Source organism: Lissotriton vulgaris, chromosome 2_1 (assembly GCF_964263255.1).
Source record: "Lissotriton vulgaris chromosome 2_1, aLisVul1.2, whole genome shotgun sequence".
NCBI classification, from domain to species: Eukaryota; Metazoa; Chordata; class Amphibia; order Caudata; family Salamandridae; genus Lissotriton; species Lissotriton vulgaris.
Window position 1 is genome coordinate 1,380,918,269 of NC_141687.1, and position 72,089 is coordinate 1,380,990,357.

The following is a 72,089-nucleotide window of genomic DNA, read 5'->3' on the forward strand; positions in this document are numbered from 1 at the left end:
CGCCCTTGCTTGATAATATGGCCGTCATTACTTTGTCACCTAGTGCCATCGGGGTGATTGAAAGATGGTGCTCTACGTGTGGAAGAAGTATTTACTGTAATCAAGACAGTTAACTACTTCAATTCAGATAAGGTTGTATACAGCAGAGTGGAGATAGTAGCGTCCAAAACTTTAAAAAAGAAAGAAACGATGTGAGATAGTAAAAAAGAGAAAAAGAAAAAAGGACATTAAAACGTGGGAGACACACATGACAGGGGGGGTGGATGTGAAGCCAGAGGCGCAACCACAGGTTCGGGGGGGTGTTAAGTTCAAGCAAAAAGAAGAGTGGAGCTGCAGGGGCTGTAAGCCGGGGGGGATATCAAAGCCTCATTAACAAGCAAAATATCTTTAAAAGGGGTATGTCATCCTAGCTGAAGCCTTGTTAGTCCAATGTGTGTTTTGCGTGCCTGCTGCATACTAAAGATTCTCTCCTTTTACATATAACTTGTTGTTTCAGAAACAAGCTTCTTTGCTCACCTTGTGCTATTGCCGTCATCCTTGTTACATAAACCATTGTGAAGTTGTACATATAAAAGAAATTAAAAGAAAGATGTTATGATTGGTAATTGTTGGTATATTAATTTGGAGTTAGTTAACATTGCGCTTTTGTAGACGTTCATTGTCATATTTCTACGTACCAGGGGGCATATTATCAAGGACCGGCGATAAAATTATCGCCGTTTTATCGGCAGGAAACTGGCAATAAAACGGCGATAATGGGCTTGATAATTCTCCCTTGTTAATTCCCATAGAAGCCCATGTTCTGGTGTTAACATGTTCTGGTGTTAACATGGGCTTCTATGGGAAATAATAAGGCTGTTTTATCAAGGCCATTATCGCTGTTTAATCAGCAGTTTCCTGCCGATAAAATGGCGATAATTTTAACCAGCCGCAGCACGTGGAGGGAGTTGCGGTGGGGCAGGCAGGTGGGGCGGGGGAGGTGCAGGGTGGGGTGATAAAAAACAGAATCTGGATGATTGCAGGTAAATAAACAATTAAATTAATAACAGGAATTTCGTCCAGCGCCCTATATCGCATTTTGCGATGCAGGGCGCGCTACGAAATTTGTTTTATTAATTTAATTGTTTACTTACCTGCAATCATTCATATGGCCGGGATGCCCGCCACCCCTCCCAACACCAATTCCCAATGGGAGTAGACCGACACAGGTTTTGAACTTTTGGAAGGCGGGGGGGAGTTACCCCCCCGGCCGTATTTATTAAAATATGAAACAAAATTTGAAACATTAAATAAAAGTTTCATGAATTATGTACAATTTTACATTTATTACATTTCGATGAAGACATGTTCTTTGGCTAACCTTAACAGATCTCTAATACAAAGGTTTCCTAGCCGAGTCTAGCATCCTGAAAATGCATACATTCTAAATTAAAATTGTTAATCCTAGCATTAAGGGCCAACGGCAAGGTCTTAACCGGTGTCAGATCCCTACTACCAAAATCCCGCCCTCACGGTGTGAGTGGCGCATGCGCAGAGGACTTTACCCTCATTGCCATCTGTAACTTCCCTTGTCGGTGGGGGCTCCCTTTTCACTCGATGCCATCTTATCTTAAAGGTCGTCCGAGTTCCCGTGTGAGGTATCTGTAGGAAGGACAGCGTGGACTCCCCCTCATCCCACACTCTCTATCCGCCGTCGCGGATATCCGGCCCCCTGGAAATTCGTAGGAGGGGCATCTAGCTGCCTCCCCCCTGGGAGGGGCCTATGGCCGTCTCCCCCTAGGCGACCCATCCTTAGTGGGTGCCGCCTCCCCGTGGAAGGGGCCAATGGCCGCCTACCGCGGGTGCTCCCATCCATTCTGGGTGGCGCCCCCCTCTAGGGACCTTGAAATTACTGCTCACCGATCATGACCTTACCTCCCAACCAAAAAATAAATACGACAGTTGTTTTACCTACTAAGAGAAGAAAATTCTAACATAGCCTTGATGCGTCATCAACTTCATTTTCCTGCAAAGAGAAACATTATCCTAAAACAGAAGCCTACATCATCATATGACACATTTCCTTACTTCTCTACAAAGGAAAAAAGGCCTAAACATTTCTATCTAATCAAACTTTATTTAAACAAACATTGCCATAAGGGGCTGGTGGGTGGGTCAAAATTGCCGCTTGTTTCGTCGAGGGCTCACGAGCAACGAGTTGGTGCAATTTCCCTATTTTATTGTTAACCCTTTTCACAGAGTGGTTCAACGCTGACACTGAAATGCCCCCCCGCCAACTCTTCCTGGGGATCATGTGGGACCAGGCAATTATGCACCCCGGGAGTTTCTTAGCCAACCAGCTAACTGCCGACAGGATGTGTTCTAATAACACTCGTCTTCCCAGCTTCACTAAGTCATTGCCTCCCAGGTGTACTATGACTACAGATGGCGGTGTCCTTTGCCGCCCTAAAAGACCCTCAAAGAACGATTGAAATTGGTCAAAACAGAGCCCGCCCTTCCCATGGAAGGTCACTCTGAACCCGTATTCCCCAGATGCGTGAGTCGCGTCACCTGCCTCGAATACGTCCCCGGCGCGCCTCACATATGAGTGGCCCACGACCCATACCACTCTTTCTCCAGTCGGTGATCCTCGACCGCTGGTCTCCTGGTGCTGGGTCGACTTCCAATTCCGCCCCGCGTGACAGGCTCGCAAACTGTAATTCAAGCAAAAAACAAGAAGCGTGAGTGCATGTCAATTGATCTTTACAACATGTGCAATCGCACATACCTTTTGAAGCAATTCGAGGACCAACGTCCCAACTGTTTTACTTCCTCAGCACTCTGACCCCGGGCTGTAGCCTCAGTAGCAGCCCCTATCCTGAATGAGTGGGTCCCAAAATCGCACGGGTCCATGCCCGCGGCAGCGATTGACAGTGCCAACACCCTCTGAAACTGAAACCTCATCAGTGGGGTGCCATCCTTGTGCCTCAGCAAGATCCCCCCCACGCAGCCGTCCTCAATGCCAAGTATTCCTCTACGCATTTTATCCGACAAGTGGGGGACCCTTGTGCGCGCTGCACGATAACACTATCACCCATGGCTCCCTGGTCAGTCTTGGACCTGGCTATCGAGATTACCATCGAATCACCCCTTATTTGGATGTGATCCCTGCCCAGGCCTCCCTCTATATCCTTCTTGTTCCTTGCGGCCAGTTCGCTCACCCTCATAGCCCCGTGAAATGCCAAGGCGAAAGCTGCCCGGAACAGAACTGCTTCGTAAAGGGAGGAGCACGTCTCATCTAGCTTCGCTAAGAGTAGAGACAATCTATCTAGACCAATCGGGTGCCTCGTATCCTGCTTGCGACCCTCAAGGCGTTGCCAGCCGCGGAGTGCCTTTCTAACCAAAAAGGAATCCGTCGGGTCTCTTATGCCATGCACCTGCGCCATGAACGAAATGGCCGCCCTATGTCAATTGGCCGTTGCCGCTGATTGGCCTCCTCTGTGCAGCGCAACCAGGAACCCCAGGAAGGAGTCCTCCTGACCCCAGCTCTGTCTCCCTAATGGACCCAAAAATGTGCAGTAGGAACGAAACGCTCCTTCGTATGCCTTCCTTGTTCTGGGCGCTAAGCTGGCTGCCACGAGGTCTTGTAATCCGGGGCACCGATTAGCCATAGTGCTTCGGGGAACTGTGCCGCCACTAGGTCTGCTGTGGGTAAGTAGCCCCTGAAAGCCTGCATGTGTGAACGAGAGAGTGCATCAGCTGCATAATTCAATACACCTGGCACATGTCTTGCCCTGAACTGTACATTCAATTTCATGCAACGTAATACGATTTCTTTCAATAATCTCAAGATCAACTTGCAGCGGGCTGCCTGCTGGTTAATGCACTCAACCACAGTCATATTATCAGACCAAAACACCACCGAGCGGTCCCTGAAATCGTCTGGCCATGCCATCAGAGCAACCCAAATGGGGAATAGCTCCAAGAACCCAATGTTATTTTTTCAGACCGCTGGAATGCCACCACGCCGGCCATACTTGCGCCGACCATCGGTTACCAAAAATGGCGCCAAATCCCATACTCCCAGCTGAGTCAGTCCACAAACCTAGCTCATCCGAAGATGCTGGGGGCTTGTTCCACACAACTCGACCGTTGAAATCCGCCAGAAATGCCAACCAAATGCGCATATCCTGGCGAACCTCTGCCAACAGTCTCGTACAGTGGTGTCCCTCCTTGAGTCTAACCATCGCTTATGAGCAATGTGCAATAGAGCGTGAGAAGGGGCGGGCCATTGGTATCACCCTCAAGGCAAAGTTAAGCTGACCCACCGTTTGCTGTAACTGGTGCAGGGTCACTTTCTCCTTGCCCAGGCATTGTATCAGGGAAGCCCTAAATTTGGCCACCTTTTCCATCGGTAACCGGAAACATCCTTCCACCGAATCGAGCTCAATTCCCAGAAACTCCAGTGAAGTAGATGGTCCGACCGTTTTACCTGGTGCCAGTGGGACTCCGAACTCCCGCATGAGGATGCAGAAGTCCTGTAGCGCCTGCGCACATCTCGTATTGCCGGCTGCACCCAAAAACAAGAAGTCATCTAGCTAGTGCATCACATGCTTATGGCCCGTGGCCTCGGTGAATACCCACTGTAAAAAACAGCTGACCCTTTCAAAATAAGCACAAGAAATGGAGCAACCCATCGGCATGCATTTATCCATGTAATAACTCCCCTGAAATGCAAAACCTAGCAAGCGCTGATCCTGTGGGTGTACCGGGAGCAACCGGAGCGCCGATTCGATGTCTGATTTCGCCATCAGCGCTCCGGGGCCCAGGTGATTTAACATGGCCACAGCATCATCGAACGATGCGTACCGCACTGAACAGAAGTCCGGGTCAATGGCTTCGTTCACCGAGGAACCCCTCGGGCAGACAAGTTGTGAATGAGTCTAATCTCCCCCGGGTCTTTTTTCAGGACCACCCCTAACGGGGAACACATGAAATCCACCACCGGCGGGCGATGAAAAGGCCCCGCCACCCGCCCCAAGCTGACTTCTTTTGCAATCTTCTTTGCCGCAACGCTTGGGTTGTGTTGGACAGATAACTGGTTTTTACAAAAAGAGTCCCCCCGAAAATCCCCCGCCAGGATGTTGAAGCCATATAGGAATCCCTTCCTCAACACCCGGGCGGATACATGATCAGGGTATTTGTTCAACCAAGGAGTCAGAGCCATGATATCGACAGGTGTAGGCAATCGGTTACAAAGTATCACCTTACTCTTGCTTAGACCCCCCTTTTTCTTCCGTTCTGCTGTTTTTAGATCTACAGCTACTCTCCGGGTGTGAGGAGTTCCCACAGCCCGCACACGCATGCCTGAACCTACATGTTCCCTGGGGCCTGTTACAGTTGTCTCTATTGAAGCCCCAACAAACCCCCCGCTTGCCGCCATTCCCGCCGGTCTTGGACTGATAGTCCCCACCGGCGCCCGCTCGAAAGGGCACCGCGGGCTTTTGGCGAACTAACCCCGACCCGCTCCCGCCCGGCGAGGACGTACCTGCCGCCCCAGGCAAGAGCTGCTTGTGCCATGACACCGAGTCGAGGCAATCCCAAGTCAAAGTAGCATCAAACTCTTTCGCTTTCCGGAATTTCATATCGTAACCTTTCCATTCATCCCCCTCATACATCCTATCCTATTCTGATAACAGGTCAACTCGGTCATAATTTCGGGCTTCCATTCCCCCATGACTGCAATAAATATGGAAAAGGCCTTAACCCAATTTGCTACCGTCTCATCAACCCTGAATTCCACCATCTTGGCACGCCATACACTGGGATGCCATAAATCTTTCTGGGATTTTGCATATTCCATCTCGCGATGGTCAGTCAATAATGAAAACATATTCACATACTTCTCCCCCATATCAGTTCTTTTGTGGCCATAGGGATGTGCTGTGCCACCCTTTCACGCCTTGAAGGTAATGAACCCTCCCCTGCCATTGGCAATGCGTGCTTACCAGGTTCGGTCGTTGTGTCTGCCGCCTTTTCCCGGCTAACCGAAGCTCCTCCCGGCGCCACCTGTGGGGGAACAAGAGGAACATTCGCCGTTGCGGCCTCTCTCGACTGCCGCAATTGCTCGATTATTAGTCTGGCCTCCTTGGCCGGGTCCCCCGCGGCCACTGCCCCCCCTGCTTTCTTCTTGAGCCATGGCAACACCGCCGCTAACTGGATGGCCAATTCGGGGGGCATCTCCTCATCGTTAACAGGAGTAATTACAACCAGGATCGGCAAACCTATATCTGGGTTTGGTACCGGGCTGTCCGCCGGTGTGATGGGGGCGACTGGGGGTACCTCAGTTACCGGAACCTCCCCAGAAACCGCCCTCCTCTTAACACGCTTCCCCCTACCCTCAGGGACGACTCCCGGCAAGGCCGGGCCTATTACCTTCTTAGGACGGCCTAAGTTGTTCTGGGCCGCTAACTGCTTCTTAACTTCGGCCAAACCTCAACCGATCGAGTCAACTTTTCCGAGCTTTCGGTCCATGCTCGCCATTCGGTTCGACAGATGGCGCAATACCTTCTCCATCTCGGAGCCCTTTCCTGCTTTCTTGCCGGCCATGGTTTTGAGTACTCTGCTCTAGTTGATCAACGAGGTCCTGGATCCTTCGTACTCCAAATCACTGAAAGAGAAACAACAAGATTACAAGTTCTCAAAATTGCCGCTTGTTCCATCGAGGGCTCACAAGCAACGAGTTGGTGCAGCCTTCAGAGCACAGGAACAAGAGGACGCTTCTTCGGATTCCCGCTCTATTTATTCATCTGCGGGAGGGCGGGGATCCTCCTCTGGTACACCTACTGGGCGTGGTCTTCCATGCGGGTGTCTAGGACAACCCCTCCTGGGCGGGAAAGGGCACGCCCCGGCTAGGCCACTTCGGGCATACCAGCCGAGCCACGCCTCCCGCCCAAAATGGTTTCACGGAGGAATCGAGGCACCCAACCATTTGTTCGGGGGGACCGAGTGGTCGCCCCTTTCCAGATTTCGCTCTTTATCACCCCCCAACCTGCCCCTCCCCCGCCCTGCCTGCCTGCCCCACCGCAACTCCCTCCACGGGCCGCGGCTGATTTTAACACCGGTCCTTGATAATATGTCCCTGTTTGTATTGTGAATAAATTCCGGACATTTCAGCGATTATAAAAACGTTACTGCTATTGGGAAAAAAAATAAACATGTAAATTAATAAATTATATAGGAGTGCATTTGTCTAAAATATTAAGTCGCATTTGTGTACGTAGTCAGCTACAACCGTTTGACTCCTTCTGATGCGTACTCAAGTGTCACTGTTCACCTTTTGTGGAAACGACAGTTTCTTCATGATGTAGTCACGAGCTCCAACAAAGAAGTCTCATATATGGTTCAGAGTCTTGATATCTCTATGACTAACGACATACTTGTGCACCCATCATCATCATCGCAGGTTCTTCACCTGCTCAGTGCTTCAGGCACCACTAACTCAGTGACCAAAGAGGCCACGCATGTAGTAGTGGGCCCCTTGTTTGGTGCTTTGGGAACAACTCTAAAATGGCGTACAACACGTGTGCTCTGTCTATTTTATAGATAGGGTCACGTGTGTAGTGACGGATGCGCTGAATGGGTGTGGTGTGGGTGTATACCAGGCATGAGGGAGTGTGTGTGTCGATCTGACAACTAGACCTGCAACTAAGAAATCACTACAATGGAAGTTTGGGCCTTGTACTTTTGTTGTGTTTTCCAGGTAGCGTAATAGTGGCCTTCTTTATTCTATGTGACGGTATAGAGTCACCATATATGTAGCCTATATTGTGACACATTTTATTGTAGAAGGCATTTCAAAAACTAGTTGTGGTAGGGTGCTTTTAAATTAAATTGTGTACTCTGCTTATGAGTTTGTTGAGTGTAAAAGTATATATATATTTTTTCTATTTTGTATTCTATCATAATTGTGCTGACTTTTCTGCTTTAGTGTGCAGGACTATATTATTTTATAAAATGTATAACAAACTGTTGAAATCATGTTTGAAATTAGAATGTAAGCATGTAAGCTGCTCTCTGAGAGGAATAGCAATGCCGGCTCCTGCAGGAAGTGGGGAGCCGGCTAGGATCGAGGAGGCCTTGGGGCTGTTCACACGGTCCACAACATTAGATTTGAGCCCCGGGGGATGGGGTCCTCGGGAATTATAAAGAATTTGAGATAAAGGCAATTTTTTTTCATGGTAGATTTATTGTATGCGTACCAAGCACGTATGGACGATGTACAGCTGGAATATTGGAAGTCGTCCTGTAAGCGTACCTAAGCAAGAAAAATTAAAATAATGTTAGATATTTATGAAGTGTATTTGTTTATGTGTTGTGTGGCTCTAAAAAGAGCCCTGGTGTTTATTGGGAGGTTTTAATACCTACAAGTAAGTACCGATGCAGATTCTTAAGTTCATGAGGAAGACTCTGTTCCCCTCATCTGTAAAATGCGTGTATAAAATGTATAAAGCGGCACAATGTTATGGCCTGTCTTGATAATATGCCACTATATTCATCCTTTTTTAACGTTTTATAGTAGTAAATGTGTTTTGCTATAATGCATGCTGTTATGATTTTCTGTTTAATATCAGTTTGTGCATTTGTGTACATTAAGAGATTATGGGCCATATTATCAATAAAGGGCGATACATTATTGCCGCTTTTATCTGTAGGAAACTGCCGGTAAAGCTGTGATAATGGGCTTGATAATATGTCCTTGTGAATTCCCATAGAAGTCCTGGTTATGGTGTTAACCTGGGCTTCTATGGGAAATCGCAAGGATATATTATCAAGACCATTATTGCAGCTTTAGCGGCAGTTTCCTGCCGATAAAAGCGGTGATGATGTATCGCCCTTTACTGATAATATGGCCCTGACAGGCATATTATCAAGGACCGGTGTTAAAATTATCGCTGTTTTATCAGTAAAAAACGGGCTTGACAATGCGCCCTGTAAATTCCCATAGAAGCCCATGTTGAGGGGTTAACATGGGCTTCTATGGAAATTAACAAGGGCGTATTATCAAGCCCAGACGCGGCACGTGGAGGGTGTTGCGGTGGGACAGGTGGGGCGGGGGAGGGGCAGGGTGGGGGTGATAATAAACAGCGGAATCAGGATGATTGCAGGTAAGTAAACAATTAAATTAATTAAACTAATTTCGGGGCATATTATTAACAAAAGGCAATACATTATCTCCGCTTTTATCGACAGGAAACTGCCAATAAAGCAGCGATAATGGGCTTGATAATATGCCCTTGTGAATTCCCATAGAAGCCCAGGTTAACACCAGAACCTGGGCTGCTATGGGAATTTACAAGGGCCTATTATGAAGCCCATTATTGCTGCTTTATCGGCAGTTTCCTGCCGATAAAAGAGGCGATAATGTATTTCCTTTTGTTGATAATATGCCCCTTCGTTCCGTGCCCTGCATAGCTTTTTGCGATGTAGGGCGCGCTACGAAATTCGTGTTATTAATTTAATTGTTTACTTACCTGCAATCATCCAGATTCCGTTGTTTATCACCCCCCACCCTTCCCCCCCCCCCGCCCCGCCTGTTCCGACTCAACTCCCTCCACGGGCTGTGGCTGATGAAGCCCATTATCGCTGTTTTATCAGCATTTTCCATTTAATACCGGTCCTTGATAATATGCCACTATATTTGTTCCTTTTTTCAATAATTTGTAGCCTCTGTTTTTATACTTCCTTCTCTCTCCTCTTACTCCTTTCTCTCTCTCGGTACTACTGTTTTTTTCTTATATTGTACTCTGTGCTCATATTGTCGTTCTTTGTGTTCATATTTTCTTGTCTCTCCTCTTATTCCTTCTGTCTCTTCATTTTCTACCCTCTCTCTTCTCATTTCATTTTTTTCTTGATACTCCCTGCTCTGTCTTCTTTCTCGTTTCTCTCCCTCTGTATATAGTCTGGGCCTATTTACAAGCCCCTTGTGCGTCTTTGTTGTTTTATTGTGTTCGTTTTTTTGATGTAATAGTGGCAGAAATAATGTAGTAAAATGCATATGTATTTGGAAAATGAGTCAGTGTTTTTCACTGATATGTAGTAATTATATACATGGAATATGTATAGTCCGTTAAACATTTTTCAGTAGTAAATGGTAAAATACATGGTCTCATTTTTTGTGTGTAATATCACACTCTGCATGTGTGTACATTAAGGATTCATGGGGCATATTATCAAGGACCGGTGTTAAAATTATCGCCGTTTTATCGGCAGGAAACTGCCGATAAGACAGCGACAATGGGTTTGATAATACGCCCTTGTTAATTCCTGTAGAAGCCCATGTTAAAAGCAAAACATGGGCTTCTATGGGAATTAACAAGGGCGTATTATCAAACCCATTATCTCTGTTTTATCAGCAGTTTCCTGCCGATGAAACAGTGATAAGTTTAACAGCACTCCTTGAAAATATGCCCCTATTATCGCCACTTCATAGACAGGAAACTGCAGATGAAGTTGCGATAATGGGCTTATTAATATGCTCTATGGACTTCCAATCAAAGCTCATGTTAGATGTTCCTCACATCTAACATGTGCTTCGATTGGAATTTCATAGAGCATATTATCAAGCCCATTATCGCCACTTTAGCTGCACTTTCCTGTCGATAAAGTTGCGATAATTGTATCACCCAGGCTTGATAATATGCCCCATATTCACTCCTTTTGTATATTTTCTACACTCTATTGTCATACTCCCTTCTCTCTTGTCTTACTCCTTCCTCTCTCATTACACTATTTTATTTTTCTTACATTCTGTTCTCTTTTTATCCTTTTTTTATTCATACTTGCTCCTATTTTTGCATGTTTGTCCTACTGTTTATATTGTCTCTTGTCTTTATATTCACCACTGTCGTCATAGTTGTTGCTGTCTTCTCATAGTACTCCCTCTCTGCTTATACGGTCAGTCTTTATATTTGTGTTTTCTCTATATTCTTGTCTCTGTGTCTTTTTACATTGCTTCGTCTTTCTTCATATATACTGTTCTGTTGTTATATTCTATGTTTCTTCTTATTCTTGCTGCTCTTTGCAGGTATTCCTCCTTGTTTTCTGATACTTTTCTTTTTCTTCTAATACTCTTGTGTCTGTTCTCACATTTCTTCTGTCTTTTCTTATATTTTGCACTCCCTACAAATATTGTCGTCTTTTCTTATTTCTCTCCTCATTTTACCCCCTGTTGTTATATTGCTCCCTGTTTTTATATTCTCCTTTCTCTTCTCTTACTTCTTAATGTGTTCTCTTTCTACTGAGTTTTTCTTATATTGCCTTGTGTCCTATATTCCTTCTCTCTGTGTTCATATTTTCCAGTTTCTTTATATTTCTTTTCTATTTTCATTTTCTGTCCTCTCTGTTTATACTTCTTAAATCTGTTCATATTGTTTGCTCACATCTGTTACTGTTCCTTGATTCACTGTATACACTCTGCAGCACTTTCCTCATATTCTCCGTCTTTTCATACTGACCGCTCTCTATATATTTGTTTCTCTTGTCATACTTCTCCTATTTCATCATACACTTTTCACTCTTTGTAATCATCCATCTGTTTATACTCCTTCTTTTCACCTCAGACTGTATTCTCTGTTCTTGTTTACCCCTTTTTTCCTTTTGCTCTACTTTTCCTGACATTTTTTGTGCTTTCTGCTGATACTGTTCTCTCTGTCCTTATACATACTGTCCTTTGCTAGTATTCCTTTTTTGCTCTTATAGTTGTGTATCTTTTCACATATTCCTTCTTTTTTTCTTTAGAGTCTTTCTCTCTCTTCTTATAGTGCCCCCTCTGTCCTCTTACTCTGTTTTTTCTTCTCATACTCTTTCTTCTCCTCATATTTCCATCTTTCTCCTCATACTCTCCCTTACCTATTGATACTTTCCAGTTTATTCATACTTTCTTCATTCAGTTATATTGCAGTGCCTGTTTATACTCCCCTTTTTGATTATATTTTCCCTTGTTTCATACTCCTACCTCTTTTGTTGTAAGTCCTTTTATTTTTATAGTCCCGCGTTTGTCCTCATAATACTCCCTCTGTTCTTGTAAGTAATATAATAGAATATTTGATATATTTATTTTTGTAATGTTAAATAATTTATTTATTATAGATTCTGTTTATCGATGCTGAAAAAACTGTATGATGCCTACTAAGTTTCAAAAGCGGAAACAACGAAATAAAGGTGTGTATTTGAAGAGAAGTCATCAACAAGATTTATATGAAGCACAATGTGTTAACAAAGAGAAAGAAAATCATGGTAAGACAAGAAACACTTTTTTGAGGAAAAAATAAAGACCAAGAGTAGTGTGCACAAACAGAAAATTTTTATTAGTGTATCTGCAATGAAAAAGAAAAATACAAATAAAGAGAACAATCATGGACAATCAAGTGCAGAGAAAACTGGGTATAGTAAAAGGAGGAAAAACCAATTTATGGAAATTAGGAAAAAATGTTTTATAATAGATTTGTTTCAAATTTAATTAAAGAAATTTAGGTATGTAAGAAAAAAACAGTATTTTATAAGAAGAAGAAAGGTATAGAAAATGTAGTTGAGAAAGCTTTGGAATTGAAAAGAAAATTGTTCATTTTAGTAATCAATAGAATTAGATCACTAGATAAGCCAATCCATTCAATGAAGGCCAAAAGTCAGTGGAGAAGAGTAATTAACAGAAGTAATTGTTGTGAGTTTTTTGGGTGAATGGAAACATAGTTCAACTTCTGAGCCTTTTTTTAATGAAGAAAGTTATCTTCAGAGTAATGATTTGATGCATGCAGTTGACACTAGTGGTCGTGCTTATGAGGTTAGAAATGATTGTCCTACTGAGAAAGAGAAAATTGTTCCTAGAAATGCAGAAGAGGTGTTAGCTGGTGAAGTTTTAGGGAGATGTCCTAAAGCTCCAGTGTACACTTGGAATTGTGGTAGTATTTGCAGTGTGTGGCAAATTCTATTGATTGTTTACGTAATTTCTTATGTAACTATACTAAGAAAAGTGTTAAACAAAAGATTAAGATGTTGCAAGGACTAGACCCTTGCAGAGTGAGGGAAAATACTGGTTTGCAAGGTCATTCTCTGGCTTGTCTTTCTAAAAAAGTATGTTGAAGTGTTTTTCACCATTTCAGGATATTAGCAGTACATCATTCTGAATATGAGGAAATTAGTGACAACATTGTATTATGCAAAAGTCCAGCACTAATGTTAAAAAAGTTGAACAATGCTCTTTTGCGTGGATCTGTATCAGATGTAAAAAATGTTTGTGATGAAATTCAGGTTAGTTGGTTTGCTCCTCAGGAAGATAGTGTAGAAACTGAGACATTAATGGAAGAAAATGTGGAAGAGAATGTAGAACATTGCAGTGTAGAAAATTTTGAGCAAGAAATTATAAAGTTTAAGGTGATTTCAGGTGAAAGACCAAATAATTCTTGTATCTGTTGTTGACTAATTCATTATAAAAATCAGACCAGGAGTGTTTATTTGTATTTAAAAAGTGAAAAGGAAAATAATAATGAGTGTAAGGATTTTGCAACTTATTTGTTGGTTGAGAATTGTTTTGATTTGGGTTCTGATCAGCTTATTTGTAAATATTGTTATAACAAATTAGATGAGCTCAAAATGCCTGCTAGAGCTGTGCATAATAATCTTGAGTTGGTAAATATTCCTTCTGAACTGATGGATTTAAATACCTATGAGTCTATTCTGATTCAATGTGTGCATCCATTTCAGGCTATTGTTCGTATGGAGCCTAAGACAGGAACATTGCCTCCTTCAGATTTAGAGAGAGGATTAAAGGGAAGAGTTGTATATTTGCCTCTATATTTAAAGAAAAATATTGAAACTATTGTTGTAGAAAATGTACAGGATGAACCTTTAGTTATTCTTGTTAATGGCGTTCCTACTAAGAGTAAGAAAATCTGGCAAGAATTATTGGATGTTAGGAAAGTGAAAAAGGCAACGTTGTATCTGGTAAAACATAATCAATATTGCAAAAATGTGTATGTGGGAGAAGAAGAAATAACTGTACAGGAAGATAGTGACTTGCCATCTGGACAAATTGAAAAAGTGGATGTGCCAGAACTGAGGAAATCTCCGAACATTACAGTGTTCATCCACTGCATTCCAAAGAAATGATGGGGAATGCTATAGAGTTATTCCAAATGTATGGGAAAAAGCTTGGAAGCTTGTTGTTTCCCTCAGTTGTTTTCCTACAGGAAAAAGAGGACGATATGATGAACGACCTGTGCAGATTCCTGCATCTGAATACCGGACAACAAGATTATATGCAGAAGATCCAAGATTTCGACAATGTATTCCGTATTTGTTTCATCTTTTGTTTGAGAGTGATTTGTCTGGACTTTCTTATGCAGTAAACCATTTATAAAAGGTGTACATCTGCAAAATGTTTCGGCAAAGGAATTTATGGATAAAGTACAGCAGAAAGATAATGTTTTGGAATGTCAGCTGATTATTCTGATGACATGTCAATGTGGTACTGATGAGTACTGGTACCGTCGTCATGGAGAACTCAAATGTATACTAGGGAACTTAGGAACTCCTACATGGTTTCTTACTCTAATCTGTGGTGAATATGCTTGGTATGATGTACTTTAATTTCTTCAAAAGGTAAATCCATATATACTAAATATCAAATACAAGACACCTGGAGAATTGTGCTCTTTGGATCCTGTTAATGTATGCAGGTATTTTAATCATAGATTCAAAGCTATGATGTCTTTTATCACCAATAAAAAAATCCTCCTCTTGGAGAGGTTCTGGATTTCATTTGGAGAAAGGAGTATCAAGCGAGAGGTGCTCCTCACATACATATGCTAATATGGATCTAAGATGCTCCCAAATTTGGATCAGACTCAGATGATACTGTGTTGTCTTTTATTGAAGAATATGCTACATGTGATATACCCAAAAGTACACTAGATAAGGACTTAAGACAACAAGTCTTATGATTCCAAAGCCATATTTGTGGGAAATACTGTCGTCAAAAGAACAAATCTAAGGACAAATTCTACACCAAATGTCGTTTTGGATTTTCACGTCCTGTAATATCGAAAGGAAGAGTAAACAGTTTTATGTCATCTTTGCGACATACTTTCACAAGAAAGTCTCACAAAAATACCTACAACTTAAGAAGAAATGAAGAGTCAAAATACATAAATGACTATAACACAGTCATTTTGTCCATGTGGAATGCTAATATGGATATTCAATATGTAGCAGACAATTCCATTTCTGTTGCTCGATATGTGACATTGTACATAACAAAGTCAGAAAAGACGGAATTGAAGGAAATGTGGGAAGAGATTTCCCATGAGAAGAGTTTAAGTAAGAAATTATACAGTTACAGTTTGAAGATGTTATCTCATCGAGAAATTGGAGCGTATGAATGCTCGGATCACTTATCATCTGCAACTCTATACTCCAAAGCTAGAAGAATCATTTGGGTGAGTCTAGGTCTTGCTGTAACACGAAACTGAGTACCTAAATCTGTGCAAGAAATTGAATATTTAGCTGAAAAAGATCCAGAAAGTACAGATATTGTGAAAACAAATATGTTGGATACATATTATCCAAATAGAAGTCATCATCTTGAGAATATTTGTCTCTATGAAGTGCTGCAAAACTATATTTTTAAACAAAATATTACAGAAAACATCAATAATGATATATATGCCATGATTGGTTCTGAAGGATGTCTGGTGAAAGAAAGAAAAGGACATTTGATTAATTACCGTTAACTGAGTTGCGAAACACCTGACAAAAAGGAATTTTACTAATTAGCTCTTTTGCAACTTTTCAAGCCATGGCGTTCAGAATTGGAAATACTTGGAGATTTTGAGAGCTATGAAGATTCCTTCAATGCAACTAAAGATACTATAGAATGTCCTGTTTTTGCTAATTATGTGAAAATGTTGAACGACGAAATTGAGCAAGAAGCTACAATTGCAGCTGAGATTGATAGAGATAGTTCTCAAAACAGTGAAACTTCTGCTGCGTTGAGTCAGGACCCACTAGGAGAACCAATTGTTCAAAATGAAGCAGCAACTGCTATGGAAGAGGTGGAAACCGCAATGTATCAAGCTCAAGAAGATGTAACAAACTTAGGAAACTTGAAAGAACAACTAAATCTTGAGCAGAAAGAAATATATGAGCAAGTGAGAGAACAGATTCAGCATGGATTACTTCATGAGAAGAAAGAGTGCTCTTGCTCATCATTTGAACCTATTCGTATGTATGTGAGTGGACAAGCTGGAACAGGAAAAAGTTTTTTAAATTAAAGTAATCACAAGTTTTCTACAGAAAATAACTGAATCGCATTTGTCTTGTGTTGTCACTGCTCCAACTGGATTAGCAGCCCACAATATTAAAGGAATTACTTTACATCGTTTATTAATGCTACCAGTAGAGCATGAAAACAAATTACAATGCAACAAGCTATCTGAAGAAGCTTTTTGTGAAGTTGAGTAAAATGAAACTTTTATTGATGAGGTAAGCATGGTATCAAACTTAATGCTTGCCTTTGTGCATTTAAGAATGCAGCAATTTCTTAAAACAGACTATGACGTATTATTCGGAGGAAAACACGTCATAGTGTTTGGAGATCTTCTTCAACTTACTCCTGTAAAAGTACAACAAGAGTTTAAAAAACTGGTGCATGAAGACACTAGAAAGTCTTTGGGGAGTATTGGAAATGTAAACATTTGGTCATATTTTTAGCATAAGGAACTTATTACAAATATGCGACAGGCAAATGATGCTCATTATGGAAGTATTCATCAAGATATAAGAATTGGAAAAATTACCGAACACGGCAAATAAGCTTTACAGAGACGATTACTTTCCAATTTGTTACCAAATGAAAATATTGTCCCAGAGAAAATATACATGAGAATTGCAGAAAACAAATCTGTAATCTGCTTAATGCCAACACTGCGTGAATGTTCTATATTCAACGAAGAAATGTTAAAGTTGGAAAATGAAGAAATTATAAAATTTGAAGCAATTGATAAAATAGAACATGAAAGAATCACTATTATTTTCAGTGAAGAGTTGAAGAGGAAATTGTATTCTTTAGAGAAATCGATAAGTAAAACTGCTGCTTTAGAAAATAATTTGTATGCATGTGTAAACTGTAGGGTAATTTTACGACGTAATTTGACTGTGGAAAAAGGTTTAGTAAATGGAACAATGGGTAAAATTGCTGATTTTGTTAATTATGAAAATAGAGATGGGATTGCATTTTTGAAAATCAAATTTGATGAAATTGCTGAAGTACAACAACTTATTCGTTGTCCAGCTCGATTTTTGCTTGTAAAAGATTTGTATGTCTGCAGAAAACAGTTTCCTGTTTCTTTGGCATATGCGGTGACCATTCATAAATCTCTAGGTTTAAGTGTAGATAGTGCTTTAGTGAATATTGGAAGTACCGTGTTTAAAGAAGGTATGGCATAGGTTGCTTTGTCTCGAGTGAAAACGTTATCTGGATTGTACTTGATTGATTTTGATGAGACAATGGTTACTGCAGATGCAAATTGTGTGAAAGTGTATAATAGGTTAAGAAGAGAATATGCACCCAATTTAGGTCAATATTCAGTATTTGAAAAGTGTGTGGTATGTAGAAGAAGAAGATTTGAGAATATCTGTAGTGAAACTGTAGGGAAAGAAAAAAAAACAAGATGAAGTTGTGCCTGCAAGCAAATAGAGAAAGGACAGTGTTGAAGAGAATGTTGGTTATCGGTTTGAAAAAAGTTGTGGTGTCAGCTGCTGTGCTAATGTAGTTGTTAATGTTGTTTTTTTTCTTGAAAGTTTGCAACAGCAAATTGTAGAAAATCGGGACAAAAAATTCTGTTCATTCTGTTTATGAGAAATATAGTAGTGATAAAAGTAAAATACATAGTGTTTCTGATATTTGAAATGTTTTGGACATATGTTCTGGTTGTACTCAATTTAGGCAGAATATTCAGCAAGATTGTCAGGAATATTTAATGTTTATGCTTGGTGTACTGGAAGATGAAGGTATAGATGTTGAAAACCTTTTTGGCCTTTCTTATAAATGGCAACATGATTGTCAAAATAGTTTGTTTACATGTAGCACTAACATAGACACTGAAATATTTATATATTTGACTTTACCTGACTGTGAATCAGTGTCTTTTAACATTCTAATTAGAGGAGCAAGTCAATACATGGAGTATAGCCAATGTAAATCAGAAATGTCATCAACATTACTTATACAAAGATATGGACAGTATGTTATTTTAATGCTGCAACGTTGTAGAGTTGATGGAAGAAAATTGGAAACTTTAATTAAACATTTTGTAGCTGGTCAATGTTCAATATCAGGAAGAACTTTTGTAGCTGTTGCAATTATTTTTCATGATGGACCTTCTACCACATCTGGACATTACATTGTTTTATTTAAAATGTCTGAAAGGTTGGATACACTGTAATGATAGTCAATTAGTTTTTAAGCAACCAGAATTTAAGTTACCAAATTCTTACCTAATATTTTTAAAGGCAACATTTTAAGATAAAAATTTGCCCTTTAGGATTACTGCTGTTAAGGTAGATTAGTCTGGTGTTGTAAAGTATTTTGTATGTGAGGGTGAGGAGCTTGAAGGTGATCCTTTTGTTGATATTGAGGCAGTGTAGGTGTATCAGGTGGTGGGTGATGTGGATGCAGCAGGGGACATTGATGATCACTCAGGTGGAGGAGGTCTTTTGGATTTGTTATAGTTGTTGTAGGTGTTTAGCTGGAATTCCTGTGTAGAGTGTTTTGCCACAGTGTAGTCTGCTGCTGATGAGGGCCTGTGTCACTGTTCTTCTTCTTTTGATTAGGATCCACTTGTAAATGTTGCGGGCATGTGGAGGGTGTTATAGCAGTACGAGGAGACGGTGTAGACTTGGTTCCATATGGAGAGGAAGGAGTTGAGGTTGAATCCTAATTTGTGGAAATGGTTGGTAGGTGTTGGTACTGTTCACAGTGTAATCAGGTAGCAGGAGTTGTCCAAAGGCTGAGGGGGTGGGTGTGAGGATGAGTACATTCATCTTGTCCGAGTTTATGTTTACAGTGCTGCTCTTTCTGTAGTTGGTGAGGTCCTTCATTGTGTTGTGGGCGTTGCTTTTGGTGGTATGTGGCTTCTTGGTGAGGAAGAGGATGAGCTGGGTGTTGTTTGTGTAGGAAATGTAGTTGAAGTTGTGATGGTGAGCTATTTGTGTGAGCGTGCCCATGTAGATGTTGAACAGCGTCGGACTGATGGATGAGTCCTGGAAGATCTGTAGATGATGTCGGTGGTTTTGGATCAGAAGGCTGGGAGGCGGACTCTCAGGATTACTATTAAACAATTTCCAAACTAAGGATTTGATGCATACTGTTTGGCCGTGTGGAAAAGTAAATGAAACCATAAGGGGCTTGTTTTTGTGTATTTTGTCAGCATATATTTGTAAGTAATATTATTTACAGTGTGTGAAAATTAATCATAATGTTTTGTTCTTTTATGATTGTTTGAGATGTGTCATATTTCCGTAAGAAAATGCTCTTAGAAAAAAACATTTAAGATATGTTTTATTTCTATTTTTTACATTGTTAATGAGAATGTTGAATGTTTTTTTTAAGATAATCTTATGGATTGTCTTTTTTTTGCCCGCTGTTATGCGATGAGTACTATTGAACTCACTGTTTCTAGTGAAATTCAATATATTCTGAGAACAGCAAAAAAGGCAAATGAAATGGTTTACAAATTATTTTGTGTTGTAAAATATATATTGTAACTGTATTTTTTTGTGTCTTCCACAGGTGATAATTTTATAATATATAATTTTTTTATTATTTATTATGCTAAAGGTAAGTATAAGTAACTGTCAGCCGCGGTCCGTGGAGGGAGTTGCGGTGGGGCAGGCAGGCGGGGTGGGGGAGGGGCAGGGTGGGGGATGATAAAGAGCAGAATCTGGATGATTGCAGGTAAGTAAACAATTAAATTATTAAAACAATTTTCCTAGCGCGCCCTACATCACAAAATGCGATGCAGGGTGCGGAATGAAATTCTTTTTATTAATTTCATTGTTTACTTACCTGCAATCATCCTGAATCCGTTGCTTATCACCCCCGCACCCTGCCCCTCCCCCGCTCTGCCTGCCTGCCCCACCGCAACTCCCTCAACGGGCCACTGCTGAAAGATGCAGTGGTGGTCTAGTCATTTACCAGAAAGTTGTGGGGAATCCTTGGTGAGGTGCGCGCTCCCTAACAAGTGTGCACTTCACCGAAGAAGTTCAGGAGTTCAGACCCATTTTCAATTGCTTCTTAGACATTCCTGAAGAGAAAGTGCAAATATTTCTGTGAGAGTTAAAGAACGTTGTATGACAAGTTAGTGAGTAAGTAAACTTACCTGACAATATAGACAATATTGAATGGACTCAGTTGATGTATTTCCTCTAACTTAAAACAAGAAACAATACAATTCGGGTTAAGCAAGGTCTTAAAGGACAAGAACACATTGAGTAAGGAATACTAGAAAGACTTTTGAATTATGAAGGAGCATTAGCGAAAAACACAAGATATTTAAGGATTGACAGAATAGATAAAAATCAACTGCATAAAAAAAGGTTAGTAGAAGAACACAAGAAAATTAATAATATAATAATTAGACAATAAACTGAGAGGCTTAGGTTAATGAATGTTACGTAATTATAGGTTATAAGCAGTGAGAAAAATATAGAACCGCAAGCTTCAGGGTTGAAGATAAATACTAGAGGAGAGGTTCGAAAGTTGAAGGGGTTGGTAATTAGTAGAGTTAGACTAAGTTATCGATGAGGAATAGAGATAGAGTAAACTCATGAAGTATTCAAAAAGTAGTGTGATAATGATGTCTAAATATACACAGATACACAGTGTTATTCTGGACAATGAATAGTATATTTTGCATTTTAGTAAAACACATTTACTATTTTAGAATGGGTAAGGTGAATAGACATATTCTACATTTTTAGTAGTGTAATTTACTATAACAGCCTGAGTCTTTTCCTGTAGTCATAAGGAGTGACTGGTTTCCAAATTTAAGAAAATCTAAGAACAGGATATCTTTATAAGTAATTATATTTATATAACTTTGCAAAGGACTAAAACTCTACTAATGGAATGTTATTTGATAATAGTATTTATATAGTATTTTTAGAGGCCAAAATAGGTGAAAACTGTAGTTTTGTATTATATATTATGAAAAGTGATAAAATTAACTGTTTATATTTTTATACAAGGAGCGAGAACCTAAAGGAAAAATTATGGAAAGAGAACAGCCTCATACTGAGGCGATTTTGGATATTTCCTTGAGTATAATTGAAGAACTAACCGTATCTGTCACAGGCCATGAGAGTGAAGAAGGGGAAATTAGTGCTGCGGACATGAGGTGTGATTTCGAAGAGGAAAGCTTGGATAGAGAACTTCTGGAAGTATTAAATTATGCTGAAAGTTTAGAAACAAATTAATTCAGAAACTGCTAATGAGGGAATTGACTGTATGACGTATCTTATGAACTTCTATTGGAATGTGTGTTAAATTATAAGATGTTATTAGAATACATTTATTGTTTAAAAATAATAAAGGTTTGTGCACTATCTACTAATGTATTTATTGTACTAAAAGTGAAGCATTTAAAGATTCAGTTATATATTCTTTAAATGTTTGTATTGATTTAAAATGTGCAAAGTGGGTCTGAGGGTATGGATTGCTTAAAATCCGTATGAAGTATACATGCAGTCTTGTATGCACCTGCAAACTTGTGTTTTATCCCTTCAATTCCCCAGTCTGTATCCTTAGACTTCCTCCAAACACTCTGACACTGTTGTTTTACTATTGTAGTGAGCCATTCAGCAGTATGTTCTTTTCCATTGTACCGTGGTAAAACTGAAGCTGTAATAAATTTAGTGAGGAACATTCTTTGCAGAAGTGTAATGATCTAGTCAGTATCTAGATACTCATGGATTAAAAGAGGCCTTAGTCCATAGGCTGATTCAAGCCTCTATAGATTGTGCATGCACTGTTCTATGCACCAGCAAAATTATGTTTTATACGTTCAATTCCTCAATGTGTATCCTTATACTTCCAGAAAACATTCTCCCACTGCCTTTTCAATATTGTAGTGAGCCATTCAGCAGTATGTGTTTATCTGTATACTGTGGAAAAACTGAGGCTGTTATGAATGCAATCAGGTTCTTTCCTTGCAGAAGTCTAATCATCCAGTCACTACCTAAGTATTCATGCATTAAAATAGGCCCTAGGGCATAGACTGCTTCAAACCCTTATAGACGATGTATGCAGTCTTCAATGTACTTGCAAATGTGTCTTTTATACATTCAATTTACCAGTTTGTATCCTTACACTTCCACCAAACACTCTGTCACTGTTGTTTTAGTTTTGTAGTGATTCATTCATCGGTATGTAGTAATCCATTCACTACATTAAAACAGTAATGGGCACATATACAATAACTGGCATATCCCCAGGAATATATCAGTTATTGTGCTCCATGACACCACCACCATGGATGTGCTGTATTTACAATGCGGTGGGACAAAAATGGCACATATATGTGATGTATCTGGGCTGTAAAGGTGGTGCTTTGTTTGAGTTATGTTGCAAGTGGGATGTATCTCCAGCAAATGCTCTGGGGCCCTATGCTCAGACTGCTGTGTCAATCCTTACACCTGCTTTAAGGTAGTGCAGTGTTTTGACACAGCATGAGCCCAAAAGTGACAAAGTGAAATCTTGTATATTTCAGTCAGCCACTTTTAGGAGGGGTTCCTGCGCCGGAACTCCCCCCCCCATGTAGGAATGTCTCCTTCTGGTGCAGGGATTTAAAATGTGACGTACCTCCCAGATACGTCACATTCTAAATACCACACACATACCATGGCGCATCTTTTGCACCACCGCTTCATCAGAAAAGTGATGCAACGGCGGTGTAAAAGAGGCACAAGGGTGTTGTAAATCTGCCGCTAACAAACATGTACAAATTCACCCTGGCAGTTTCACTAGCAGTGCATTCTTCATACTATAAAAAGAAAGAAATATAATAATTAGTATATTTTAAAATTATCATTTACAAAACCTTAGAAATTCACTGAAAAAACCATAGGTTTCAGGCACGTTATAGTTAGGAATTAGCATTTAAAAAACCTTAGAAATTCACTGAAAAAACCATAGGTTTCAGCCACATTATAGTTAGGAATTAGCATTTAAAAAAGCCTTAGAAATTTACTAAAAAAACAATAGGTTTCACCTAAGTTATAGTTAGCTGGACATTTCTCTCATACAAAACCATTGAAATTCCTCTGTTATAGTTAGTTCATCTAACTATAACTTGCGCGCCCGCAGGGCACTGTTGATGACATCACATATTACATCACTCAGACATGGTCAGTGACATCACTCATGACATCACTGATGACATCTCAAATGACATCACTGATGGTTCATAAGAATCTAGGAACGTGTCTAAAGAGTTGCATAGTGCTCTGGCTGACGGTTTCCATGGGGAGTTTTGTAACGCTGTGTTGTCAGCCCCTCTGAGGTAGATGATCCAGTTTAACCAGCTCTTGTACGACGTCTTACTTGTGTCTTTCCAGTTGGCAAGAACCATTTTCACCGCCGAGGTTATTAACAGGTCAAAGAGGTCTCTGTCCGATTCATTACTCCATTTTGTGCATATGCAGGCCGTGGGCAGGTTGAAGGTATCTCTGTCCATATTACCTATAAAAAATCCACTTATGAAGGGTGAGTAAAGATCACTGAAAGGTAAGGTGGGCTAAATCCCCCATCTCCTGATTGCAGTTCCAACATTTTGGATCATTCCGGAGCCCTAATATAAATAAATGGGCAGGGCCAGTATTTGGTTTGGGATAGAACCGGAGTGATCTTCTTACGTGAGACAGATCTCCATAGTGTGCTCTTTTGGAGACTCTGAGGGCATATGTCCCTAGTAGGCTTTGACTTTGTCATTAAGTTTGGAAGATTTCAGGCGGAGAAGTTTATATATATGTGATACCTGGTGCCCCAGTTTGTTATTATTTGTCACAAATGAGGAGATTGAAGGTTGGGTGTTAGTTTTGATTTTGTGATTGCCGCTTTAATTTTTAAGAACTTGTAGAATTCAATGTCAGCTGGGTTCTACTTTTCTTGGAGGTCTGAGAAAGTGAGTGGGTATGTGATGTTTCCTAGTTGATAAGGGAAGAGGATTTCCTTCTTGATTCATGTGTCTAGGGAAAGGGATTTGCCTTTGTACTTAATCTTGCTATTGGCCCAGAGGGATTGGACCCTTTATTACTGTTTTCCAGTTTTTTGTCAACCTTAAGCAGTGCAATCTTTGTGTTTTTAAAAATGGATTTGGAGCTATCTGGGTATAGCCTATTTGTTTGTATCAGGAAAATGGGGGCTTACATTATTGAGGATTGCTCTTTCTACCTCTAGCCATGCCAGGGTGTAGGCGGTAGTTGGTGTAATACAGTATGAGCCTTGTTTCGCCTGGAAAGCCAACTAATAAATCCTGAAGTCAGCTAAATTCACCTCTCCTAGTGTTTTATCTAGTCTTAATTTCTTGGTAATTTCCAGCGCCAAAGAAATTTTGAGATGAGGGTATCTAGTTTGAAGTGGAAATCGTCAGTAAGAAGGAGCTGAAGCATACAGATGAGATAGTTAACCATTGGGGTGATCATCATTTTGATGGTCTTTATTCTGCCCCACCACATAATGAATTTTGGCGACCAGGATTCTAAGAGCTTCTTTATTTTGCCTAATATCGTTTTCTCGTTCTGGTGTAGGATATCTATCATGTTGCTGCTAAATTCGATGCCTAGGTATTTTATATAGCCTGCTTGCCATGCTAGTCCAGACCCTTCCAGGACCTCCCTCGTGCAGTGGATGTTTAATGGCTTGAGTTCTTATTTCTCTCTATTGAGTTTGTACCCTCAGAGGTTGGAATATCTAGTTATTGTTCCCATCAGGGCATCGATTGATGTCTTCAATTCTTCAGTTATGATTAGTATGTCATCTGCGTAAGTGGCTAATGTATTTGGGTGCCGTTGAAATCTACCCCCTTAATGTTTTCGTTTGATTTGATGTCTCTGACAAGGGGTTCAAATGCTAGTAAAAATAAGGATAGAGATAGTGGGAATCCCTGTCTAGTATCTTGTTGTAATGTGAAGGGCTCGAAGAGTGACCCATTCACAACAATGGGGGCTGATGGGTTCCCATATAGGGCAGTAATCATCTGTATATATTTCTCCCCTAGATTGAAAGATTGCATGCATCATTCTAGGAAGCCCCAAGAAACCCTGTCAAAGGCTTTCTCCGTGTCGAGGGTGATAGCTACTGCGGTACATCCTTACTGGCGGCATGCTCTATGATGTGGCACAGAAGACGGGTGTTATCATTAGACATGCGCATGCAGGGGAAACCTACCTGGGAATTGCTTATTCGTTTTGGTACGGCAGAGTTGAGTCTGACCACTAGGATCTTCGCGTATATTTTGCAGTCCACGTTAATCAGTGAGATAGGTCTATAGTTTTTCGGTGAGGGTTGGTCCTTCGCCTCCTTCGGAAAGACTATTATTTTTGCTTCCAACATAGTGTGTGGCGTGGACCCTTTAGATGCTGTGTGATTAAAAACTTGCTTCATGGTTGGTTTGAGCTTTTCTAGAAAGGTTTTGTAGAACATGGCTGTGAACCCATCTGGGTCCGGGGCTTTGTTATCCTTTAGGGATCTCCATGTAAATAATTTCCTGCCTTAGCCTGACTTTATCTTCAGCGTCTAGTTGCAGGAGGTTGAGTTTATCTAGGTATTTGGTACAGTCTTTTAGATTTAGGGCCTGGTCATTCTTATAGAGTTCCTGATAAAATTATTTGAAGGTCATAAGGATATATTTGTGTTTGGTATGGGTTTTATTGTTAGAGTCGTTCATGGCTGAGATGACAGACTGGTTTTGTTTGTGTTTGAGATAGGAAGCAAGCAGTATCTCTGCGTTGTTAGCGTCACATAGATTAAGAAATTTATATTTATTAATCCATAAGCCTGCCCTCTCACTTAGCATTTTGTTGGATTCCTATTTCTTTTGCGCTAGTGTGGAGAGGAGCTCGCTATTGTGTGAGAAAGTTGCATGGTCCTACTCTAACTTTTTGATCTCCTGTTCTAGCTGTGTTAATCTTAGGTTGGCGCTCTGGTTTAATTTTGCCTTGATGCCAGTTATTGTGCCCCTTAAAAACAAATAAAGCTCTTAAAAAAATAATTACACAATTAAAACTTATTTTCAATTTAAAAAACTATTAGTAATTAACAACTAATTATAGAGTAATCAAAATTAATTTACTCCCCACCCTTTACACATATGAAAATTGAGCTCACATACAAAAAATATAAACTATTACCCTAATTAAATACCAATTATTTAATTAATTTTAATGATCAACTAATTATTAATTAATTTAACATAAATTACTTCCCATCCATTACCCCTATAAACCCCACCACCTGCACCTAAATTTACACAATTCCCATATTTAATTTTCAATTAATAAATACTAATTAACAACTAGTTGTTAATAATGAGTTAGAAATTAATTACTTCCCACCCTTTACCCCTATAAATCCACAACCTGGACCTAACGAAACAACAGAATTACCCTAATTAATTAGCAGATAATTAATATTGATTAACAACTAATTAATAATTATTTAATAATACATCACTTCCCACAATTAACACAATACAATCTCAATTGAAAAAAAATAATAAGCAAAAAATAATAATTTATTTATAATAATTAAATTACTTCCCACCCTATTCCTCTTTAAACCCACAAGCCGCTACGGAACTAAAAACCGCAAAATGTAATTAAAATAAAATTGGTAACTACTAAATATTTAACACATATTAAAAAACACAAACAATTCTTATATAAATAAATACATCAAATAGATTTAAAATATATGGCACTATACATAAAACGAATTAAATAATCAATATTTTAAAAACTATATTTTTGCAAACGATATTATAATGACTTCTTTATGTTTAAAAACAATATTTCTTACCTTAAAATCGATATTCTTAACCACGATATGTTTGCTGTCGATATATCTGACTCACGATATTTAGGACTCGATATTTCTGTAGTTCGGCATTTCCAACTCAATATTCTGTCTGCACACCTATCACAACATGCTACAACACACCACTTCAAAATCATGCTAAATGTCTAAAAGTGTTTACACAAAAAGGCACAGCCCACAAATAGTACCTTGTCTACAAACATCTGTTCTTCCAACATCATTCCTTAGCAAATAGAAATCTTCTGGCTACATGGGCAACATCCTGAACGCATATTTGTGATTTAACATCAGATTTTTCCATTTCAGCATCACATGTTCTCACTAATCATACAACCTCATCCACTGATGCAAAATACGGTACAGTGTCATCTAGGACAATAAAGCTAATCCATGCCTGCCCTTCAGGTCACAACAGATGATTAATTATTCAAAATTCACCTTGCACTTTTTGAGGGACACCTCCTAACATGGAAACTATTAATTCTTCCTAAGACCAATCATCATATATTCCCAACATCCTTCATTTTTCCACTTCTTTAAACAATTTCTCCTCCACCACTCTGGATGTTCCTTTGCTTATTTTAGACTCTGCCCATCGCCTCCCTTATTGAACTTTGTAACCTTTTCTAAAATATCTTCTTTAAAACCTCATTTGATTTGTGCAGTAACATTTCTATCAGGAAAAACACAACAATTTATCTAACCTGTGAACTTAGCTTGTGTAAATGTCTTTACCTCCAGGATTTGCTGCTTCCCCCTCCTGCTTCCTTGTGCTCTTGGCATGGAATGGTCATGTTCCCAAGGATTGCATAATCAGAATTTGCCCCCCATATTTTGAACTCTAATTTTTATATTTGCACAACACTCTGGTAATGAAGCCTCTGTTGAAATCCCAACATGCATACAAGGCTCTCCACAACATTGGACCAGCATACCTGTACAACCGCCTCTCCTTCCACGCACCCAAGAGACACCTCCGATCAGCTGACCTCTTTCTAGCCACCATTCCAAATGTCTAAAAGACCAGAATGGCAGGAAAGTCCTTCTCCTACCTCGCAGCTAAGGCCTGAAACCTCAATACCTAGCACTTCGGATGACCGCAGCACTCAAAGGAGCAACCCCACAGCGCCTTGAGACCCTAGTGTGTGAGTAGCTGCGCTTTACCAACCTTGGTTGATTGATTAATTGAACACGTCTCTATGTTATGCACCCATACCCCTGTATGTATGCAATGGGACAACCACTAGCAGTATGCAAAACTGGTGACAGACATGTTAGGACCAGCCTTTGTAGCACACATTTCACTGTCTACCTCCCCCTGCAGATTATCTCGAAATATTACCATTCTGGCTTCAAATTCCTAGCCGATCCTAACCCATGCTAATCCCCTGTAAGCCATCTGTGCTTTTCTGACTATGTTCACAAATTAAATAAAAACACTGACCTTTCCCTGTGCTTTCTGCAATAGACTTTTGCATAGTTTAGAATGGCTGCTGTCCATGTCTCGATGATTATTGGTACCCTGGTCTACATTAAGCATGGGCGGATTTTGCAAATCTGGCGTTCACGAATTTGCGTATTTGTGAACTCGCAATCCGCAAAATCCGTGAATTCTCACGAATTTGCGTTTTTTTTGTGTTCGCAAGGGTTTCTGCCAGTTCGCGAGGGTTTTGTACCAGTTCGCAATTGCAAACTTACTTGTCGGCTCGCAACCGTCGCGACTATGTTGTTTCTACGTCTGGTTCATCATCACAGGTTCCCAGCACCCTCTGTTTCACCACTGCCACCCTCTGTTTCACCCATTCCACCCTCTGGTACATCAATGCCACCCTCTGGTTCATCATCACTGTAGATTATGGGGGGGAAAAGCAAGCACACCTGCCCTGCTTCAACTGACATGAATTCATTTGGGGTTGATTTATTAATGTGTCACTGTTTTAAAATTCCAGTCTGGCACCTGCTTCCTTATCTGTAATTTGCTTTCTGTTGTAGTGCATTTTTTTTTCCAGGACCTTTGTGGCCTACTTGTAGCTATTCTATGAGCCTGCTGTGAGGGTCAGAGCAGGGTCACAGAATTGTTGCAACTAGCAACTGAACTCTGGAGGGGCCCCAGTCAGGAAGCACTACAGGGAATGGTTACTATTACTAATGATGAGTTTGAACTTTTGCACCTGCTGAGTGCTTTCAGTGTTGCAAAACTCGTTTTTCTGCAGAACAGCAACTGTAATGCCCCAAACAAACATAGGCAACTGAACTCTGGAGGGGCCCCTCAGGAAGTACTACAGGGAACGGTTACTAATGATGAGTGAACTTTTGCACATGCTGAGTGCTTTCAGTTTTGCAAAACTCGTTTTTCTGCAGAACAGCAACTGTAATGCCCCAAACAAACTTACTTGTGAAAGTTGATTTCTAATCCAAAAGTGATCCAAAGAAAGTCAAAAGTCCTCAAATACAAAAAAGTGCAGGCAAATGTCAACCTGAGGAGTTATTCTGATAAAAATAATCATTTTCAGAAGGTCTATGCTGCTTGCTAGTGGATTTCTTGTGCAGAATTGCAAATTTTGTAATTTCGCGAGTGCGAGATTGTTGCTGCTCGCCGCACCTACATGTTCGCAATTGCGAACTCTCGCGATGCGTCGCCAAACTCCCGCGGGATCCCGCAGCAAGATCCAAAATGGTGCAGCACTCGCAAAATATCGAGAAAAACAACTCAGCAAATGCTGAATGACGGTAAGTGAACGCCGCACGCCGCAATATTGTATCACCAAGAAAAAAAATCCGCTGCGTGCGAATTTGCGGATTTTCGGTAAATTCGCGAGAGTTCGCGGATTGCGAATTTACCAAAAATCAGCAAAATCCGCAAACGGAACGGATTTTCCGCCCATGCTTAGTCTACATGCTACTCCCCATTCATAATACTTAGACCCCTTCTAAGCCCGATCTCCCTATGCAATAACCTGTGCACATCTATAAACTTACCATTTTATATCTTTTTATACACCATTGTGGACAGGTGTGCCCCAAAGATATTAGTGCAATATTTTTCTTGACATATTTAGTCTCCTTTTCCTCCCCATTCTTCCTTCCCCCTTCCTTGTCTCCGCACACGTTATTGTATTTGTGCTGCTTTCACCACTTCACTCTCATCTCCATCTTCTTACTATCTATTTCAACCTGTTCGTCTGTTCCCACTGCCTCGTCATTGCTAGCCCCTTTTGTGGGTATTTTGTCCCACTGTTCTTTGCTTTTGTCCCCCCCAATCCAGTCAACCTCATCTCTCTTTTTTCATCCCCAATTTTTCTCCGGGTTTCGCCTCATTACCTTCCCAGTGTTTCCACCTTTGCAATTACCCCTTCTCCCCTGCTGCATCTTCCTGCCTGTAAACTTTCATGTATTTATTTAACGCCATCACTGGCCATGCTGCACCTCTAATTTCTTAACTTATGTCCTGCAAAATAATAATTCTGCCAGAAGAAGCATTTTTGTTCTCACACCCCCTAATCTAGTAATGCGATCTCACTCTCATCTAGGACCAATCTGGTATTTCCTCATCTTCCGGTTCTCCTCCACCTCTTCATAATCCACTTCAGTTTTTCTTTAGACAATTCTTGTCCCCTGTGAAGTCCACCACCACTCGTACCCTGGAATTTGCTATCACTCACACAGCCATTTTACATATTCAAAGGACACTCTTACAATTATGCTTTTGCAGGCATTCTCATACCCCTCGCTGTGGGCAGGGCCACCCCGGATCGTTCCCTCTGTTCACGTCACTGCGCTCAAGGCACATGGTACTTGACCAGGTGCTGGGAACCATCCCTGGCCTGGTAAACAGTCAAAATATCGAGTTTTTAATTTCGACCTACACTAATATCGAGTTGCTAATATCGATGGGACAGAATATCGATGTCCAGAATATCGATGGCCAGAATATCGACCCTAAGGTAAGTAATATCGAAATTACTAATATCGATAGCATATATATCGATGTAAGTAATTTCGATTTACTAATATGTGTTAGAAATATAAGTTAAGTATTTAAATTAATTGTTATAATATGTGTTTAATATGTTTTTATAATTTAAAAATATATAAGAGTAAATAATATGTTTTACTACCACAGCGGGTTGTGGGTTTATAGGGGAATAGGGTGGGAAGTAATTTATTTGTAATTAAATAATTAATTTTTCAATGATTAATTTATTTTGCAATTAAATATTAATTGGCAATTATTTATTTAAATTGATTAATTGATTAATTAATTGATAATTTATGTATATTTTTAACTAAATTATGTTTTACTACCACAGCGGGTTGTGGGTTTATAGGGGAATAGGGTGGGAAGTAATTTATTTGTAATTAAATAATTATTTTTCAATTATTAATTTATTTTGCAATTAAATATTAATTGGCAATGATTTATTTTAATTGATTAATTGATTAATTAATTGATAATTTATGTATATTTTTAACTAAATTATATGTTTTACTACTGGAGCGGGTTGTGGGTTTATAGGGGAATAGGGTGGGAAGTAATTTATTTGTAATATTAATTAATTTTGGGTAAAGGGGTATTTTTAGGGTTCAGGGTCAGTTTTCAGTTTTTGGGTAAAGGGGTATTTTTAGGGTTCAGGGTCAGTTTTCAGTTTTTGGGTAAAGGGGTATTTTTAGGGTTCAGGCTCAGTTTTCAGTTTTTGGGTAAAGGGGAATTTTTAGGGTTCAGGGTCAGTTTTCAGTTTTTGGGTAAAGGGGTATTTTTAGGGTTCAGGGTCAGTTTTCAGTTTTTGGGTAAAGGGGTATTTTTAGGGTTCAGGGTCAGTTTTCAGTTTTTGGGTAAAGGGGAATTTTTAGGGTTCAGGGTCAGTTTTCAGTTTTTGGGTAAAGGGGTATTTTTAGGGTTCAGGGTCAGTTTTCAGTTTTTGGGTAAAGGGGTATTTTTAGGGTTCAGGGTCAGTTTTCAGTTTTTGGGTAAAGGGGTATTTTTTGGGTTCAGGGTCAGTTTTCAGTTCTTTGGTAAAGGGGTATTTTTAGGGTTCAGGGTCAGTTTTCAGTTCTTTGGTAAAGGGGTATTTTTAGGGTTCAGGGTCAGTTTTCAGTTTATGGGTAAAGGGGTATTTTTAGGGTTCAGGGTCAGTTTTCAGTTTTTGGGTAAAGGGGTATTTTTAGGGTTCAGGGTCAGTTTTCAGTTTTTGGGTAAAGGGGTATTTTTAGGGTTCAGGGTCAGTTTTAGGTTTTTGGGTAAAGGGGTATTTTTAGGGTTCAGGGTCAGTTTTAGGTTTTTGGGTAAAGGGGTATTTTTAGTGTTCAGGGTCAGTTTTCCCTACTGTTGCACCCACTGGAGTGGGAATAGTAATTATTGTTAAGTAATTATATATTATATATGATTCATTTTTTTTTTATTAAATATGTATTATTATTTTTTTTTAACAATTATTACATATATTTAAATATGTTTAAGTAATTATTATGTATTATTTACAGTTTTTTTATGTTATTTTAAATTTTAAAAAAATCGATATATTTAACAACGATATTTTTTACATCGATATTAAATTTTCGATATTTTGGTACTTACCATGTTGTACATAGGGCGTCGATATTTTTGCTATCGATATAATTACGCCGATATTTGTGTAGGTCGAAATTCTGTCTGTCGAAATTCTGTCATAGATCCCCCTGGCCTTTCATTTCAAGCTTGTTGTTGTGATGACCCCAAAGCAATTCCAATTGAGGATGGCGTGATCCGGGGAACTCACCGGACACCCTAGTCTGCTTCTCTTCTCTCAGATGCCTCTCTTTGACCGATATACAGCCCTACTCCTCTTTCAGGATTGCCCCCCTTTCCCTGATCTTACCTCTCTACTCAATGGGTAAATATATGCCCACTCTACACCACCCCTCCTTTGTACTGGACTCTCCCCCTGACCTACTGTATGCCACTCCACTCAAGCCCTCGCCTGTCTATCTGTGATTCAATATAAGTCATTGTTCGCCATCAGTGATGCGGCCTGCCCCGCATGGCCACAGAACCGCCTATGCTCCAACTGGAGGCCGTGCCCTCCCATTTTACTACACCACTTGTCACTCCTTGCCCAGTTGATCTGGCTACACTGGCAACCCTCGCAAAAGTCTCTGAGGGCTCCTCATCACCTGTCCCATGCTCACCTTCAATAAGGCTTTGTCTTTCTTTCAACTTCTCTCCACCAATACCCCATCCTCCACTTGCCATCCTCAGTCTGTGGCTTCTCTCGTTTCTCACCAGAATTGTTCATGCTCCCTTACTTCAAAACTAACTTGCCACTACCATAAATTCATCATCCGACTTTTATTAACCTCACTATCAATCTCTGAAGTTGCCTAGCCAAACCCACATACTAAAGCCGGGAAATAGATCAGTGAGACCTTGACCTGGCCTTAGCTAGCATTAACCCTCTCCCATGGCACTAAAAGCCATGTGTCACTTCCAATCGAGACTGGCCTCTGCCTTTGACCAGAGTTTCTCAGGGGCGAGATGTCATATGGACTTTACTCCCCCACTGAAACCGCCATTTCCACACAGTATTCCAAGAAATTAATGGAGTTAACCCCTAATCGCAGTAAAGCGGTTTTCTAAATCATTATAGTCTTGTGTGATGTTACTACCAGGTGTGGAAAAGGCAACATTTCATGAAGTAGTTTCCAAAGAATATGTTGTTGATAGCTCCTAAACTCTGGTAAAAACTGTTGAATTGCGTTCAGTTTTCAACAATGCGTCCAGCTCAAAATATTGATTAATGCACTTCTTCCCAGATTGTTTTCCTATTTGTTTTTTAGGCGAGAGACTTGGAAGAGTAAGGCATATTAGGTTTTTAAACAAAAAATATAACAGGGATGCTAAGGGTCTGAAGAGAAAGCTACAAAGAACAGTACATTCATAAGTAGTTTGTATAAGGAGAGCAGGAAGAGTGTGAAATAATACCCATCAGCCCACCCAATGGCGGAGTCTCGTCATCTGGGTTTTGTTAAGAACTGGTATCTGCTAAGTACCTCCTTGACTGTATGTAGAGGAATACTAGCACCAGATCCACCAGTGATAGAGAGCCAGTAGAAAAGTATAGGTGGGTTGAAGATGGAGTATTGTTGCAGTGCTAAAAAGAAATTTTGTGGAGTGGTGAAAAAGTGTGTGTGTGTTAAGATTGCCTAGTGTGATGCCAAGAAATGACTTTATTAAGGAAGGTTATCATACTGGCAAGATTAAAAGCAGAGTGAAGATAGTGTGTTAAACAAATATCACTACCAGTTGTGAAAATAGAATGGTCAACATGTTTCAGCCATACAAGGCTTTCGTCAGGACCTGTTGGATTTACACTACTGCAACTGTAAAAAGTGAGAAAAGAAAAATAAATGACCTACCAGATATAAATTATTTATTTATGTGGTGGTCTCAACATCATGAACAAAGAACTCTCCTATAACAAAAAAAATGTAATTACATTATTGTAGTAAACAGAAGCCATGAAATGAGTGTGTGAATAGTCCACATTTCAGGTTCAAAGTTGAATAAACTCACCCATAAATTTATATGGAGATGGCCTCAACTCGCCTGGCACTCGCTCAGGTCAAAAAAGAGGCCCCGCTCTAAAGGGATGAGAGGGAGAAAACATGTAATTCATTATATTTTTGAATTAGTAGGCTTCAGAGAGATGACTCTGAGTAGAAAAGGCAAACACAAAGAGGAACCTCTAAAGCCCAGCAGGAAATGACGAAGAATAAGCTCGAAAGAATATAATGAAAAAAGTCCCTATATCATAGTTGTAAAAAGGTGCTCCATACTCTGGAGTGATGCTAAGTTGATCTTAAATAGTGATTGGAGCTGGTACCCTAAAACGAATTGTCAAAGGCGCGTCCTCTAAGGAAACGCTCTAGGGCCAATCCATCACAAGAGACGTGTCAAATGACAGAGACCCACCTGTCCGTCTGTACTTCCAGCTGCCTTCTGAGCCGAGGGGAAGGTAGCAGGCATACCGGTGTGTTAGGAGTTAAAGACACACTGCGGACCAGAAAGGAAGCATGCGCTTCTGTATTGTGATTGGGAACAAAAACGGACCAATCGGCGAAGGGGTTTGCCGCTTCCTCATTGGTCGAAAAAGGAGACAACTTGAAACGCCTCCTTCGATGGGCTAGATGTTGAAAAAATGCCCTGCGGACCAGAATGGGAGCATGTGTTTTTTTCTTATGATTGGAAACCAAGTGAACCAATCGTCAAAGGGCTTGACTTTTCGTCATTGGTAAAAGACAAGAAGACACCTCCAGGCTCCTGCTCCCGCCCCGTAGTTGTTGTAACCAAAACCTGAGTAACCGAATGGGCAGTAAAAAAGTACAAAAAGGATTTTTATTATCCGCCTTTTGTCCTGCATGCATATCAAAAGACTGAGGTGGTATTTATTAGGCGGACTTTCTCCTGTTTCTTGATTGGTTAAGTTCCAAAAACAGGAAAACGGAAGTAAAACAGGTCGGAGCACCGTATCTTATCCATCTATGTAAGACTAGGTCAGAAAAGCGACCTTAGACCCCTCTCACGTTGTGTTTTTTGACATATTAGGTTTTTAACCAGGACCCCACAATACTTTCTAACGGGCCTGGCTCGCAGCGCCTGCATCCTACATCCATCGGTTCTATTGAGACTGAATGAATCTGAAGGAAGCTAGTTGCATTTAATGCAATTTCATGGAACTTAACAATACAATTGCCTAATAGCTGGAGTGATGTGACAGTAGTCAATAATAGGTCCCAGGTACCCTGTGCACAATTACTCCCTAGGCAAGCCTCATAATCACTAGATGTTATTATTATAGTCTATCAACTCAGCATAAAGGGTCTCAGTGGAGAGATAAAGAGAAACAAGTATTGAAGTTATAAAGACAAAGCATCAATTAAATATAATTTGCTGGCACTTAACAGCAAACAGGAGCATCCGAATGTGCTGCGCCGCTCCCTTGCACAAAAAAGCACAATTAAATGCAAAAGTCTGATTTCCACACTTATCCAAACCCAAATAAAAAGTGGATTTTCATTAAACAAAATACTTTTGTATTGTGCATAAATGCAGTTGTTGAATTGCTGAATGTTTCTGTCTGATGATCAGGTGCGTGAATATTACAGGGGTCTTGTAACTTACTTATTCGCCTATAGAAAAGAAATGAGAAGCCACTCAACTGTAATAAGTGATTACAGCTGACGTGTATACCAGCCCAGGGAAAGGGTAGGTCACAGAGCATAATCAAAGCTGCATATTAAGCAGCAAAAATGTGGCCTTTCATTCTTCTACTTTGTTTGCCCAGATAAATTGTGAGAAGCAAAAGGAAGATATTAATGCAACATGTCCATGTTTTCCATGCTGAAGGTTATTACACGAAAGATAGAATCTATGAATGTTTCTACACATGTTGGGGCAGATTTACAAGAAGGTGCTTCAGCACGTCACCGCAAGCTATTTGGCTGTGCCACGCTTCGGCACTTTCAGACCACAGGAATGCAGTATATTTACAATATGTTGCATTCGCAGGTGTTCAAGGGGGACTTTGCGTGTTCGCGGGTGTTCGCGAGGCGCTTTGCGTTTTCGCAGGTTTTTTTTTTGTTTTGTTGATTAATCACTGCCACCCTCTCGTTTTTTATGCCCATCTGCCCTCTATACCACTCGTTTCTGTGCCCTTCTGCCCTCTGCCCCACTCATTGTTTGTCCCCTTCTGCCCTCTGTCCCACTTTTGTGCCCTTAGCCCCACTTAGAATGGCGCTGGCAAGCTGTCAGCGCCATTCTAAAATAGCTACAAATAGCTTCAACAGGAAGCACTAATAGATAAATTAAAGCAGGTGCTGGAGTTGAAGGTCAACTTAAGTTACACAATCATTAATCACCCCAAGTTTGGGGTGATTAATGATTGTGTAACTGAATTTGAGCAGCACCTGCTTTACTTTATCTATTAGAGCTTCCTGTTGAAGCTGACTTTTGTAACTATTTTAGAATGGCTCTGGCAGCTTGCCGGCGCCATTCTAAAAGAGTAACAAAAGTCAGCTTGAACTTTTGACCCAATCCGTTCCGCACGCATATTTTGCGGGAAATTCGCAAATATCGCGGATTGCCAATTTAGCGAAAATCCGCAAAATCCGCGAGTGGAACGGATTTTCCGCCCATGCTTAGTATTGGCGTGTCAATGGTTTCAAGAATGGTAGTCTGTATTTAACACTGGGTGTTTTAAAGGTTATATTAGAGTGTGAGGAGGTGCATTGTATTATCACATGAATGATATCATCAGTGATGTGATCAGTGATGTCAAATGAGATGTCATCAGTGATGTCATTTGAGATGTCATCAGTGATGTCATCAGTGATGTCACTGACCATGTCATGAATGATCTAATGTGTGACATCATCAGCAGTGGATTGCGGGTGTGCGAAATATAGTTAGTACAACTAACTATATAGGAGCAATTTCAATGGTTTTTTTAAATGCTAATTCCTAACTATATAAGGCCTGAAACCTATGTTTTTTTAAGTGAATTTGCAGTGTTTTTAAAATGCTAATTCCTAACTATAAAAGGCCTGAAACCTATGTTTTTTTAAGTGAATTTGCGAGGTTTTTAAAATGCTAATTCCTAACTATAAAAGTCCTGAAACCTATGGTTTTTTAAGTGAATTTGCAAGGTTTTTTAAATGCTAATTCCGATCTATATAAGGCTTGAAACCTATAGTTTTTTCCGTGAATTTACAAGGTTTTTTACATGCTAATTCCTAACTATATCAGGCGTGAAACCTATATTTTTTTTCAATCAATTTCAAAGGTTTTGTAAATGCTAATTCTATTAGTGGATAACGTTTATATATGTTATTATCCTTTTTGGACCACCTGAGCAGCCATCTTGTTTCTCAGGAGAAGTGAGGCACAAGAGAGCACAAAACAAGAGTGGAAAACGCAAAAAGGGGGCAGGGTTGAGACCCCCTGACCCCCTAGCCCTTATCAGGGGGTCCCAGAAGGACCACCAAGTGCAAAATCTCGGGGTAGGCGCATGGTACGCATACCCAGTGATTTTTTTTGATTTTTTTTGTTTTGCCCTTGGGGGGTCTCTACCCTGCCCCCTTTTCGTGTTTTCCACTCTTGTTTTGGGCTCTCTTGTGCCTCAGTTCTCCTGAAAAACAAGATTGTGACCAACACTTCCTGGTTTGGACAGTTTGGAATGTTGACAGTCGACTGCCAGCCAATCAGAAACTCGCTCGCGCACATAAGGGTACGCGCACGTACGCGTACGGTTCGCGTACGGTTCGCGTACAGTGAACGCATATAGATATATAATTTGATCAAATTCAATTTTCTCAACAACTACTGGAGGGATTTTCACCAAATATAGAAAAGGCACTACTGCATACCTGTCCCTACCATTTTGCCAAGTTTGGTGTAATTCCGTTCGGCCGTTTGGGCTGTAGCCGTGTCTAAAGGTCCCATAGAAAATGCCATTTGAAAATGTTCTAATTAAATTTTCTCAAGAACTGCTGGAGGGATTTTCACCAAACATAGCAAAGGCACATCTGCATACTAGGCCCTACCATTTTGCCAAGTTTGGTGTAATTCCATTCAGCTGTTCGGGCTGTAGCCGTGTCTAAAGGTCCCTATGGAAATTAACATGGGGAAAATGCGTTTTGGGACCCCCCTTTCAGCCCCTGCTTGACAAATCCCCCTGAAACTTTCAGGGAAGGTGCGGAGCGGAGCTGGCCAAAATTCTGGATAATTACACACAGATTCCACAATCGGCGCCAAAGTTATTCCCAATAGAATGTTGAGCACATATAGATATATAATTTGCTCAAATTCATTTTCTCAACAACTACTGGAAGGATTTTCACCAAATATAGAAAAGGCACTTCTGCATACCTGTCCCTACAATTTTGCCAAGTTTGGTGTAATTCCGTTCAGCCGTTCGGGCTGTAGCCATGTCTAAAGGTCCCATAGAAAATGCCATTTGAAAAATGTCAAATTTAATTTTCTCAAGAACTACTGGAGGGATTTACACCAAACATACAAAAGGCACTGCTGCATACCAGTCCCTACCATTTTACCAAATCTGGTATAATTCCGTTCAGCCGTTCGAGCTGTAGGCTTGTCAGAATGTCCCTATGGAAATTAACATGGGGAAAACACGTTTTGAGAGCCCCCTTTTTTCTCGGCCCCCGCTTGACGAATCCCCCCGAAACTTTCAGGGAAGGAGCGGAGCGCACCGAGGCAAATTTAGGGAAAATTACAAGCAGATCCCTCTGTAGTTGTAGATCCCCAAGCCTGTTTGACCCACGTTGTCAAACCCCCCGAAGCGCGCCCTTTATTGCTCTTTGTTGCAGGTTTGAAAAAGTTTATGAAGCCAGCTTTGTGTATAGGTGCAGTTGCCCAAGTTTCTTGTAGTAACACTACGTCAAATTTGTCGATAAACTCCAGCCAATCCTCAGAGTCCATACGAGCCTTCGCTCCGGCAACATTCCAGGACACAATGTTAAATGTCGCTGTAGTGAGTTCTGCAAGGTTATTACCTAAATGGGGAGGGGAGGGGGAATTGGTTAGGGTGGTGCTTATGGGCACATTTCTGACCCCTTTTTCTTCAGTGTTGATTTTTTGCACACTTTCCCCCTCGGCCGGGACCATCATATTTGCCTTTTTGTATGGCATAAACTGATTACCCAGTGTATGTGTCATAGGGGGTTTAAGTAGAATTTGTACTTCTTCCCCGCTATCATCGGTAGGGTTATTAGTCGTACTGGGTAAACACAGTCAATCTACCAACTCCAAGTCAGACAGCGCTCCAAAATGATTGAAAAGTAGGGGGTACTGTTGTGGGTGGGGTGTTCTAGGCCCGCAAAACCTCCCAGCTCTCACTCTTCATTGTTTTGGGTCTTTGGGATAGTTGGTATGTGTATGAGGGTAAAACTAAGCAAGGTCCAAAGTTTGGACGTCACCCTGACGGGCAAATCTAGCATTCCGTCGTATTAGGTCGACCACCCAGGGGTCTTTGAATGATATCAAGATACAGTCCCCTTCCAAATCTTTGGTGCCCTTACCCACCCAGTCTACTCTCCTTACAAAAAGGATTTCAGTAGGGGATGATGGTGGAAGTGGGCGATTTTTGTTTAATCAGTAGATTACTTTATTCCGCAATTCCCCTTGGGTCTCCTTGATACCGTCCCTTAGGGGAGCTACGCCAGTTAAAACTATGGTATATTGGGATGCTTCTGGGGGTAGATTGACTCGGGGTGAGGGGCGCATCTTTTGTTTACCCACCAGCTGAGTCCTAGAAGATTGAGGGTTAGTTTTACCCCTACTAAGTGATTAGACTGGGGAACTATTAGATTGTTTTACCAAGCCATTTGACATAGACTGATTCGCTATAGCTGAGTTAGATGTGGGTGGGTGTTTTTCCCTTGGTAGGTTCTTTGAGGTACCTCTACTAGCAGTGGTTGTTGTAACAGCGGACTTTGCCCCTACTATGGGTTTATTAATATTACTAGTTGCCCGTGGCGGTGCGGGCTTGGTTACCTGGGTCACTGAGGGATTACATGCTGTTTGTTTTTTACCCTGAGTCGGATTACGAACCCCCACCCCGGGACTAGACATTGGTAATTTTTGCAGTAGACCCAAATTGGTGTTTACTACTGTTTCCAGTGCATCAATTTTACCGGTCATCAGCCTTGCTCTATCCAAAACCGGGAGCAGAATGGTTTTTAGCATAGCCTCAATTTTGGCCAACAAGGTGTCATCACTATTGAGGCATGCTGGGCAGGGATTAGATGACCCCAGGGGAGCTAATGATGGACAATACACAATTGGGAAACCATGGGGGGGTTGTAAGGGGGGTATACTCACACTGCAAGTGTCATTAAATTTGGCTGTTTTTGATCTTTTTCCCCCTGTGGGCTCGAAACATATTTTCTCTTCCGGGATATCGGTTTTGGACTCGTTTGAGTCAACTCAATCAAATTAGGTGGAGTAGAATCAATAGATTGGGGTGAATTGACCAAACTATATTCGTCATCCCCGGTATTCTGGCTTTCATCCCCATCCCTTGTCTGATTAACGTTGGATTTCTGGGCCCTGTTGTCTAGGGAAGGGGGTAAGGTTACCCCATCTCCATCCACGTGAACTATTGCCTCAGTCTCAATGGTAGAAATGCAGTTAAATGCTGCATGAGAGACAGGGCTTTTGGCTAAAGCTAAAGCACCCATTGAGGAGCGCTTTCCGGTGACTAGGTCGAGGGACAGCCTTTGTTCCACCATTTCTATTTCTTTTTCCAAAATCCCAGTGGCTCTGGTGATAATGGCGTCTAGGGGACCAGAGACTACGCCCTTAGAAGTTGTTATGTGGACTAAACGTTCTTTCCCTGATCTCAATGGCATGGTGAGATTCTAAGTGGATAAGTATATAAGTCAATAAATAGTTCCATTGTGCTTTGGGTGCTACATGTCCCCCTCCCTTGCAAAGGCTGATAATGACAAGATACCTTTTGGAGCCGTGCAAGAGGAATAACGTAGATCTGATGGTAATTTTGACAGGGGTCCGGGCCCAACCCAACCTTGTCCCACCACGGACGGCCACAGACGGTCCCGCCCTTGTCCCGGGCTTCTCCCGGGCTTCTCCCGCGCAGCGGGACACGGCTGCTACTGATGTACAATCCTAAGAAATGGGGAGGAGCCTGCAGGGAGGAGCTGCAGGGAGAGCGTCCCAGGTGGTGGCGGTTGGGGTTTGCTGGCGCTCCTGGGACTTGTAGTCCTGCGCCGCAGCACGCTCGCAGCCCTGCAGAGTCAACCTCCCACAAGGAGCCCCACACGGAGCAGGACCCGTGCAGCGGGTTCCGCGAGCAGTTAGGGTGAAGGCAGAGGTCCAAAACAGCAGACCAGGGTCCGAGCTCAAGGGAAAAGCAGTTTTCCAAAGTGATACAACTTGCAGCCAACGGAGACAGCTTTTAACTGTGTTGTTTGCAGGGAGGAGCTGCAGGGAGGAGCTGCAGGGAGAGCGTCCCAGGTGGTGGCGGTTGGGGGTTGCTGGCGCTCCTGGGACTTGTAGTCCTGCGCCGCAACACGCTCGCAGCCCTGCAGAGTCAACCTCCCACAAGGCGCCCCACACGAAGCGGGACCCGCGCAGCGGGTTCCGCGAGCAGTTAGGGTGAAGGCAGAGGTCCAAAACAGCAGACCAGGGTCCCAGCTCAAGGCAAAAGCAGTTTTCCAAAGTGATCCCTCAATCGGCGCCAAAATTATTCCCAATAGAATGTTCAGAATTTCCTATGGTTACTGGGTCCTAACTATTACCTACTGGCGGTCGCCAGTAGGTAGTTATAGTTAGGATTTTTTTCAATGTTAAATCTCAAAATTCTATTTGGAATAACTTTGGCGCCGGTTGACGAATCTGACTGAAAATTTCCTCAAAATGGCCTCGCGGCGTTCCGGTCGTTCCCTGAAAAGTTTAGGGGGGATTCGTCAAGCGGGGGCCGAGATAAAAGGGGGGTCCCAAAACATGTTTTCCCCATGTTAATTTCCATAGGGTGGTCAAACTCACTTTTAGCCCGAACGGCTGAATGGTTTTGCACCAAACTTGGCAAAATTGGAGGGACTGGTAGCCTGATGTGCCTTTGCTATGTCTCAAGATATGTGCTCCAGTGGATTTTCAGTAATTTAGGTTCAAAAAATATATATATCTATGGCAGCGCCCCGGTACGCGCACCGGGGAGCGCACCGGGCGCGCTACGCGACTTGCGCTCGGAAATCTGATTGCCTGTCGGGTGTCTGTAAACATTCTAAACAGTCCGGAGCGGCCGCCATCTTGTGTCTTGGTAGGATAGAGACACAAGAGGTGGCAAAAACAAAGGGGGAATTGACCATAAGGGGGCAGAGTAGACCCCCCTGACCCCATAGGTTTGATGTGGGGGCTATAAAAGTAAAATCATTTTTTTTCGATTTTTGCGGGGTAGCGCCATGTACACGCACCTAGGAGCGCACTAGGGAGCATACCATGGGGAAAAAAGAATGACAGACTTTTCAAAAATTGTATGTTTATTAATTGTTCTTTTTGTTGTTTTTTTTATTTAAGTGCCAACATGTAGGTACCAATGCAAGTCTAAAATTTAATATACACCGTCTCCTCTGTAGATATCTTGCATGTTGTTACAGAAGTTATTGTGGTGTATGGAATTCATACCATAGTCTGTCAGGAAAGCAGAAACAACATGGAGGCAGGAGATGATAAAGAGATGTTAAATACACATTGGAGATAATATAGTGGGAGAAAGGAAGTAACTATGAGCAAAATTACTATGTTACATAAAAAAGTTGCACAGTATATTTTAAGTCTCCATTTATATTATATCTATTTCGGTACTATTTCATAATTTACATATAAAAAAGAATAATGTCTCAAACAATTTTTAATTTTTAAATAAAAATGTATTGCTGTGATTTTTCAAAATCTAAAAGAATTTCCAACATTATTTCGTCAGGTATGTCCTCATTTGGATTCCATGATTCAATTTCTTCTACACAATTAAGTAAGTCTTGGTCCAGAGACTGATCCAAAAAGTCTAATTCATCAATGTCTTCCTTAGGATTGTTCTCCATATCAATTTCAAATGAAATATTAATTTTATTTTGTTCTCCTTCCATTTTCTTGCTGTAAATTGCATAAAAAATAAATATATCAGTAGAGATAGGGCACTGTTGAGTTTAAGTTCAGACAGGTACTTGTGAGTTTTTAACAGTGAAGTTATCTTTGGGCAGTGTATGGTATGAGGTAGGAAGTAGAAAAATAAAAAAGTGTATGTGAAGAAGCCTAATATAATTCATAATTATACCAGAGAAGCCTAATTCAATCTATAACTATAACAGAGAAGCCTATCTCAATCTGTAATTATAACAGAGGGTCAGTAAATAACTGTCAGAAAACGTTTTTACAAATGAACTTAAAGTGCCCCTTCACAAATGTATAACTTACCTTATAGAAAGATGATAAAGATAAATGAGTAAATCTTTTAAAGATGTATCTCAGGTAGTTGTAGTCAAAATGGCCGTGTTTCCCTCTCATTTTTCATTTATAGTCATGTACATAACCAATCAACGACGAGACCGACTTCCCTCTGGCCCATTTCGTACATAGCACAAACGGGAACTCCCTGAACGAGAGCCTTTTCACGCTAGAGTTGGACTACGCAAACCAGTTGGTTCACCCTCAAGTTTACTTCTCCACAACATTTCATGGTAGGGGTTTGTCTAGCACAATCGACTTTATTCTTTGCTCGCAGAACTTAAGGGGCCAACTGCCAAAATTCTCCACAGGTACAGATAGTTGTAGTGATCACTATCCTAATCGAATTATAATACAATTACAATCAGTATCACTCCTCACAAATGTCAGAAGCCTGTTAACGCAAGAATCGTTAAAAATGGACAAATTGAACGGGTTCTCAGTGAAATGGGCTAAAATAGATCCTGACGCAGTAACAGAGAAAGTCCATAAAAAAACCATCAGTTCTGTTAACGATTGCCTAGACCCCTGTTCATAGCCCCAAACAGTGCTGGCCAGCTTTGGCAGAGGGCTGGTTTAATTCCGGGTGTTGGAAAGCACTTTCAAATCTCAAGGCAGCTCTCCAGATTTCCCCGAGGGACTCCCAAGAGATAGCAAAACTAAGAAAACTCTATAAGGCCGAAAGGGTAAAACGAACTAAAGATATCAAAGCTAACCTGTGGTTACAACTTCAAGATAGCTGTCGAACAAGGGATAGTGGACATTTCTGGTGTGTTGTAAAATGTCCCTTTTTGTCAAACTCGCCGTCATCCCAACATCTCGACGTCGCAGTAACTGCAGAAGAATGGGTGGCCCACTTTTCAAGAATCTTTGGAGGATCCTTAATTAAATCAACTGAGGGAAGCTCTACCACTGTTTCTACAGTGGATTCAAAGATCTTCCCACTAAACATCCGGTTTGAGCACGGAGAGGTGATCAGGGCATTAAAAATGTCAAAATCAGGTAAGGCCCCCGTCCAGATGGGGTGCCGGTGGATATTTTCACCCATAACATCGAGCTCTGGTCTCCACTTCTTACCCAGGTTCTGACCGCAGTAACAACTTCGGGTCTTATTGATTCTTGGTCCACATCTATTCTCCTTCCCATCTTCAAAAAGGGCGACCGGAATGATCCAGTTTGCTATAGACCCATCTCCCTTCTGGACTCCCTGGTTAAGGTAGCGGGACGTCTGCTGCTGGAACGTCTCCAGGAGTGGGCAAAAACCAACAACATCTTAACCGACCTCTAATACGGGTTCCAGGAGGGTCTTGGGACAGTAGAGCAGGCCCTGAATCTTGCTCTTCTGATTGGGAAGTACGTGAATGCAAAAAAGGGCCACCTATTTCTGGTATATGTAGACCTCAGTGCAGCGTTCGACTGTATACAGCATTCGAAACTCTGGGCTCTCCTTGAGGAAATGGGCGTCGATCCTGCTCTGATAGTATTTTTGCACGAAGTGTACTCCGACGCAACCGCAAGAGTTAGGTACGGGATCAGCGGAGAACTTACCCCCCCTTTCCAAATTACAAAAGGAGTCAGACAGGGCTGTGTACTGGCTCCCTTCTTGTTCAATCTGTACACCAATGGCTTGGAGGCAGCCAATCTCGAAGGGAGCCAGGATCTTCCACAAATTAAACATAGCCCCATACCAACGCTGTTATATGCAGACGACTCAGTCATCTTCTCCAGGACGCTGACCCAACTTCAAGTACAGCTTAATAAGTACTGTTCTTATATGAATTCTCTTGGCCTTAAGGTTAACATAAAAAAGACATTCGTAATGCACCTTGGCCCTAAAATAAAAAGCCCTAAATCCATTTTTGTTGATAAGACCAAACTTGAAAGAACCCGCGTCTATCCCTACCTGGGCATCCTGGTGGACGATTCTTTGAGCTGGCGGCAGGCCGTGGCAAGCAAAAAACTGCTCTTCTTGAGAGCCAAGGCAGCCCTAGTTTCTTTCTCAAGGAAACTGGGGAAACCGGATCCCCCTGAATTACTCACAATATACTACGCAAAATGCCACAGTGTGGCAACGGAAGGTGCAGGGATCTGGGGCTACGGTCCGATAAGCCCACTCCAAGTGATTGAGAACGAGTTTGTTAAATATCTGTTGGCCTTACCACACAGTGCCCCAACCTATGCCTCGCTAGCTGAACTAGGCATGGATTTTATCACGGACACCATCCGTTGCCAACCCATGCTTTTGTGGCACCGTATATGGACCAAAGAGGAGTGCCACTTAATGCCTTCCTTAATTTTAGATTGTACAGCCCTTGACAACTGGGAAAAAATACCCTGGCTAATATACATCAGGAACTTTTGTCGGGACATGGACCGCACCAACTTCTTTAACGATCCATCGAGCATGAGTGACATATCGAGAAAAGACCTCAAAAAGTTATGTCTGTCCCACTTAAGAGCGCTCCGATGTTCAGCAGAACTTGCGAAACCTACAAACTCACAAGTTATTGCTGTACAGACCCATCTAGGTATCCAACCATACCTGACCTTCCTCTTGAACAACTGTGAAAAGTATCTCCTTACAAGGTTTCGTTTTAATTCTTTTTTTCCGGCTTGTAACCTTTCCAAATGTCCAAAATTGGTCCCCTACTATTATTTCTTGTCCCTGTGATAATGTTTCCCCCCAATCAACAATACATATTCTTTTTTTCTGTAAATGTTATTCTTTTCCTAGAAAGGTTTGGATTTTGCCCTTACTAAGATTAATCGGCCTAAGAACTTGTCGTCCAGCATATTTATCTTTGCAATGTCTGGAGTCTCCTTTTATAGCGAAGTATGTAGCTAATTTTTTAAAAGCCTGTATCAATACCGACGTAATCACGAGTAATTCATATTTTAGCCTATGCTCTTTTTTATCCTGTTTATAACATGATTGACTTACTCCTTAAACGTCTTTTAACATTGTATAATTTTAATGTTTTTCTTTGTACTTTTTATGGTTGCAAAACATGTGGCAATCGAATAAAAGTTTATGAAAATGAAATGAAATAACCAATCAAATGTCAGGAAAAAAAAAGTAGGAAATGAAAGCAACATTTTAATTGGTTGTAAATTCCAACACTTTCATATGTGTTTTTGTCACCTAATTTACCTCAGGATATTTAGACAGGGCTACAGCCTAAATGGCTGAATGGAATACTATCAAATGTGGGATAATGGTAGGGAGTGGTATATAGTAGGGTCTATGTTATATTTGGTGAAAGTTTGTCCAGTAGTTTTTATGTAATTTCGTTTCCCACATTTTTTTGAGGAGCGCTCACCGGTGCGCGGCCCGGTACGCGTACCGGGAGCGCAACGGGACTCCGCCATTTTGTGTTTCGGTCGAATTGAGACACAAGATGGAGGACAAACAACGTTGGGAATGGGTGAAAAGGAGCACAGTAGACACCCCTTGACCCTCTTGGTTTGCTGAGGGGAGTTTCGGAGGGGCATACATGGGGAGCGTACTCTGGTGAAAAATAGTGAAAAAAGTTAGAGAAAGATAATAATTTTGAGTGATCAGAGGTGGGGTAGCTCTGAAAAGAGCTTTTGGGTTCTGTGGCTGATTTAGGTACCTACAAGTAAGTTCCAATACACAGTCTTAAATTCAGGAAGAATATTCTATTCCCCTCATCTGAGAAGTGCACACCATCTCCTCTGTAGATATCTTGCATGTTGAAACACAAGTTATTGTTGTATATTGACCCCATTCCATAATCTCTCATGTAAGCAGAAACAGATTTATTCACATGTTTCTGTGCTTCCTCAAATTGTGGACAAAATTGGTTGGACCAGTTCCATTTCTGTCTTTGACATATATTGGAATATACCAAGGCAGTTTGTGGAAAAAGTGTCATCAATTGATCAAAGGTGTCCTTTAAAAGCATTTCCAGACCTACCCCAGTCAAAGTGCCCAAGTCATTTCCTCCAAAGTGCACTATTAAGAGGTCAGGGTTTGGCAGATGCAAAAAGGTTTTCACCAATGGTATCAATTGGTGACATCTCAATCCTCTCTGGCCAATCCACTTGATTTCCACATTTGTTAAATCAAGGTTGTGAAATGTTTTGCTAGCTGCATACCTTTGAGCCCAGTGGATGTAGCTATGTCCAATAATCCACACAGAATACATGATGAGAGAAGGTTCTGGTGCAGTCAGATGAAGTGTGGGAATGAAATGGCAGTTGGAATAGTAGGAGTTTACAATAAAATTATTGTGGAGTTTCACCTCTCTTGAATCACAAGCAATGATTGGTGGATTCAAAAAACTAAAAGTTAGGGTGCATGGTTGTGTTTTGTGAAAGAAGCAATTTGAATGGTTAAGAAAAAGTCAATTAAAGAAACATTTCATCGGATAAGCTGGTGTATTGAGAGGTCAAACATCCTTGCTTAGTTCATTTGCAACATTGTAGAATAAACTTTTGAACCTGAGAGTTCAGTAAGGAGGAAGTTGTTATGGTAACAGATAGAAAGGGCTGAGGGGGGAAGGGTGTTGGTTTGAAAATAGTGAGGGAAGAGTTTTGATTCGTTGAAATGAGGCATATCTGTGCAGAATTAGAGGTTTTCTGTGCCAGTCATGGTTGCATTGTGTGGAATGCATACCTTTTGCTATGCTAAAGAAAAATTGGTGCCTGTGTCTGACATTGTTCTCTATCTCCCAAAGCATTTGTAAAGGTAAGAAATGATTCATTTAATTTAGAGAGAGACTTGTATGCTCTATGGAGAAGATTTGGAAGCAGATTGTTTTTTTTAATGTTGTTTTGTGTCATGTTTTTTGATAATGCTTGGTTAAAACATTTTAATGCATAGAGGAATTGTATTTTGTGAAATAGTGAATTTTCAGTAGTGAAATTGAATGCTTGTATATAGGACCTGTGCTGTGTTTTTAAAATGTTATTTAAAAAACGATTTTGGGGTAAATGAATGCTTTTTATATTTTTGAGAATGAATTATTAGTGCTTGCCTCAATAAATAAACATATTTGAACCTTTTACAATGATGTCACCTGCATTACCTCATATTAGGATGCAGATTGAGTTTCTTTCTGGTTGGTTTGTGCCATGTTTTTGGATAATGCTTGGTAAATAGGTTTTGCAGCATAGGGGAATTGCATTATGTTAAATTGAGAAGTTTCTCTAGTGACATGGAAAACTTGTACATAGGACCTGTGCTGTGTTTCTAAAATGTTATTTAAAAAACGATTTTAGGGGCAAATCAATGGTATTTACATTTGGGCCTTATTTATGATTGCCTTGTGCCGCCGGTGCGTCACTTTTAACATGGGAAAAAGTGACGCACCGGTGGCGCAAGGCCTTCATAAATAAGGCCCTGAGTTTCTTTGCTGTTGGTTTCTGTCTTGCTTTTTAATAATGCTTGCTATCAACATTTGCAAGATAGAGGATTTGTATTTTGTGAAACAGTGAGGTTTCAGTAGTGAAATTGAATGCTTGTACATAGGACCTGCGCTGTGTTTCTAAAATGTTATTCAAAAAACGATTTTAGGGGCAAATCAATGGTATTTACATTTGGGCCTTATTTATGATTGCCTTGTGCCGCCGGTTCGTCACTTTTTACATGGGAAAAATTGACGCACCGGTGGCGCAAGGCCTTCATAAATAAGGCCCTGAGTTTCTTTGCTGTTGGTTTGTGTCTTGCTTTTTAATAATGCTTGCTATCAGCATTTGCAAGATAGAGGATTTGTATTTTGAGAAACAGTGAGGTTTCAGTAGTGAAATTGAATGCTTGTACATAGGACCTGCGCTGTGTTTCTAAAATGTTATTCAAAAAGCGATTTTGGGGGCAAATCAATGGTATTTACATTTGGGCCTTATTTATGATTGCCTTGTGCCGCCGGTGCGTCACTTTTAACATGGGAAAAAAGTGACGCACCATTGGCGCAAGGCCTTCATAAATAAGGCCCTGAGTTTCTTTGCTGTTGGTTTGTGTCTTGCTTTTTAATAATGCTTGCTACCAACATTTGCAAGATAGAGGATTTGTATTTTGTGAAACAGTGAGGTTTCAGTAGTGAAATTGAATGCTTGTACATAGGACCTGCAGTGTGTTTCTAAAAGGTTATTTAAAAAACGATTTTAGGGGTAAATCAATGGTATTTACATTTGGGCCTTATTTTTGATTGCCTTTTGCCCCCGGTGCATCACTTTTAACATGGGAAAAATTGACGCACCGGTGGCGCAAGGCCTTCATAAGTAGGGCCCTGAGTTTCTTTGCTGTTGGTTTGTGTCTTGCTTTTTGATAATGCTTGCTATCAACATTTGTAAGATAGAGGATTTGCATTTTGTGAAACAGTGAGGTTTCAGTAGTGAAATTGAATGCTGGTGCATAGGACCTGCGCTGTGTTTCTAAAATGTTATTCAAAAAGCGATTTTGGGGGCAAATCAATGGTATTTACATTTGGGCCTTATTTATGATTGCCTTGTGCCGCCGGTGCGTCACTTTTAACATGGGAAAAAAGTGACGCACCATTGGCGCAAGGCCTTCATAAATAAGGCCCTGAGTTTCATTGCTGTTGGTTTGTGTCTTGCTTTTTGATAATGCTTGCTATCAAGATTTGCAAGATAGAGGATTTGTATTTTGAGAAACAGTGAGGTTTCAGTAGTGAAATTGAATGCTTGTACATAGGACCTGCGCTGTGTTTCTAAAATGTTATTCAAAAAGCGATTTTGGGGGCAAATCAATGGTATTTACATTTGGGCCTTATTTATGATTGCCTTGTGCCGCCGGTGCGTCACTTTTAACATGGGAAAAAAGTGACGCACCATTGGCGCAAGGCCTTCATAAATAAGGCCCTGAGTTTCTTTGCTGTTGGTTTGTGTCTTGCTTTTTAATAATGCTTGCTACCAACATTTGCAAGATAGAGGATTTGTATTTTGTGAAACAGTGAGGTTTCAGTAGTGAAATTGAATGCTTGTACATAGGACCTGCAGTGTGTTTCTAAAAGGTTATTTAAAAAACGATTTTAGGGGTAAATCAATGGTATTTACATTTGGGCCTTATTTTTGATTGCCTTTTGCCCCCGGTGCATCACTTTTAACATGGGAAAAATTGACGCACCGGTGGCGCAAGGCCTTCATAAGTAGGGCCCTGAGTTTCTTTGCTGTTGGTTTGTGTCTTGCTTTTTGATAATGCTTGCTATCAACATTTGTAAGATAGAGGATTTGCATTTTGTGAAACAGTGAGGTTTCAGTAGTGAAATTGAATGCTGGTGCATGGGACCTGCGCTGTGTTTCTAAAATGTTATTCAAAAAACGATTTTAGGGGCAAATCAATGTTATTTACATTTGGGCCTTATTTATGATTGCCTTGTGCCGCCGGTGCGTCACTTTTAATATGGGAAAAAAGTGACGCACCGGTGGCGCAAGGCCTTCATAAATAAGGCCCTGAGTTTCATTGCTGTTGGTTTGTGTCTTGCTTTTTGATAATGCTTGCTATCAAGATTTGCAAGATAGAGGATTTTTCAAAGACAGCACAGGTCCTATGTACAAGCATTCCAGGTCACTAGTGAAACTTCTCAATGTTACATAATACAATTCCTCTATGCAGCAAAATATTTTTACCAAGCATTATCAAAAAACATGACACAAACCAACAAGAAAGAAGCTCAATCTGTTTCCTAATCTGAGGTAATGCAGATGACATCATTGTAAAAGGTTCAAATATATCTTTTTAATCAGGAAGACACTATTAATTCCTTATCAAAAATATAAAAGCCATTCAATTACCCCAAAGTCGTTTTTAAAATTACATTTTAGAAACACAGCACAGGTCCTATGTACAAGCATTCAATTTCACTACTGAAACTTCACTATTTCACAAAAGACAATTTCTCTATGCAGCAAAATGTTTTAACCAAGCATTATCCAAAAATATGACTAATCTGAGGAAACATAGATGACATGATTGTGAAATGTTCTAATATATTTTTGGAATCATGCAGATACTATCTAATCAACTTTTTTCTTTGTAATATTCTAGCCTTGAGTTACTCCCTATTACACCTTTTGTCTGTTTTATACCGTCTCTCGTTCTCTTTCTGACTTTTTTCTCTCTTCCTGTTACACCCTCAGTCTGACCTACTTCTTGTAACATCCTGTCTCTGATTTACTTCCTCTTACACCCTCTCTCAAACTTACTCTCTGTCTCTTCCTTTACAGGCTCTCTCTGTTTTAGTCTCTTTTACAACCTTTTCTCTTCTAACACCCTCTCTTCTGTCTTTCAACATATTATACACTCTCTTTGTCTTAGTCCTTTTGTATGTTTTACTCCCTCTACCTGTTTCTTTGTCTGAGTCTCTCTGTGTTTTTGTGTTACTCCCACTAGCTGTTTTTCTTTGTCTTACTCCTAGTTATATAGTTACTGTGGTATAAACTTAGATATGTTGCAAATTAGTGTTTATATCGTTTGCTTATTGTCATTGCTTTGTTGTTTGCTAATAGTGGTCTATAATGTGGGATTTTTTTCTTTACCACAGATTGAAAAATCAACATTTCAAAAGTAAGCAAAAATGCCGTCAAGGCAAAGGAGAAGAAAAAATACCATACGGAAAAGAAAAAATCAGCAACGGAATTAAAGGAATCCTCTACAACAAGTACTTCAAAAAACACCAAAAAAAGCTCCTGGTAAGACAACTAAGTCTTTTTTTCGCAACATATGTAGAACAAAAACAAATGTTAATGGTAATGTGAAGATCCAGAAGGAGAGAGCAAATTTGAAAAGGAAGGAGAGCCCCTCAAAAAATGTCTCTACTGGAGCATGAGAGAAGAGTATGGATAGCAATAGAAGGCAACATCAATTTAGGGACATTCGTAGACGAATGTTTCGCAATAAGGTAGTTTTAAATTTGCTAAAATATGAAAAGAAAGGTAAACAGAGAGCTGCTTTTTACAAGAAAAAGAAAAGTGTAGAAAAGATTGTTGATCCGGCTTTTGAAGTTAAGAAAAAATTATTTATTTTAGTAATCAATAGAATTAGGATACTTAACAAGGCAATTGATGTTTTCAAATCGAACAGTAGATGGAAAAGAATAATTAATCGGACACATTTTTGTGAAGTATTTTCTAGAGAACGGATGCATAGTTCAAGTTCTGAGCCATTTTTTAATGAGGAGAGTTACTTTCAGGAAAATGATTTGGTGCATGCAGTTGACACCAGTGGTTGAGCATATTAGGTGAAAGATGGTTGTCCAATGGAAAAAGAGAAACTTGTGTCTAGAGATGCAGAAGAGGTGTTAGCTGATGAAGTTTTAGGGAGACGTACTAAGGGTCCAGTGTACACATGGAAGTGCAGTAGTATTTGTAGTGTGCGACAGGATTCAATCGATTTGCTTCGAAATTTCTTGCGTACATATAGTAAGAAAAGTGTAAAACAGAAAGTGAAGATCTTGCAAGAGTTAGATCCTTGCAGAGTGAGAGAAAACACAGGTTTGCATGGGCATTCACTGGCTTGTCTTTCTAGAAAAGTATGTCAGAGTGTTTTTCATCATTTTAGGATGCTAGCATTGCATCATAATAAGGTGAGGAAATTAGTGAGAAGGTTGTATTATGCAAAAAGTCCAGCACTTAAGCTTAAACAGTGCTCTTTTGCATGGATCTGAAGTAGATGTGAAGACTATTTGTGAAGAAATTGAGTTTTGTTATTTTGGGAACAAAGAGGACAGTGTAGAAATGGATATAGTAATGGATGGTAATGTGGAAGACAATGTACAGATTTTAAGTATAGAAAAGTTTGACGAGGAAATTACCAAGTTTAAGGTGAAATCAAGTGAAAGGCCTAATTTAACTTGTGTGTGTTGTCGACGGACTCATTACAAGATTCAGACTAGGTTAGTTGATTTATATGCAAAATGTGAGTTGGAAAATAATAGTGAATGGAAGGATTTTGTAAGTTATTTGTTGGTGGAGAATTCTTTTGATTTGAGTTTTGATCAGCGTATTTGTAATTATTGTTTGAAAAAATTAAATGAAAATAGAATGCCTGCTAGAGCTGTTCATATTAATCTTCAGTTGATAAATATTCCTTCTGAATTGATGGATTTAAATACTTATGAATCAATTTTGATTCAATGTGTTCATCCTTTTCAAGCTATTGTTTGCATGGAGCCTAAGATAGGGAAATTACCTCCTACAGATTTAGAAAGAGGATTAAAGGGAAGAGTTGTTTATTTGCCTCTAGATGTCAAGAAAAATATTGATACAATTGGCGTAGAAAGAGTAGAAGAGGATCCTCTGGTTATTCTAGTTGATGGGGTTCCGACAAAGAGTAAGAAAATCTGGCAAGATTTAGTGGATGTTAGGAAAGTCAAAAAGGCAACGTTGTATTTGGTCAAAAACAATGAGTACTACAAAGATGTAAGTGTTGGAGCAGAGGAAACAGCTACAGAAGAAGACAGTGATTGTTCAGTTGGCCAAATTGCAAAAGTTGATGTGTCTAGAAGTGAAGAAATATATGAACATTATACTGTTCATCCTTTGCATTCCAAAGAAGTAATGGGGAATGCAATTGACTTGTTTCAAATGAAAGTAGCAAAAGGAAGTCCTATTAGTGTTTGGAAAGAAAGTTTGGAAGCTCCTTGTTTTCCACAGTTATTTCCAACAGGTCGAGGTGGACGATATGACGATCGACCAGTTCAAATTCCTGCAGCTGAATACCGGACTTTAAGATTATATGCTGAATATCCAAGGTTTCGTCAATGCATTCCGTATTTGTTTCATCTACTGTATGAAAGTGATTTGTCTGGGCTTTCCTATGCAGTTAATCATATACTGAAAAGTGGAGCTCATCTGCAAAATGTTTTGGCGAGGGACTTTATGGAGAAAGTCAATCTGCAAGACAGTATTTTAGAATCTCAGCTAATCAATCTCATGGCATGTCAGCGTGGAACAAACGAGTATTGGTTCCGTCGTCATGGGGAATTGAAATGTATGCTAAGAAACTTAGGAACTCCTACATGGTTCCTCACTCTTAGCTGTGCTGAGTATGCATGGGACGACTTACTTCAATTTCTACGAGAGGCAAATGGAAACATACAAAATATAGAATTGAAAACACCTGGAGAATTGTGTTCTTTGGATCCAGTGAATGTTTGCAGATATTTTAATCATAGATTTGAAGCTATGATGTCTTTTATTACCAACAAAAAAATCCTCCCCTTGGAGAGGTTTTGGATTTCTTTTGGAGGAAGGATTATCAAGCGAGAGGTGCTCCTCATATACATATGTTGTTATGGATTAAAGATGCACCCAAATTTGGAACTGATTCGGATGACACAGTGATGAGTTTCATTGAAGAATATTCAACATGTGCTGTTCCGAAAACTACTGAAGAAAACAGTTTAAGGCAACAAATTTTACGTTTTCAATCTCATCGTTGTGGAAAGTACTGTCGTCGAAAATTTAAAAACAAGAAGAAATTCTACACGAAATGTCGTTTCGCGTTTTCACGACCAGTGATTTCTAAAGGAAGAGTAAATAATTTGATGTCTTCTCTGCGACATACTGTGACAAGGAAATCACCAAAAAATACATACAATTTAAAAAGAAACGAAGAGTCCAAGTATATCAACGACTACAACCCAGTGATTTTATCCATGTGGAATGCTAACATGGATATTCAGTTTGTTGCTGACAACTCTATTGCTGTGGCTCGATATGTGACGTCTTACATCACAAAAAAAGAAAAGACTGAACTGAAGGAAATGTGGGAAGACATTTCACATGAAAAGAGTATAAGTAAAAAATTATACAGTTTCAGTCTGAAGATGTTGTCGCATCGAGAAATTGGAGCATATGAATGTTCTCATCGGTTATCATCAGCAATTCTCTATGCCAAATCAAGAACAATCATTTGGATGAGTCTAGGTCTTGCTGAAACACGAAACCGAGTTTGGAAATCTGTACAAGAAATTGAATATTTGGCGGAGAAAGAACGAAACAGTACAGATATTTTGAAGACAAACATGTTGGATACATACTATCCAAATAAAAGTACTCACCTTGAGAATACTTGTTTGTATGAAGTTCTGCAAAACTACAGTTATAAGAGAAACATCACAGAAGATATCAATAATGGAAAATATGCTGTCATTGGGTATGAAGGATGTCTAGTGAAGCAGAGAAAAGGCCATTTGATTAATCATCAAAAATTGAGTTGCGAAGCTCCAGACAAAAGAGAATTTTACTATTTAGCTCTTTTGCAACTCTTTAAGCCATGGCGTACAGAAGAGGAACTACTTGGAGATTTTCTCTGTTATGCAGACTCTTTTAATGCAACCAAGGATACCATAGAATGTCCTCTTTTTTCAAATTATCTGCAAATGTTGAACGAAGAAATAGAGCAAGAAACCACAATTGATGAAGAGATTGCTAGAGACAGTTCTCAAGACAGTCAGAGTTCTACTTCATTGAGTCAGGATCTAATAGGAGGACCAATTATCCAAAATGAAGCTGAAACTGCCATGGATGAGGTGAAAAGAGCTATGGAACAAGCTCAAGAGGATGTAGTTAACTTAAAAGATTTGGTAAAGCAACTAAACGTTGAGCAGAAAAAGATATATGACGAAGTCACAGAACAGATTGAACATGGATTCAGACATGAGAAAAAAGTGTGCTCATGTACATCATTTAAGCCTGTCCCACTATACGTAAGTGGAGAAGCGGGAACAGAAAAAAGTTTTCTGATTAAAGCCATTGCAACTTATTTGCAGAAAAGGACTGAATCACCGCTGTCTTGTGTTGTAACCGCTCCAACTGGACTGGCAGCACATAACATTAAAGGGATTACTCTACATCGTTTACTGATGCTGTCAGTTGAGCATGATAATAAATTGCATTATAACAAGCTATCTAGAGATGCGTGTTCTTAAGTTTCCAGAGTCCTGAAGAAAATGAAACTTCTTATCATTGATGAAGTAAGCATGGTCTCAAATCTAATGCTTGCTTTTGTGCATTTGAGAATGCAAGAATTTCTTAGAACAGAGTATGATGTGTTATTTGGAGGAAAACACATTATTGTGTTTGGAGATCTACTGCAGTTGACTCCAGTAAAAGGACAACCAGTGTTTAAAATGCTCACGCATGAAGATACCAGGAAGTCCCTTGGAAGCATTGAAACATTAATATATGATTACATTTTAAATATGCAGAACTGCTTCAAAGTATGCGACAGGCAAAGTATGAAGATTATAAAAATATTCTACAAGATGTAAGAATCTGAAAAGTAAGTGAGCTTGGGAAAGAAGCTTTACATTCTCGATTAATTTCAAATTTGTATCCAAATGAAAACATTCTTCCAGAGAATATTTTTAAAAAAATTACTGAGAAGAAATCTGGGATATGATTGATGCCAACTCTGCAAGAATGTTCCATCTTCAACAACAAAATGTTAAAGTTAGAAAATGAAGAGATTGTGAAACTGGAAGCAATAGATAAAATAGAGCATATGGGTGCAACAATTGTTTTGTCAGAAAATTTGAAAACAAAATTGGATTCATTAGAGAAAAGTATATCTAAAACAGCTGGTTTTGAAAAGACTCTGAATGTGTGTTTAAATTGTCGTATCATTTTGAGAAGGAATTTAAATGTTGAAAGAGGTCTGGTAAATGGAGCAATGGGTCATGTTGTTGATTTTGTGAATTATAGAAATAAAGAGGGAATTGAATTTTTTAAAATAATATTTGATGGCATTGAGCAAGTACAACAAATCAGTCGTTGTTCTGCTAGATTTTTTCTTGTAAAAGACTTACAAAAATAGAAAGTGTAACAGAAATTCGAAATATTTTAGACATGTGTTCTGGTCAAGATACATTTTCACAGAACATTCAGCAGGATTGTCAGGAATTTTTAATGTATATATTTTGTGTTTTGGAAGATGAAGGTGTAGATATAGAAAATCTTTTTAGCCTTTCTTATCAATGGCAGCATGACTGCGACAATTGCAGTTTATCAAGTACTACTAGAATAGACACTGAAAGATTTATATATTTGACTTTACCAGACTGCAAATCAGTGTCATTTAATAATCTAGTTAAAGCAGCTGATCATATTATGGTGTGTACCCAATGTAAGTGTCCAATGCTGTCCACATTATATATACAAACTTATGGTCAGTATGTAATTTTAGTTTTCCAACGATGTAGACCTGATGGAACTAAATTGACAATTTGTATCAAAAATGTTGTGGCTTCTCAGTTATCAATTTCAGGAAGAACCTTTACAACTGTAGCTATTATTTATCATGATGGTCCTTCGACAACATCAGGACATTATACATGCTACTTAAAATTTCAAAAAGGTTGGAGTTACTGCAATGATTCTCATTTGACTTATAAACAACATTTGCCTTTTGACTTAAAAAATTCTTACCTAGTGTTTTTAAAACCAAAGTCTTAGTAAAGGTAATTGGCCTTTGAAGATGGGAGCAGTTAATAAAAGTTAGTCTAATGTTTAAAATTATTTATCTCATATAGGTACTGTAAGTGGATCTCATAGTTAGTGATATCAGTTTTATAGGAAATGTTGAACATGAGTGATCAAAAAAGAGAATATGAATTTTTAAACATTGTGAAAATGTCATATGAGCTTTTCTTTGAAAACTTCGGGTAAACGGTAATTTCAGAGTTTAATTAGAGAAAATTCAAAATATACTCATATATCTGACACTATTTGGCTGTAAGGAAAGTTCAAGGTATGAGTAATAAGTCATAACTTCACACAAGGAGGAAAATGAAAACGTTGAGAATTATTTCAGATGTTCTTAGATCTTTTTTCATAGAAAGTCGATGAAATGGAAGTTTTAGAGTACAGCAGAGTATTTTCCTCACAAAAAGGACCTTCACTATCTACTATTTGGCCTCAAGGAAAATAAAGTGAATCAAAGATTAGTGTACATATATGATTTGTAAGTTAATATGGGTTTTTTAAACACAATCTTTTAGATTGTGTTTTTTTTTCCGCTGTTATATGATGAAGAGTTTGAACTCACTGTTTTATGTGAAATTCAATATATTCTGAGAACAGCAAAAATAAACTATGTAACATGTTGTATAAGTTATTCTATCGTTTGCATTGTGTAATTTATATTGTATTCCCATTGTCTCACACTCATTTTCCTTTTCCACCCTTTTTCAGCTCTCTTTACTCACTTACACTGCCTTTCTTTCACTTTGTTTCATCGCTGTTCCTTTACTCCACTTCTTTCACAACTCCTCAATCCAATTTCAACTGTCTGCATTTCCTCTCTCCCTTGTACCACTTTTCAGCTTTCTCACATTCTCTCAGTACCACTGCTTTAGTTTTCTTCCCCTCACTTTCCTTTGTTTGCTCCTTTACTCTTTTTCCTTTCTTCACGCATTGTACTGCACTTCACTCAGTCCTTCCCTTTGTCTTTCTGTGTACTTACTTCCTCACTCCTTTTTCCTCTATCGTTCTATTTTAACCTAATTCCTTTCATCCCTTCACTCTGTGACTCCCCTTCACTCACTCTCAGTCATCTTCCATTCCTCTTTCTTGTAAATGGATCCTCATTTAGACTCCTTTCCCTTTCACTCATTTTCCTTTTACTTACTTCTCTTTCCTGATTTCGTTTTGGTATCTCACATTCTTTTAGTATCTTACTTACCTTCAGTAATTTGTTCTCCTTCTATTTCTTTTTCCCTCTTTTTTGTCTTTCTACATTACTTTATTTCCGTTTCTGTATCCTTCACTCTTGCTTTATTTCTTAGTACACATTTTTTGATTTACCTCTTGACCTGTTTCTTCTATTTTAAAATATATATGTTACTAATTATAACTTTTTTTTTCTTTTGTCTTTCACAGATATAAAGTGTAGTTTTAACATGCAATTAGGTTTTCATTAATTATATGGTAAGTGTGACTAAAAAATGTAGTTTGTCATCACCCTTTGCTTTAACCTCACTACTTTTCTCTCACCCTACCTCACCCCTGTTTCCTTACACTGCTTCCCTCACTTATTCTTATCTTCCATGTTTATTTCCCTTTTATTTACTTTCCTACCACATTCAACTTCTTTCAGTCTTCCTTCTCACCCACACTCCCTTTCTTTTCTGGTTCACTCAGTCCCTTTCTATCACTCCTTCCTTTACTCTCTCTGTTCTTTCTCTCTGTCACTCCCTATGTCTTACCCTTATTCACTTTTATCCACCCTCTTTGACCTCTCTTTACTTACACTCACTTCTCTTTTCTTTCCCTCCGTCACCGCTGTTCCTTTTCTCTGGTTCCGTCACTACCCGTCATTCCCCATCCTTTACTTTCCTTCTTTTTACTTTCATCACCCATTCACATTCTCCCAGAACCTCTTCTTCAGTCTTCTTCCTCTTTCTTCTCTTCTTTTGGTCCCTTATTCATTTTCCTTTTCTCAGTTACTTCCACTTATACCTTTTCTCTGTTTTACTATCTATTACACAGTCCCTCTGTGTTCTTCCCTCTAGCTCTCTTTCTCTTTACACCACTGAAGCTTTTTTGGTGCACCCTCTATTCCCATGACTCATTTCACAGAGAGGAAGCGCTGCTTACCGGAAGAGGAGGAGCAGGCTGAGACTGCGGACAGCGGACAGCGGACAGCGGACAGCGGACCATTGCCGGGTGCCGGAGGAGGTGCTGCCTGGTGCAAGCTGAAACAGCCGAAATTACCGAACCGGCTTTATTGTGGTTATTACTGCAGCTGCGACCGCCTGCACCGAGGTGAGGGAAGCAGGCGGGGCAGACAGGGGAAACCGCGGACTGCAGACTGCAGAGTAAGACGGTCTGCGGTCCATGGAGCAGAGTAAGACGGCAGGTGAGATGGTGAGTGCTGATGAGTACTGATGCTGCCAGTGAAGAGAGCACCGAAGCACCGAAAGCACAGCACTGCCCCCAGTCTGTTGCTGAGGCGGTTGACACCATTTGACAGTGTTTGACAGCCGTTTTACAGCCGAGTGGGAGGAGGCGAGAGGCGAGAGACGAGCCCAGAGGCAAAGAAAAAAAAGGAAAAAGCAGTAAACTGCCATGAAGACCTGCAGTAATCCGGGTCTGCAGGGGAAACTCACCAGGAGCCGCGAGCCTCTGACCAGAGCCATCCCTCCAAGGCCCAAGTTCCAGACTGGGGCAGCAGGAGCTCAGGACCTCAGGAGACAGCAAGTGGAGCGCTGTCACGGTCCTTGAGTGTTTTAGTAGTCCAGAAGCAGAGTGCAGCTGAGTGTAAAAGGGGGAGTGAGCGGAGAGCAGTGGCAGAGGTATAACAAGCAAGAAGGACGCTAAGGAGGCTATGCAGAACGCGGTCCCTGTCGCACTGTAGACGATTATCTTGGCAGTCATCGCGGCGGTCTTGGCAGATGGTCGCTGCAGATTACAGAGCACGGACTGCGAGATCTTACGGCGAGCACCGGTGAGTGGGGTACGACAGGGGTACGAGGCTTTTTTATTATATCCACCCCATATCTACTCCACATTGTTCAGAATAGTCCCTCGCTGGCCCATGAAGGCCAATTAAAAAAAAAACTATCGGCTGATTTAGAAAAAAAACAACAACAATTGTTTGATACTAGCGACAGTGCATCTACCTCACCCAAACGTTACACAACGTACCCACACCTCGCTATCCTCCCTGATGGCAGCTGTTCCTACTCATAGGGGGTAGACAGGCTTGGGAGGGGGAATGAGGTGGAGTAGGAAGTGGAGCATAGGTAGTATAGGTGGCCGGACTATTAAAAAAAACAGAAAGAATGAGATCTGGGAAAGTGCGGTTGAATATAAGTGTAAAGTAAAAAAAAAATGAGGAAGATACGAACCAGGGTACACAAAAGGCAAGTAGAAAAAGGAAGAGGATAGCACAAAAAAGAGTAAGACTAGTGTTGGCTCCTGAGCTAGCAGTTCCAAGCCCAAAACAAAATAACACTGGGATTAAAAAATTCTTTTATCTAAAATACTCCATGGCAACCATCTATGGACAAACGCAGGAACAAGACCTCCAACCTAGCCCAATTACACCGACACCAAGTGTAAAGGAGAATGTGTAGGAGCAATCTACCACTAAAAATATTGAAAAAATAGAATCACAAGGTTCTCATAGTCAGATTAGTCAATTAAACATCCAAATAGATCAGCTGGCAATCCCCTTGTAGTAACAGCCCAAATAAACCGAAATGACTCACAAATTCACGAAAGAGTCGAGAAAATAAAGAACAAGGATAAGGGAAAGGTGAAAGAAACAACAACGGGGAATACATTACAGGAGGAGTATAATGCCTCACAGGAAAACTCATGGCTAACCTCCCTTTCCCTACCTGACAACATAAGCCTGGACAGACACACAGAAAGAGATAATAACAACCAATCCCAGTTAGAAGCATACTCAAAGATCAGCCAAGGTCTACAAACCAGTCATAGACTACAAGGAGACCAGGAAATTTGTCCTAGTAATAATGGAAGGTTGGAATCCACCCCATTGCATCCAAACATTAACCCCCTCGAACGGTATAAAGGGCAAAATAAAACTAGAGGATGGTCTAATAACAAACTAAATCTAGAATCTCCAATTACGATATCATCTACGAGTAAATAAGACGAAGAGTCAGATGTACTGGAAATACCGTCCAGAGAAGACGACAAGGCCCCATGGAATAAAACATTACTAAACACCTTAGACCAGGCAATTAAAGCACTGAATTATCCGTCAGATAAAATGGATGTGCAAATCGACTTAATAAACCTTATTGCGGGTCATATTTCAGGTATAAACACCAGGCTGGAACATATGGCCAATCTACTACTAGGGAGGGCCGATATGGGACTACACACAGAGATAATTAAGCCAAGCTGTGTATGCGGAAAATTAGTGGACAATATGTCAAATCTATCGGTCATACTAAATGACATCTTAAGGGCGGTCCAATCATCAGTGGATACAAAACAAAACTTCAAATCCACGAGCAACATTAAGGCAATAAATTCGGAAATAGAAACTGGGAGCCAACACATAGAAATTGATCCTAACCAAAATAGTTACGTAGAGGAACAGCTAAGTAAGACAAGTGAAGAAAAGTCCTACAATGGAACAGGTCAAGTAGAGGAGGCATGAAGTGCAATAATCCAAACTAAAGTCAAACTAACAAAAAGACAAAAAAAGCGCTAGGAAAGGAAGGATACAACTTAAATTCCAACCTACATTGGACACTCACATGTACCCCATCTTCCACCATAACTCCGCTAAGAAAGAGAAACCAGTTTCTGAAGTAACCGACTCTAAGCATACAGACAAGCCCCCAGATCAACAAGCCCAGTCAAGTGCAGTGATTGGGAATAGCCTGATTATAGAAATACCAACAGGCCCTACTCATACAAAATCAGAACAAATACAATGGAGTAAACATTTGAATACTCATAAAAAAACAACAAGAGCACGTGATAAAGAAAATTCTCAAGATGAGGCTGACGAAAGGGTTTTAGTCCAAGAGCCCTTTGTAAAACGGACAGTAACGATTCACCAGACAGATGAAATGCAAATACCTGAGGTCCAATCAGTAGATCAAGAAAGTAGACATCAAAATGCCGCAATCAACGCAGACAACATACAAAACGTAATAGACAAAACCAACCAAAGTCAATCTATAAAAAGTGTAGAGGAAAAAGGAAATTTAAGAACACCAATAAAAATTGTTTCAAATGAAGATGCACGAACCTGCACTATTCATCAAACAAACAAACAAACAGTGTGCACTAAGATACTTCAAAATAGAAATATGGACAAAATCATGGATAAAATAAATAACAAGGATTATAAACTGAACACGGACAGGAGCAACGAACTCATCACTCACTTTAGAAGAACTGCCGATTTTAATGAAAAAATAACAATAAATACTCTGAGCCAAGGGAGAAAAATAATCGTAAATGGTGAAATAACACAAGATTCAAAATTGGACGAAGCAAAATGGAATTCACAAACACTAACAGATATAAACGACAAACTGGTATTTACTCCTAATTACCAGACAACAGGGGGTCAAGACTTTTTGAACTGAGGTAATATAATGCGGCTACTTAGAGAAATACCAGAACTGGACGACATTACATCCCAAAACCTTATGTCAGTAGAATTTAAACACATAAAAAACAAAACAGAAGTAGAAGAGTCTTTAACCATCTGGTCGTCTAAGGAGATAGTTGATAGAATACTTGCTACGAGTACGTCTTTTGAAGCTTGGGGTATAAGTCTAAGGCGGGAAGAACGGAAAAAATACCCATACCCACTTTTAAAAAGTACAACTATAAACAAAAAGAAAATGGAAGAGGGGAATACCCAAAAATCATGTCTAATGGGAGCATGCTCAGTAACCCCGGAAAAAATATCACAAAACACAAGAGGTGAAGAATTGGCAGTGGCGCAAGGAGGAGAACAGGAACAGATTGAAGACTGGTCCTGGGTGGCATCAGTCCTGAGCAATAAGTGTACCTAGCAAGCCTAAACAATTAAAAGAAAATAGAAAATTAAATCTAGAAATAACAGTTTGTATCCAAAATGATTTAATTGATACAACTCCACATATGATCGGCCTGTGATCTTGGAATGTTCATGGTTTTGATAGTTTGGGGCACGACCATGAAACTGCAAACTTCTTGAATCAGCACGATCTAATATTGCTACAAGAAACTTGGAACCTGTGTAAAACTTCAATCCCGGGCTATATTGAGTTTCACGTCCTCGCTGAAAAATTATCAAAATGTGGTCAACCGAGAGGAGGCTTATCAACATACATCACCCAACAATACAAATGGCAAGCAGAAGAAGTCGACACTGGGGCGAACGGGATACTAGCAATAAAACTTACGGAGAAGCTGGATCAGGGTCCATGTACTCATAACTTATTAGTGATTAATGTTTATGTACACCCGGAAAAGAAAGAAAAATGAAAAATTGATAACATTATTAACTTTGATCAGGGCAATGCAAAACACCCATGAGTCTTGTTCCATGATTATCTCAGGGGATTTTAATAGCAATCGATCAAAAGATGACAAAATAATCCAAGCTCTCCATAAACTGGGCCTTTTTATCTTGAACAAGAATGACAATGGGGACAATGGCTTACCTATAACCTTTGTAAGTGGCAACAGGAAGTCAACAATAGACTTCACAATAATGAGCAAAAATTTGATATCGAAGGTGTGCTCATTTTTGGTGGGGCAACGCGTGGAAAGTGACCATCTTCCATTAATTACCAAAATAAAAATAATGGTCAGTAAAATGGAAAAACAAAACACCAGCAGTCAGTATACTCAAAAATTCAATCTGCGTAAACTGAAATCGGGAGGAAAGGAAATAAAATCAACAATGGATAAATTCAAAAACGAACTGCTCAGACTAACACCGGAAGAAAAAGCAAACCCAATAAAAACATGGGAATACCTATGTGAAGTCGTAACAAGATGCCCCCCAATCAAAAATCAAATTGCGAGAAGATTCAGAATGGGGAAAAAGCCTTGGTATAATATTACCTTGAGAGAGGAAAAAAGGAAAATCGCACGGGAAGTCCGGAAGCAGGTATTAATAATAAAAAGTGGAAAAAAAACAGACAAGCTGAAATTGAAAGCTATGCGGAAAAGATACAAGACCATGCTGAGTAACGCAAAAACAACATACCAACAAGAAATCTGGACCAAATTACTAATTGCCGGGAAACACAAAAACGCCCAAAAATGTTGGGGTATCATCAACAAATTGACAAAGGGTAATACCCTAAGACAGGAGGCAGGCATTGGAGAATGTAAGTGGATCCAACATGTCAAAAACATGTTTATCAATAGGGTAGAAGGTCTGAACCAGCATTGTATATCAGATTGTAAAACTTGCAGTAGAAACTCTGAACATGCGGGTACTATCTTAAGAACAGGAAATAGACCACCAGAAGAAGCTTCAAAGATAACTGCGGGTTGTGACAATGGGAATATAGGGAAATCGGAAAATACTCTCACTAGTAAATCAGAAAAATTAGTACCCTAGTAACAACAGACCAGCTGAAAACAATTATAAATTGCCTGAAAAAAGAGGGGGCAGCGGGTCCCAACGGACTTCCAAACTCCATCTTTAAACACTTACCTGAATTCTGGGCAGAATATTTAAACACCACTTTTTAACGCAATTTACAACCTGCAAAAACTGCCCAGATCCTGGAACGGGAGCATAATTCACCCCATCTTCAAACAAGGTGATCACAACGAGCCTGGGAACTATAGGCTGATTTCACTGACGGATGTGGAGGCAAAACTATATGGGTCATGCTTACTATCTCAACTTCAAGACTGGATGGAAACCACAAATATATTACCAATGTTCCAAATGGGTTTCCGGCCTAGAACCGGTACACTAACAAACCTGACAACCCTGTCTCTGTTGAAAGAAAAAGCAGAAAAAAGGAAGACAAGACTGTGTGCTTGTTTTATAGACCTGCGAGCAGCCTTCGACAGGGTGAATAGAATCAGGCTGTGGGAAAAACTGAGATCATGGGGCCTCCCGAAGAAACTACTGGATGCAATTATAAGCTTGTATAGTAACACCTGGGCTCGAGTTAAATTGGGAGACGGTTGCAGCGCGACGGCCGAAATTACAACACAACAGGGCCTGAAACAAGGCTGTGTACTGGCACCAAGTTTATTCAACCTATATATGGCAGACATCGTCCGTCACATGGAGGTCGGGAAAGGTCATCCTCCCTATCTGTCAAAAATCCCAATCTCCTTCCTGCAGTATGCGGATGACATTGTCGTTCTGAGTCAAACACCAATAGGCCTGCAAAGGATGATTAACAACTTGGTAACTTATTTGGAACACGAATGCTTGGAACTAAATAAAGACAAAACCAAAGTGGTCCGCATCGTGGGTCCAAAACAGAAAGCATTCAAATGGTACGCAAATAGTACCCCAATAAAGGAGGAAACATCATATAAGTACCTAGGTCTGAAACTGGGGCGAGGCCAAACAAACAAAGAACACAAAACAGATCTAAAAGCAAAAACACAGTCCTTGATCTATGCATACTGACATTTGCAAAAAAAAAACTAAGCTGCCCAAACTACAGACATCTGCTGGAAGTGATGAAAACACAAACCCTACAAACCTTGTCATATGCATTGGTCACCTGGTGTGGTAAGGAAGCGGGACTGTTAAACAGTTTACAAACAAAGATATATAAAGCCACCCTAAACCTCCCTAAATCGGCAGCCTCGGCGCAGATTCGTCTAGAATTTGGCCTTTTGAACCAGAAGTTTCGCAGTATGGAAAACTTTGTGAAACTCTGCCACAAATTACGAATGTCAGAAAAAGGCTCACTGGATAACCTGTGTTGGGAAGAAATCGCCACTCAGCAGAAACAACATGTGCCAAATAGTTGGGGAGATTTTTTGTCCCAATCCCTGACCAGTATAGGAATTGAAGAAACCTGGGCCTCAATGCCCGATAGAAATACCTTTGACAAAATCACAAACAATGCTGTCAAATGGGAATCCTATCTGGAAGATAAAACAAGCCTAACAAAAGGACGACATGGGTGGAACGTGATAAATTCATACTCCGGGATTAAGCATGGGCGGAAAATCCGTTCTGCTCGCGGATTTTGCGGATTTTCGGTAAATTCGCAATCTGCGAACGCTCGCGTATTTACCGAAAACCCGCAAATTCGCAAGCAGCGGATTTTTTTTGCTTGGTGATACAATTTTGCGGCGTGCGGTGTAAGTTCGCAATTGCGAACATGTAGGTGCGGCGGGCAGCAAAAATCTCGCACTCGCAAAATTGCAAAATTTGCAATTCTGCACAAGAAATCCACTAGAAAGCAGCATAGACCTTCTGAAAATGATGATTTTTATAAAGAATAACTCCTCGGGTTGACAGTTGCCTGCCCTTTTTTGGATTTGAGGCCTTTTGACTTTCTTTGGATCACTTTTGGATTAGAAATAAACTTTCACAAGTAAGTTTGTTGGCATTACATTTGCTGTTCTGCAGAAAAACGAGTTTTGCTAAACTGAAAGCACTCAGCAGCAGGTGCAAAAGTTCAAATTCATCATTAGTAATCATTTCCTGTAGTGCTTCCTGACTGGGGCCCCTGACGAGTTCAGTTGCTAGTTGCAACAATTGTATGACCCTGCTCTGACCCTCACAGGCGGATCATAGAATAGCTACAAGTAGGCCACAAAGGTCCTGGAAAAAAAAATTGCACTGCAACAGAAAGCAAATTACAGATAAGGAAGCAGGTGCAGACTGGAATTTTAAAACAGTGACACATTAATAAATCAACCCCAAATTAATTCATGTCAGTTGAAGCAGGGCAGGTGTGCTTTTTTTTCCCCCCCATAATCTACAGTGATGATGAACCAGAGGGTGGCATTGATGTATCAGAGGGTGGCATGGGTGAAACAGAGGGTGGCAGTGGTGAAACAGAAGGTGCTGGGAACCTGTGATGATGAACCAGACGTAGAAACAACGTAATCGCGACCGTTGCGAGCCGACATGTAAGTTCGCAATTGCGAACTGGTACAAAACCCTCGCGAACTGGCAGAAATCCTTGTGAACACAAAAAAAAATCTGTGAATTTGCAAGAATTCGCGGATTTTGCGGATTGCGAGTTCGCAAATCCGCAAATTTGCGAACGCCAGATTCGCAAAATTCGCCCATGCTTATCCGGGATAAAGCCACAGACGTATCTGGAAAGTCATTTCAATAGGTTCCTAAAACAAAGATATATAAACCATCGATTAGGCCTACAGTTTTCAAAGGACTTGTTACCATCCTGGCAAAATTGTTACCTTGACTCTCACTGTCGTCTATGTGGATATCAAAATGAATCATTAACTCACTTACTATGTGCTTGCCCAGCGCTTAATGATTTGAGGAGACGGCTTTTAAAGAACATTTTTAACAAATTGAACATTCGGACATGTAGGCAAGCAGTAATTCGATGGCTAGATGGTTTATCTCCTATGTTGGCATGTAGGGGGGTTAAATATATGATGAAAGCCCAATCCCTCCTACAGCAAGCCGAACAGGGAATTATAGCAAAAAACTGAAATATATTTCATTGTATTCTTCATATGATCAACAGACTCTAATATAAGTAATAGTTACATATGTGTTTTTAACTTTTAGAAACGTTTTTGTAATAATTTTTAATAATTTTATACAATAAAATTGGCTTAACTTGACTGTCCCCTCTGCTCATGCTCACTCCTTCATTATTTTTTTTTTCTTTTTTTTTTCGGTACGCTCCCGGGACGCGTCCTGGTACGCGCACCGGGGCGCGCACCGGGATCGCTCCAGGGTGAAACATAAAAAAAAATGAATATACTTTAAAAAAAAGGTATTATAATAATATACATATATATATATATTCACTGAAAAAACCATAGGTTTCACACCAGTTATAGTTAGGAATTAGCATTTAAAAAACCTATGAAATTCACTGAAAAAAACAGGTTTCACACCAGTTATAGTTAGGGATTAGCATTTAAAAAACCTATGAAATTCACTGAAAAACCATAGGTTTCACACCAGTTGTAGTTAGGGATTAGCATTTAAAAAAACTATTAAATTCACTGAAAAAACCATAGGCTTCACACCAGTTTTAGTTAGCTGGAAATTTTACTGACATAAAACCATTGAAATTCCACGTTATAGTTGGTTGGACTCACTATAACTTGCGCGCCTGCAATGCACTGCTGATGACGTCACATATTACATCACTATAGGAGTACACATTGATGACTCCTGTCCGAACTTTACTATATAGTCCTTCTGGATCATACCTCTGTGGAATTTCTCTATACCTACTGATGAGATAGCTAATTGTGGCATTTTTCCTTAATTGGTGTATTGCACAAGCAACCGGCGCACCTGACTTGAAGATCCTTATACCCGTCTGGTCGTGGGGTAAGCCATGTTTTGTGATGATCCTAAGGGTAGTCAACTAGAGCTCGGTGAATAGCATTTGTGCCGCCTTTTCTGACTTTCTTGTGATCTCTCATTATTTACAGGGATTATCCTTCCTTTGTCCATTTGGATTGGGGTATGTCTCATGCCCCTTGCCCGTTATATATTCTATGACACTTCCACTTTATTCCTCTAATCACTATTTGCCTCTATCTTTCACACACTCATAAATCAATTTTACACGTCAGTGAGCACTGGGTGATCATGAAGCATGTTCTCGATTGTCAACTTAGACTGTTGTTCCAGGCCTTTTGCTCTCTGGCCTATCAAGAAAAATTAAAATGAATTGATATATTTTTTGTTTAAACTGTCCAGTCTCACGCATGGTTTCCAATACTTTTGATATGGCTTTCCTTATGACTTTCACCTCTTGGCACACAGGCACCAGGTCTAATCATTTTAATGAAGCTGATTACTGTGCTATTAAATGTCAATGTTATTCAAATGTTAGATTAGCTACTTAAAACCGGTTTCTCTACACATTTCCCACTGAGAGTCATTTGCTTCTTGTCACATTATGTGTTGGAGAATCACGTATTGCTTGAGTCTTCTTTTTAAAAAAATAAAAAAATAAAAAAAATAAAAAAAATAAAAATATGAATTCAAGTTGTGTTAGGAGTTTTAGTAGTGTAGATCTTTACTACTAGTAATTGTATTGTATTTTGTTATTTTATTTCCAGCCCTGAAGATTTAGAGTGTATTGCACCCTAATGAAACACGTGTCGGCTGGCGCAATAAATAATATTGCTGCATTTACCAACTGTTTTCTGTTGTTGCTGTTAATCAAGACCAAAGAATTTATTACAGTTCTTGCTTAATTTGTGGTTGCGCAGGTTTTTGTCTTATCCAATTTATATGTAAGTGTTTGCACATTACATTGTTTAGGGGTTGGTCACCCCTTTTCCTAGCTGCACCACCTCCGTTTAATCTTTGTATAGACCATTCCAATTACCCAGTGGCGCGCATAGTATCCCTTCAGCTAAGTACCTGGTTCTTTGTTTGCAACAAGTTCAAGTGCTACCAGTTATGCTCTGGGTGGGCTGCCCACGAGTGGGTTGAGGGATAAGATGATACATGGTTAGAAAAGGCAATGAGAATGGGTCCATTAAAAAGGAAGTTTCAATCTGGTACTGGGCCTTCTTGGAGGGAGCGGATAATAGCTCATTGGATGTATCTAACTTGTGGAAAGAGGGATATGGGGGAAGGAGATTTAATGCAAGCATGGCAATCCTCCTTCTCCATCGAGCAATGGTGAAACCTGCTTCACTTAAGAGAAACCACTTGTTTACAACACATAGGGTGTATTGGTCACTGGCTAGGCTCTCAAGAGTGACTGGGAAGGATTATGCATGTCCCAAGTGTGTGCTTTCTTTGGCAGATGACCTCTACATGTTTATGCAGTGCCCATAAAGTGCAGCTTTTTGGATGTCGCTGTGCAACTTCATAAAGGAAGTGACTGGTCAACGGACAGAGCTAAGCCCTCAACTTATATTCTTTGGTCTATGTTCAGAAGCTGGTCTATGAGTAAATCCCGCCATAACAAACTTTGTTTTTTATGTGATCTCATTAGAGAGGCGGGAGATATGTAGACTATGGAAATTCGAAAACTCCCCTCTCGTGGTTGACTGTTTTAGAAGCATTCAGTTCACGAGTCAGACTGATATTGCTTTTGAAGCCAGGAGGTTGGAGAAGGTCTGGGCACCGAATGCAGCTTGGAGAAAACAGCTAAGTGGGTCCATGATTAAGCCTATATGCTAGTGCTCCCGGCTCCTCTCTGTTTCTTTCTCAACACAGGAGGGAGATGAATGTGGAAGCAGCAGCATTATGTGCGGGGACATGCTCATAAGCCTTCTCCGAGGGGTAAAAGCTGTACTAGCAGGAGAGTTGGCGGAACGAGGACAATTTTTTTTAAAATATATTTT